At 38.6% G+C, this 72,089-nt stretch overlaps 1 protein-coding gene across 1 annotated transcript; it reads right to left on the bottom strand.

Annotated features, from left to right (window-relative positions):
- Positions 1-7,424: 7,424 nt before the first annotated feature.
- On the bottom strand, positions 7,425-30,627 carry LOC128711611 (zinc finger protein GLI3). The gene is made up of 8 exons (XM_053806492.1): positions 30,237-30,627; positions 23,941-24,111; positions 18,019-18,451; positions 17,828-17,944; positions 17,619-17,761; positions 17,434-17,530; positions 17,174-17,355; positions 7,425-7,618 (listed from the first exon to the last, which is right to left on the bottom strand). The coding sequence occupies exons 1-8, from the start codon at positions 30,625-30,627 to the stop codon at positions 7,425-7,427; spliced, it is 1,728 nt and encodes a 575-aa protein (XP_053662467.1).
- Positions 30,628-72,089: the final 41,462 nt, after the last annotated feature.

A 72,089-nucleotide genomic window follows, 5' to 3' on the forward strand; every position in this document is an offset into this window, starting at 1 on the left:
GTACAACAATCGTGACATGGTGGTATCTCTTCGTCTTCGGTGGTATCTTTATGTCCTCGATCTAATGAAGTCCTCTATCTTTGCCACTGTTCTTCGTGAGTGGTTTCATAACATATCTGCAGTATTGCTGCATTGTGTTTGACGACTGCACTATATAGTAACATTTGGGGAAAAATATCTTTTAATTCAAATTTATTGCTGCGTCATGTGGTTCGATGCGGGCTTGAAGAATTGTAGTTTTGAATAGGTAAAGGGTGTATTTTTTTGTGGTATTGCATGGTTAACATAAGAGGTAAAGTACGGTTAACGTTTGATTTCACTCTGTTTTGTATTGTTCCCTGGGGCTTTAAACGATGAGTAGCATCTCGCAAAAATGTGTAGATTGACTATGAAATAATAAGTAGTTCAGTAAAAACATTGTGGATATATTTTGCTTCATTGAAATGAAGTAATGAGTATTTCTTTAAGAATTATCAATTTAACTACAACGGCAACAAGAACCAAATACAATAGAAATGTATCGTAAAATATAAATTTAGCTTTAGACATTTACTCTTGAAATTCACCCTGAGTAAATTACGACGGATTTAGAATAGTTTCTTGTACATGCAGCTAAACAAGAAACTAACTTTCAGATTTTAAAGAAATTGACTCATTTCTCTTATCTTCTAGAAAAATTAAACTCTTCTTTATATAAAATCAACAAATGCAACCTCTTGTTAAATGACATTTCATACGTGCTTCCGCAATCCTACCCAACAGAATTAATTCTTTATCATATGGATATAAATTAGCTGGACCGATCCCATTGATCGCTGGCTGCAATCTTAGTCTTAATTGGATGCAGCTAAGATAACAAACAGACTTTCCCTACATCCACCATCCAGTGTGATGGTCGATCGTCGATTTTAAATTGGATCTCTCGATGCAACTTAAACTCCCATTATTGCAGTGCTGAAGCAATGCCGTTGACACTGCCGACACAACAGCACATATGCTGCTGATGATAGACAGGATTTGAAGGGAATTGAATCTTCTGCAGCAAGTTCAACCGACTTACAAAATGTTAAAATGTGCCTTGCCTGGAATCGGATTTAATTGATGCTTGAATATATTGATGTTGTATAAAGAAAACTCATTTTTATTTTTATTTATTTGTTGTAACTCTGACGAAACGCATGTCGAATAATGAAACAGTAACGAAATTTAAGGGATGAATATTTGAAGGTTTTCCATAAAAAATTTAATAAAAAAAAAAAATAATTGCAAAGGTCAAGACAAAATTCCATAATCTATGTCGTTTATTACGTCAAAGTATTCATTCCCCGCGAGGTCACGACATATGGCGGGAGCGCAACGGAACCCCTTTTCACGCCTCGTCAGTGTCCATTTAATTATTCACATAGATTTAATCAAAGATAGGATTCTTTCCATTTCTGGTGCGTCAAGGGAGACTGACAAGGTTAGGGATTGCTCGTATCGTTTATAGCTAATAGAACCAACAATTATAGCGAGCAAACCGCGTATTTTACCTAGATGTGGCTGATAAATCTTGCGAGCAGCAATGATAGGGCGGCGCTGTTCGTATTCGAGTTCAAAAACGCTCTTTATGGTCGCTATTTGTAACGCATATTAATCAGACACTAATTCTCTTGATATTTGCGTGATATGGTTGTGACATGAATCAACGCAAAAATCCATTAGATAATCACGTTAATTAGTGAATCTAGTGAATGCTACTAATAAGACATCCATATCATCGTATAATGGTGAGGTTTGATAATAATAAGATAATTTAATAAGTAATTCGCTAGAAAATGAATCAAACAATTCGAGAGTCAGTTCAAGGTCAAGAGCAAGCGACTATTCTGACCTAGTTTATGGCCATTTGTGCCATTATGAAAGCGTCTTGTAATTTATACAAAATTATACGTGTAATTTATACAAATAAATTCTGTAGTGCTGTATAACAATTAAACAAACAATTAACATGATCAAATATATTGTCTCAACTAATCAGCATTCATTCCTGCTACGCATCTTCCTAAGTGTCACAACAACCGGTGACACCGGTGACCGGTACAAATCGCGTGAGAAATACTCTTATTTTACGAAAGAATATAGTGGTACAATGTGTCTTTTTCTCAGTACGAACTCTGCTGCGATAATTTCAATATCTAGTATCTCCGTAAAGAAAACATGCTACTCTATCTCGTAAAAAGTGGTGACACGTCTTATGTGTCCAAGGAGACGAATAAGATCAACTATTTTACCGGTTACCGATAATCGTATGTTCGTTTATTACACATAGGTACCGAATCCGGAGTCGAACAAAGCTATGCTCGTTTGGTTGATGTTGGCTTTGGCGATTGGTAATCGAATTCCTATGGGGAGTTTATGTCCCGTATTAACAACTATTACGAACCTTCACGTAGATTTGCAGGTTATTTTTCATGTAACTCCCACTCCCCATAACGTCCGCGTAGCATGGTTTTTATAGCGTGGTCACACGCAATTACTCTTCTACTACGGAACAGACCATCAGTACGCCTCCGATTGATATTAGATCGTACCCTCTGAGGTGCCATTTATATTCCAAAGGATCATTCCAATGACAATCCACGGAACGGATCCACGTATACAGGCAAACTGCCGCTTCCGCAGACAGACCGATTTGATGTTCCACCGTGGACAAATTGAAATGTCGTTTGCTTCTAAGGAAACTGGTCCATAAATATTTCGATGCTCGATTAAAGCAATGCGACGGTGGGGAAGAGCATTAGTTTATATTGGAGCTTAGCACATATTTTTAAGTACTCACATCGATAAGTTGTAAAATGATTTTCTAATACTGGGTTTGTTTAACGAATTGCGGCAGGGAAGTTCGAGATGTTTCAGTTTTTTGAAACGAAGTAGTGGAGTTGATGCAATGGCAGAAGAGAATCAATGGATGATACGGTGGTGTAATCATTTATTGAGCAACAATCCAAATGTTTGCGGCATTCCATCGAGCTCTGAACATTGCAGTGGTCAAAAATAGGTACGCCCTCAAACGACTTGTTGATTCATTGACATTCACTTGAGCATGATTAGTATAAACCGAAAGAAGTGTAAAAAGTGTGTGTGATATGGAAATGTTTTAAATTTCAAACATTAAAGATTGTTAATTATCTGAATCTACATTAAATTATTTTCGGTTAACCAAGGATAAATATTTTAAGCTCCTTTGCAATTGTTTAAAGAAGAACAAAAACACTCTTAAACATTCATGCATCAGATAACAGGGATCGATCGATAAGTCCGTTTTACATATTGTTCGATCTAATATTGGAAATTCTTGAATTCGTTTAGTCTTTTTTCACTCTTTTTGGGTTCCACTTCATTCCTGATGGTAGCATTTTCTTCACACGTGATTTGAATAAGGACATTTTTCATCTCGTGTAACAGGATGACTAGGGAGATGAATTGTTTTCCTGTGGTACATGTTTTTTTGTTGTTCTTTTGTACACTTTTCATTCACATGGCATGCGACTCCGGTGAAGAAAATCTTCACCAACGATTGTCAACCCGAGATCCTCTCTGCTTTGCGCGCAGTCACTGGGAAATGATTTACAGTCCAGTGAAAGGATGGAAAAAAGAACATTTTCCCTCTCTGCATACTACCACCACAGGAAGTAGATGCTTGAGTCTTGTGCAACGATTGAGCGGAGGGTTGATGGAAAGATATTTTTAAAATATTTCTCATCTTGTCAATTTAACGCTATATTGCCAAAATCTTTGATTTATGGTCATCCTCAGTAAACAGGTAGCCCTTATCCGTTCGAACTTCGTTGATTCCAGTGGCTTGTGACCAGCAATGATAAACTCGGTACTTCATGAATGGTTCGAAACAAGTAGGTTTTATAACCGTTGTGAAAAAAAGAGAATTTTTAATAGTACCCTCCACTCACTTATTCAAACGGCGAATTCTGGCGATCTTCTCGTTCGCATAATAAAGCGATGCGCTGGACAACGACAATGGCGAATAATTGTGTTCATTACAAGAGCTATTTGTAATCTGTCTTCCATGTTAGCTTTAGACGCTTTGGAACACGTTTGTCCTATTTGTAATCCACATTGTTTTACGGACAGCCCGGGTTTCCTTTTCATTCGCAAGGCTTTTCCATTTATTATGTCAATTTTTTACTCTCGGAATTTGAGGATGTCATGATGGTTGAAAGAAAAGAACTAGATCGAAAGGGTTGACTTATGATTTGTTTGAAATTTGAAATAGCCTTCTGCCATCTACTAGCTAGAAACAACTACCGTAGGAGTATTTTATGGGTTGTAAGGACAGTGATGTATTGTGGGTTGTTAATTCGTTTATAAATAATGTCGTAAATCGTTCGACGCATAGTAGGGACGATGAATTCTGAGATATGAGCCTTGCTGGCGTTAGCCAATGTGAGGTCATAGCTTAGGGTTTTTGTCTTTTATAGCAAATATTACTCTCAGTAGGTACTAAGAATCGCAAACGATCCTCTAGTATTTGTCTGCTTGATGATAACCATGGATTTGGTGCCAATTAGTACACGAAATTGGCTAACTCATCTTAATTAAGATACAGACATGCAATCGACTGCACAGGTAAAAGTTGCGTGTTGGGAATTAATCCATCTGTTACAAAGTACAAATAATAATGCTAACAAAAAGTAGGAACGGTTTGAAAAGGAGTGATAAATGACATGGTTACGCATACGAGAGGCTTCTTTGGAACGCTAAAATCTCGAAGGTCCTACCCTATCTATCTATTTTTGGCTAATCTTGTATGTCCGACTTTTATTCAACCGTTGCATAGGACATCACGCTTTACCGCTGACATGACTGACCACTATGAAGCTTGTTTGTACAGGACTTTCTTTTCAACAAACATCACTTATATTTCAACATCACTATTTCATTTGAGCCAAGTGAGGGCCTGTAATATCACGGATCACAAACCTCAACAGTAAATGGTAAAACATAATCATGCTCATGTAATATTGGCAAAGTTGTCTGAAAGAAATGTCTGACGTCCTGCGTAGCACGGTAACTTTTCGATTTTATCTGTCCTTTTTTTGTTTAGAAAAGAAAAAAACCATTAGAAACTGAAGAAAACCATTGCACTACCAACACTCGATATCCTGCTGTATGACGAGAAACTTATGATTCCTTTTTAACAAGCCTTTCTCATCGTAGCAAAAAAAAGTTCAGTACAATCAACAGTTTGATATGCAACTACTAAGAAACTTTAATTTGAGCAAAACCACTTCTTGCAGGCAAAGAACAAACTTTATCATGGAACCAGCATCTGTTCGAATGTTACAGAAGAGTAAACGGGAAAAATTGCTTCCAAAAGTTTATTAACACGCTGAAAATGTCTTCACTTTTTGCAAATTTACAATTTTTATCTGTAGATGTGTCGTGGTAGTCATCTGCAGTACCTTCAACTAAGAACAATCAGTCCTGTGGGTGGTTCGGGAAGTATCGCAAACGAGAAAATATAAAACAAATGAGCAATTCAAATGTGCGGATACTTCGTTTGATAGGTACAATTTCATTCTGGTTGAGAATTAGCTGACAATTGGCATTGACAATAGCGAAAAAACTTATATTTCCTTGTACACTTGAAGAACGATTCCTTGACGGTAGGATGGAAAAGATTAACGAATTGTGCGATTTTTAATGCCTGTTTGTAATTTTGCTACGTTGCCAATATCTTGAACCTTTAAAACTACAGTCTCGTACAAACAAATGATTCATTGGGTGCAATAATAGCAGTAAAAATACCGGTAGCTTGAGAATGCATCCCAACCGCATGAACTGTTGGATAGTAGTTTTCGAAAGGGTTTGGTCCCCATTATAATGGTCATCATTTAATTACTTTACATATTGTGCCACACACAAGGTATTATTCATACCATGCAGAACTGTTGTGGGTATGTAAGTTCCACAAAGGTTATGGCTGTGCCTAAGGAGTGGGTTGCAGCCATCTGCTGGACATTCAGGGGCGACCACGACGATGTGCTCCTACAAACCCCAATAAGGCCACTGAAGAACCTACGAAGACTGGTGCACTTAGCGTCGTTACAATAAATACCACAAATTTATGGAAATGGACTGAGATCGTACGGTTGTTACAACAATAATACTGAACTGAACTAAAACGCGGCCACTGGGCACAGTAAGCATACAACAATAATGGATGTACAATTTTGCTTGAAACGAAAGGATTGTAGGTGTGGCATGCGATGCTTACATTCTCATAGCAATGAGGGCTGTGTGTAAATTAAACAAATAACCATAAATACCTACCGTGTGCCGTAAATTTCGGATTCATAAATAATACACTCAAAACGGTCGACACCCCGTACGACCAGAAAAATGCACGCCATCGAGTTTATGAAAATTGCACATTGATGTTTATTGTTGATTTTTAGTGTGTGAGCTTTTGTATATGTGCAAATTGTTTTCCGTGGTTTTTCACATTGACATTTACGAACTGCGTCTTTCATGCTATGATCGATTGTTTACGAAAACAGAAAATAAATTGATTTACAATACAATGTCGGGGCATTTGTGTTAAAGGGGTACTTCGTAAACAAAAATACACTTATCTACACTGACACATACCATCCACTTATGACAATGGAACGAATACTTCAGATCTGAAAACACGCATTGTACTCCGCGTAATTTGTTCTAATCTTTGGGACCAACAGTGATAACATGAAACATAAAAAAGTAGTACTCCATTGAATCTTAACCCCGCGTTAGACATTGCCCGTTTTTAACGTTGGATAACACTGGTGTCAGGCTAAATAATGTCACTGAACGTAAGTTTACCTGCAAACATGACTTTCACAATTACTATTCCTATCTATTCACTTATGCTAGTTTTGGAAAACATCCACACCATGGATGACATTGCACGAAGTAAGGTATATCATGGTGTAACGCATTAGTTCGTACTTTTTTTTTTACGTCTATCAATGAAAGGAACCAGAAACGAGACACGTTATTTATCGCAAACATAAGATATTCAACAAAAACTATGATACACCGTTAAACTAGTGAAATTAATATACATCTCATGGTTTAAGTTATCTCCGTATCACCTCACGATGCATTTACAATTTGTACAAACATTAATTTGCTATCCCAATGCCGGTATCACGGTACGATCAGTCGATCACGATGAACTCTCCAACGTCTGCTGCCACAGTCTTCGGTGAAGCGTTCGAAACAGGGGACAACGGTTGTGTAGTTCCACCACACTGTGACGGAGACTCTGCTGGTCCAGAAAGCATCACGATACTGTGGCCTTCTTCCGGTACCCTCAGACATCCGACAGTGGAACTGCTCGAGGAGATCGCTGTCATAGTGAACTCCGGTCGGGCCTTGGGTTAGTTGACAATAGTACGAATCTCCGTGTGCTGCGTCTCCTTGTGGCGACGCAAGTCTACCTTCCGTTGGAATGCTTTGTGGCACAGCTCACACTGGAATGGTTTGTAGCCGGTGTGTTTGCGAGAGTGCGTGATGAGGTTCGAACTTTGACTGAAGGCTTTCCCACACACCTGGCATTTATGGGGTTTCTCGCCTGTGAATTAAAGAGAAGTAAGAGTCATGATATTAGTTACTACAATGTTTTAAATTCAAATTAACTTAAATTCATTTTTCATATAATTAATTCATTTTGAATACTATAACGCTTTTAATCGCTATGTCTCAATTAGTCTAAAATCCATAATACGCAAACTACAATTTGTAATTGCTACGAAGGGAAACAACACGTCATTGTGGATGAATGACATTTAAACTTCATGTCAAGTTTTGCTCGCTATGGACGATTCACGAGCTCAAACTTATATCTTTCAAAAAATGACCGTTTTAAATAACATCAAACACTCAAACACCAGTGACTTAGCTTCTGTTCTTATCCGAATCTTAAGCTGACGACAGATTTTGCCCACTCCAAGAGACCATCGGTAAGGATGTAAAAAAGTGTACATTTATGGGTGTCTGTTTTGCAAGATTGCAGTTGAGCGACCGTCCAAAGAGAAGCCCGTTTTTTGGTTTACGACCACCGACGACTATTATGAATGCCATTTAGGGGTTCATCTGTTGTTAATGGCATTCTAACGATAACTACAAGCGCTTGAGGGGCAAAAAAGGCTGACTAAAGATGTTAAACTGTGGTAGCCGAAAATCTTAAATCTGTACTCTAGACCGTCGACCATAAAAGAAAAACTTTTTGAGGCTGGATAAGGTGCAAGGATTTAAATTTAAATGAGCTATAAAATGAACCGTTGCTTGGAAAATATCGAGATTGTTGGTAGCACTGATATGTTATATTTTATATCAAATAATATTATAGTGCGATTGTAAATCATAAAGGAGTATGCAACATGGAGAGATAAACCGGCATGAAACGAGGAAGTAATCTATTTTATTGAAGAACTTAAATTTCAATATTAATTCTCTTGGATAGAAAAAAATATATTCTACTTAACATTGACTCATATATTCAATAAAGTAACCGGTGTGCCATTTTTTTTCAAAATTAAAATTATTTCCAGTAGTTATTTCCTGTCTGCCTTTAGTGCCGTATGTTGCAATAGATTGCTTTAAATAATTCTTAAATGGTAGACACTTTTCATGTTTTCATGCTTTGAAAGATTTGGGACATTTAAAATATTTAGTACCAACTGCTACACCCTCATTTAGGATTCATAAATTTCCAAACCACTAGAAGGAATGGAGAACATTGCGCAGGATTTTAGCAATGATTTTGGATAAAAGAATTTCCACTACGATTTACTGCAGACCGTAATTCAGACAACGTTTCGCATAAAAATTTGGCACGATTATTTTATATTGCTTTTGCACATTTTAGTGCTTGGATTAAAACATAACGTTGCTCAAGCCTGCCTTTGTCCAGACGAGCCAAAATAAGGTAGACACGCAAAAATAAAAGCGTTCACTATTATATGGCACCGGAAGATGGTACGGGTCGTAAAAAAACGGTACGGTCACTGCCGTCTGTATGCTTTTACCCAACATAAAACGCACGATCCATCTTGAAAATCCATTTCCATCGGAAATCATCTGAGACGACCTAAATCAGAGCCCGGCGCTGCTGATGTGCCCTGTGATTGTGCCCGGCGAAATGGTTGTGATTTTGTCTCACGTTTTAGTACCATTGCCCACACACCGTTGACCCGAGTGATCATCTTCGTGCTTCCTCGAGCCTCCTCGTTCCGTTAACCATTTCGTTTGCCCGATTCAATGACGGATTCATATATAACAGTGTTGGTGAGACTGGATTATTGATTTTTCTATTTAACCCAAACTCCTAACTGCTTCCAACATTGTCAAAAAAAAAAATCCTGAAAAGGACATAAACTTCCACACCACCGAATCGAGTGTGGTGAAACACATCTGCGATCCATTCCCAGTCGGTCTGGTTTTATTTCATCCGCCCATCTATGAACCGCACTGAACCTACTGGGCTGAACACACTGATGAAGCGAGAACCAAAAATCTTCACTCATTGGCAGCATTAGCGCCGAGGTTGGCCAAGCGCCACATGACAGGCCAGAAGCAGAAGCCAGCTAAACATACCCGAAAGCACACGAAAGAAACGAAACCAGCAGGACAACCCAAATAAATGATGCCATCCGCAGCTGCGGCAGGAGTTTTGTGTCCAAATACATGAATCAACTCCGGGTCGTTATCCCCAGGAATGCTATAAGGATCTGCAAGGCAAAAAAAAAGAACTCGATGCCACACTCGTAAAGGCTACACGTCTGGCTATAAATATAAAATCAGAGGAAAATCCTGTATATTTTATCACAAAGGCATACCAAGGCCGGTTCTGAGCGGGGGTTTGGTAGGTTTGGGACGATGGGAAGGAAAAGCTCAATCTCAACCCTCCCACTGATTTGGCGCGTGAGTGGGCGGATACGGAAAACGGATTGCACAAATACAACCGAGCGGATGTTCAGGACCAAACAGGAGAGCAACGGTAGAAGGAGAGAAAAGAAACGGGAAAAATATAAGATTGGCAATGGGAAACGATGCGCGGCGGAAAAGCTTGGCACGATTCATGAAGTTTAATATAGCATCTGGACTATTATCATCAGTTTCGTTTTGTGGAATCACGGGATTCAATCTCATTCCGATAACGAACATTTGGAAATAAATGTTAGCCAGAGAGAGTGAGAGAGTGAGAGAGGAAGAGAGAGAGAACAATCATTGTACTAAAGTCTGATTTTGCGCATTTTATTCCAATGATTTTATGATATGAAATGATCATAATTAAATCTCTTTGGAATTGGGTCAGTGGGAGAAAGAATTTCATTAGACATCTGAAAATATGCTGAATAAAAATATACCTCCATTGAAACACTCATCAAGATAGAAAACAGTGTTGAAACTAGGCTGAACAATGAGCAAAAGCGAAAATGAAACGCAATCAAATCGTTGATCACTTTCTTGCCAAACCAAATCCCAACACAATCTGGCAACAGCAATCTGATCCTTACCAGTCCCTTATCATCGCGAAGCTCCCCACAGCACAGACAAGCCATCAGGGGAATGTATCATTGAAACTCCCACCGCACGAACGCGTGATGGTGCGTATGAACTTCATCCGGAGGTCCTGGAGGTAGAAATCGGTGGAAAAATCGCGTCACAAATGGCGAACCACCGCTGAACCGGAGCAGAACTCTCGGTCGAGAATCAGAGCCACATTTTATGTGTATATCCGAGCACGTGTGTTTGTGACAGCGATGGGTTGTGCTGAAGCGAGGACGAGGCAAAACAAGCGCAAAAAAGAGGAAATTGGCAAAGCGTACCTATGTACCTCGCCCCAAGGATATCATTGATGACGACGATAACGAACATCGGGAGAGTAACGCACCGCGAGAGATTTCGACTGTGTGAGTGAACTGTCCCATATTATCATCATCGTCATCACCCCCATCTAAAAGCAATGATTCCATGCCACAGACACACTGATAGTAATCATCAGCGCGAGCCACAATCTCTATAACAATTCTATTTCGTTGGGATTTTTTTTATCTCTGTTGGTTATCACATTCCATTTTCGCCGTGCTGTGGCCTGCGGGGTGAATCTCTTCATATGAGTTTGTGTCTATGTTTGAGCGACTTCCGTGTGTTCGTTCTGTGACCCTCAGGAACAGCAGGAAGTAAGTTGTTTACTTTTCATTCGCCACCATGTGTCGGTTCTTTTTTTGCCCGTTTGTTTTGTACATAAACACAGAGCATGGAGGGAAATTGCGGTGCTCGAATGGTGGTGTGTGCGCCTCCATTGTATATATGTATGTGCCGTGCCCTATCTATCTACGCCATTCGTATATAAGCGTTGTCTCGGTGGTACATTTCCAAGCATAGCGAATAAGATTTCTTTGGGGTGCTGATTTTCCCCTTCGTCAATAACCCATACCAGGCCGCGTGATGTTGGGTCCGTTGTGCTTGCGCCACGTTCGGCATGAGTGTGTTTGAGAATGAGCGTTGATTTTGTTTTAGCAATGTGTTTGGTGCTTCATTTCAAGCATTTCCCAGCGTGTTCCACCAAATGGAATCATCCGCACCGTGGAGCAAGAAATACATAACTACAGGCATGCCCGAGGTCTGGCGGTGGTTTGTGGTAGCTTTTTCGTTCCACTTTTGGGACCATCGTTCCGGGCGGAATCTGAATCAGAGGAAAACGAAATCCGTTAAATTTAGATAAATAGAGACTGCCAGATTGCGCTGGGTAGGAGGCAAAAAGCGAAACAATCCTTGCGCCGTTTTCGGTCGTGCACGAAACGGTGGATGTAATTTGTTACAACAAGGACTTTCCGGTCGAGAAAAGGACCGTCGGTATTTTTTATGGGTATGTGCGTACTGTGTTCGAGAACAAATGTAATTAAAATCGTTGCCTTTTCCTTCGTACTAGTTCACTGGATAGCAGATTGGCGCATTTTTGATTGCACGGTTTTAGTTACATAAAACCTTTGGAAATAAATAATGATTATAGGATATTGAAAACAGTATTTTAATCTTAACATTTCCTACAAATTGATTTAACCATCTCGATAGAGTCGCAGTGCATGTTTTATTTAGATAAAATTTTGCAAAGCATTAAGCGTTCGCCATCTTGTCGCAGAACATTTTCCCAGGCCGTTTGTACATAAATGATACTCGGGAGTGTGGGTACTCCAAGTTCTGATTTCAATATTTTCAATATGCATCTCTCGCACAGGCGCAATAAAAGTGTCAATAAAATATCCAATCACGGTAAATCGACTAAATGCTGTTCTCTTGTTATGTACAGTGTGCAGCTTGCTCACGTGGAAATTTTCAAAGCCTTTCTCCATTTTCATAATCAAGCTGATACTTTTGCTAGTTAAACACATTGCAACCGGTAAACCGGTGGTGCTAGTTAAACTCATTGATTGAGCGAACGGTGGAGCTAGTTTAACACATAGCGAACTAATCGGTTTGAATAAAAAGGAAAGATAGTTCTAGTGAAATACATATGCGCAAACGCAACTGCATAAAAAAACGTTCAATGCGGTAACCAACAGTGGTTGATTTTCTATAAAACCTTCACCTGAACCATAGATTTTATGAGTTTTTTTAACCCAAAACCACACACGCATATACAGGCTGTGATGCAATCCAAATATTCTCGATTGCTCCCAAAGGGCCAGTTTTCGAATCCGAATGTGTTCCAACCCTCCTAAGCCCGTTTTGAAAAGGATCTTTTTATCTTGCAATTCAGAACGTGACCTCTCTTGAAGAGAAAGGAAATCCTAAACATTCACTGAATGATTCACAATTTGTTTGTTAAATATTGAATTTGAAATAATTTTTTTCTATACTATTCCTAGCTTCAGTAGTAAAAAATCGATACCTTGTGGATGAACTCAATAAGACTGAACGAATAAAGTTTATCGGCATTATCAAATGGGACGCAAAAATCATAATCATGATACCCAAATGTTTCACCCCGAATTTCCAACGAACGATCTGACCAAACTAAACACGATGTCCTTGTAGACGGACGACCCATGTGATGAGTCAATAATGTAGCTGTTTGGATCTTTCAATTACTCGTTTCTGTTCTCTGCTTTTCGTATCCAATTTCTACCGCAATCTTTCAGCAGAATCCGAATCGAGACATTCTGTTAAACGGCTACAGAAGCTCAGCACTCGCTCTTGTTCATCTTCCCCATGAAACCGAATAAGGGGCCACATTGTGTGGGTCGTTTGTGTTAGTGTGATCAAAGCGAAACCGAAACAGAAACGGGAGAGAGCAATGTTGCCGAAAGGAAGATGCTGAGACAAATCTTTCGAGCAGCGGAACGAAATCAAATCCCAATACATCAGTCTGAAGTTGAGGAAAAATCAAGTGAAAAAGAACTTTTCGCTCAAACAGCCATGGATGAAGGTTTCTTGGAGTTAAGATGGGGAAGTGTAGATGGATCACTGAGTGTCAAAATCATTTCTATTCATTGTGGCATACAGTTGCGATGATGTTGATGATATTTATCAAATCCTGGCAAAATAGAAAACCATGGTGCGCGGGTATTCGAGTCGGGATTTGGTTTTGTAGCAGTAAGAGAATCGCACAAAGTTGGTTGATGATTAAAAAGAATGTGGATATATTTCCCTCTCAGACACAGCTATGTTAGTAGAAAAATCACAAAACACTGGGGAGAGAAGTTACCCAGCGTTCTGTAGGATACAAATGATAAAAAATTCAGGTCGTGAATGCTCTAGATTTATTCGAGAAATGGAAACTTCTATTCCATATCGCCTGGGACAGAACGTAGGTACCTTGAAGAGGAGCATTCATGTATTCTACAGGGTGGCCTCGGTATACTGAAAAACCGATATGGGTGTCCGAATGTGCACAAAAAGTTTGGGAGTGATTTTCCCCTAAACCTATTTCCTTCCCAGCAGCAGAACGTCTAGAGCATTAGGCAACGAGGAATGCTCTAGCCCGCTAGCAACATGGTTATAAAATCATATAATTTTCATTTCTTCATTCTGCAACAAACATCTGAGACCACTTCCAGCAAGCACCAGAGTATGCTCACCTTCATAGCATGTTCATGTACCACGGATACACTGGAGACCACCCGGGAAAGATGAACTTGTTAATATTTGATAAATCTATTCTAAGAGATTTAAATCCAGAAAGGTTTTCTTCGGTATGCTATCTTTGCATTGAGTTAGTATTTTTGTAACTTATCCGATGTAAAGAAGGAACGGGATATACCAGCACTTTGGGACAAAAATGGTGCTGAGTAACACTAACGATGATCAAAACTGTTCCCAAAAATAGTAAAACGTTAGTTTTTTGTTGTTAAAGATCGTATCCTGTATCCTGTTGGTAGAAATGTAGAGCAAATATCTAAAAGGAAACCGTAAAGAAAAAATTAAAGCAATCATATTCCACGTAATGCGAATGATAAATATTTGCTAGCAGTAACCATAACCCTGCCGATTGGCCTTTTAAATGACCTTACTGTGTTACAGAACATATAGGAAGAGTCTTGCAGTCGCCACCAAGCTTACTGAGGAGTATCTCAGGACTATCAAGTATCGATGGAACGAGTATTTTACGCGACACGCGCCAAACATCCGACTCCATCGGGAGTTATATTCCGCATGAGAGGGAAGAGGGTTTCGTCTAGTCAGTCATCGATGGAATTGTAACGGCTCTTCTGGGTTTGTTAAGCTCTCAGGAAACTACTTCGGACTGTGTCTTGATAGTAAAGCAAACTAGGCACGAAAGAGAAATCAATTTAAATGAATATTCTTTCGAGCTTTGCTTCTTTTGTATGTGATTGGCTGAAAAAGGTGAAAAAAAATCCTTCCACCTGCCTGCCTTTGTGATGTCCCTAAGCTTTACGACCCTTGATGCATAGCTTACCATCTTCCGAAAATCTATGAAACTCACTTATAACACGACTTTTAATGGAAGATGGTACTTGATTCAACGACAAAAATAACAGACCCTGGCACACTGGTCACACTGGTCTTCCTTTGGTCGAATGTGAAGGGATCGGTTAGGGGTTTATTTTTTAGCCAAGGGCAATATCCCCCTGATCAAAAAGGACTGAGAACAATGAGGGTCACCTCGCTGAACCGTTTCAGTGTTTCACAAGCATACAGTTCAAACGCATCGGATAGGGATAGGGAAAGGGATTTTGAAGGCGTTTTTCAAGGGGCGCGCTCACTGTACAATGTTTCAATGTAGGCCAATGTTTCAATTTAAATCCAACCCTACGAAAATAGCTTCCTATACTCGAAAACTCCACGCATAGAGGCGCTAAATGATTAACAACACTCGGTGGGCATAACCGTTGCTCAGCAGGATATCAATTAGAGTTCATTGCGGTAGGGCTCGTTTGCTTGGAGCGCCCCTTGTACCTAGGAGTTGTATCGATGGTGCAGGTTGATATTGGTAGCAAAAAATTTGCTACATGGCGTATCGTCTTTTGACAACACGGTTTGTGATTGTTCAATTGCCAGTGGTGGAAAGATTAAAAATGTTCATACAAAGCAGCATAAATCAAACGCAGTGTTGACGTTTAAACCGTGTGTAGCAAATATTTTATTTTTGAACACATCTTCTAATCAGTTCCATGGAGATGTCTTCGTTATTAAAATTTTGCGCTATGAAACCAATGTGTGTTATGTGGAACAAGATGCATGGTTTTATGATTTGAGGTCTTCGTTGTTATTTTCGAGTTTTTCAGCTTGCGGTTCGGTACAATTTTATCATAGATTAAAACGAGTCTACGAAACAGAAAACATTTCCTGTACATAAAAATGTTGAAGATGCAATCTGCTTCAAAAAAACATGTCCCACCCTATACACTGCATGAGGTAGGACGTATAATTATTATTTTCCAGTGACAGATTCTGGTCAGAAGCCGTGAATGTGACAATAACAATGATTAAATGAACCTGAGAACGTGCACTTTACTTTATGATGCAAGATTAACCATAGAAGCAACTCCCGACCACCTGATACCAGCTGAGCCGCTGCTACTGTCGGTAACATATGGAGTATATTGAAACAGAAGTAGCCCGCAGGGATTTTATCGAGGGTCCGTATGTTATACTTTGGTAATGCAAAGCTCTCATGCTTAAGCACGTAAACAGACAACCCAACACTTAATACTACTGCATCATCCAGTAAAAGAATATACAGAAATTTCATTCAAATTTTTACACATTGGATGTAGGTTAGAAACTATGTAACATGAACGAAGAAATATCGTATCTTAAAGGTTTATTTGTTAGAATTCGTGTTGAGAACACGTGCCACGCTAGCCATTTCACCCGTGAGATAGTTTTTTTTTCCAAAAGTACAAGCAACTGTGAGTAACATGCAAAAACGCATCAAGCGCACAGGTTATTTTCTCACAGTTCTTTTCAGAAACTAGGCGTATGGTTGAGGCTCATCCTCGTTACAGCGGTAATTTAATTTTTATTACAGAAATGATACGGTCTCATGCAGTCACAAACAAACACATCCATTGCACTTGTTTCGGATGGCAAATAGAACCGAATTTCAACTTCCCTTTCAACTAAATAAACCTAGATGCATTATCATGAAGCTGAATAGCTAGGTAATGCAACACTCGCAGGGCACACGCCACGTGACCTACCGCGGGCGGGTAATTTACTTGTTACGATTTTGCCGGTGCTTATCATTCTGGTAGAGCCAGTTAGGAGAGTGTCAATGCTCTATCTCAAGATTCATCAACCCTACAACTTGTCGTTTGCTCTTTTGGATATTTTTTGTTCAAGTGTCGTTGCCACATGCACGTGTCGGTTGGGTTCATGGAATGGTTTCACGCCACCAGTGAAGTGTAAGGTTTTGCTCCTTTTCAATTCCCTAGGCGTCCGCGTGTAAAGGGTAATTGGTAAATTGAAAAGCATAACTATTATGATTTATTCCAATGTTGCAGAGTAACATCGGCCTACGAACCGAAATCAGAGGCGCAATGCCTGGGGAGTTCCAAAGATTACAATTAAGATGTACAACATGATCAGCTTATGAGTTATGATATTACAGATTTTACGTTCAACTAGAAAATATAATTCAATCTTCGTTACTTACCGGTGTGTATGTAGGTGTGCTTCTTCATGTCACTTTTTTGGTGGAATCGTTTCCCACAGAACCCGCAAGGATACGGCCGTGTGTCGCTGTGAATTAGCAGGTGTGTCGATAGTGTACTGGAACGTTTGAAGGCTTTTCCACACTGTTTACACTCGAACACTTTCTCTACATTGTGCACAGCTCTGATAATTGAAAGAAAATTTAGAAAAGAAAACTCCGTTTAGTAAACTGATTTTAAACTACTAATAAAATCTAATTACCTGTGCTGATTCAAACTTATTTCATGTCCAAACGATTTGTTGCACAACTCACAGGCGTACGGGCGTTTTCCATTGTGTGTTCTTCGAGGATGTACATCTATTTTGTGTGCAGAAAGTACAGTGTTTTGCCACAATATGATTAACAATAATGGCAAATATAGAGGGGACAAGCTTTTATGGTTTACCTGGTCGCATTAGCAAATGGTGTGGATGATGTGGATGACTGAAGTCCAAATGTGCTCCACCAGCACCGGCCGATGCAGCCGCGGCATTTTGTGTCATGAAGTGACGTAACCGCAGTATATCCTCCGGTGTAGATGGATGATAGCTAGAAAGATTGATTAGCACATCACATTCTTCATTCATTTGCAAAATAGAGTTTTGAAAGACTTACTTTGCCAAAGCGGGATTCAGTTGATGTCCTTGCTGCTGCAGCATAGCAAAGAACGGAAACGGAGGAAACAAGGGTCTGTTAAGGATGCTTTGTTCGTAGAATTGTGTGTAGTTTGGCCTGGAAATAAAACATAAAATAAAACCGTTATTGATTTCCCTTCGGCCTTCTGATGACCATGCTGCATCTTTTACCTAATCGCATCGAATGATCCGTTCGATAGTGGAGATTTCGATTTGGGTTCAACTTCTCGCTTCAGCAAAGCCGACACCGAGAAGGCTTCGGAGTTTTTTGGTACATGTGGAACTTCTGTCGTTGGCGAAGGATTGATTCGCGGTGGGGGAGGTGAGTCGACTTCCAGCTCGATGGAAGAGGATCGCGAACGCGTAGAGCGATCACGTGATCTCGATCTACTCCTCGAACGCGATCGGCTGCTAAGGGCGCTTGAATCATATCCACTCGATAGGGTCGACAGTTTCTGACCGTTCAAGGCTTGATGCTGCAGATGGGTTGCATGCGGTGGTAGGTGTTGCTGAGTATGATGAGAAGGGTGATGATAAACATTGTTGTTGTCTTCATCCTCCGATTCGTTTTTGACCAGACGGCTCACTCCAAACTTGATTTCGTCTGGAAAAGACAATAAAAACCTTTTAATTGAATATATATTATATATTCATAATCATATAGTATGTTCAATTTTGATGATTATTTTGACTCTTGCTATGGAGAGCCAGTCCAGTTGCGATTCCATATGCGTCTTTAGACGTTTAGAGCGAATGGAATGGAATACAAAGTACAATATCTGTACAACACACAATAAACTTTCACCCCTATACACAATTTATTCTGCCAGTATGGAGGCTTCAACAAAATTTGGTCCAATACGTTCTGGAACAAATCGCAAAATTGTCCTAAACCTTCACAGAAACGCCTCACAATAAAAGCCTTGACACTTGGTGTGTTCGCACCGTCGCTCTCTATTACGGACACGGTTGTTGCCTGTGTGAAAACCGTTCATTTTTAGCAACATTGAATAAGGGTGACACGCTATTTACCAAAACAGATGTTTTATTTACACCAAATAATCCAGTGGGAAAATGTGTGGTGGACGATCAATCATCTCATTGTGCATCTTATTCAATATCGTACTGTGACAATTAGAATGCAGTTGAAACAATCTTTATAGGATTTATATCAACCGTGATACTTTTTGTTATAGAGTGATTCAATCTTCAGGAAACAAATACGAAACAAATCTGGAATCAATGGAACGATTAACAGGTGCAGTGCCGAACCAAACAAAACACAACCAAATGTTTGATTCTTCACGCTTCAGGCCTTGTAACAATACCCATTCTTTTCACATTTGTTTTAGTCGTCAAATAAGCAAACGTGCAATCGAAAACCCTCCCTAAGTCTAACACCCCTACAGTGATTGTTATTGTACACTTTTTATCCGCTCCTAAATCACCCTGAGCAAAGGAAATTGGTTCTTTCTGGAAGGGAAGAACATTGAAGTAGAAAATGAGCTCAGTCGATTTAGGCTTGTCCGCGACGTCACGCATCAGAGAAAAACAATAAACAAAAGAGCATGATAATCCACTGGCATTAACCCCACAAAATAAACAGGTTGACGGTAAGATTATGTGGTCCAAATCACTATAACACCTTCTTGCAATGGTTTTTCAGAAGGGAACGAGTGATTCTGGTATTCTCTCACACGGCGCAACTTTTCCAAGCTAACATTTATCATCCATTAGATTAGCTACAATCGCCTGTTGGCGTCCTTGACACTATCTAGCAAGTCGTCTCTTTTCGGTTGTCACAAATTCTTGATCGTTGGCAAAAATCAACACGTTTTAGTCTTGAAATGTGTCTCCCAGGAGTAAGATACAAGCATCATGGTCTCTGCTGGCCTGGTCTTCTGCTGACGCTGAGTTTGGTTCCAAATGATCAAGAATATTTGTTTAAAATAATTTTAGCTGTCATATGTTTATGTACTTTAGCCTACAGGAGATAAAAGGTTATTACAGCATATTTTACCCTAGCCTAATTGCAATACACACTATGAAACTGTAGCACGACACATTACACCCCGCTCGAAGCCGTGATCATTAACAACCCACCTCAGCGTTATTTGTCTGATAATTCTAACGTGAAACTGCTGCTGATACAAAGCACATCATATCGCGCTACTCAATATCATAACGATAATGATTTACGGCGGGAGTGAGCTGTGCTAAGTGCTAAGCCATTGAAGTATTTCTTGATTTTATGGTACAAGATTTGGTGGCCGTACTTCATAAGTCCAGATAGCAGCTGGTATTCTCGTCGATTGGGCTGCGGCCGTAAAAGTTCAAATCCGGGTATCACAGCACCTGATATCGTATGCTCCAACGGCCTTAGCTTTACGCAGGGATTTTCCCTAAACCTCGTATCGATTGCAATCGATTGTTCATTATCGTTTGCAGGAGTGAAATGGGATTTGCCGCACTGGGTTTGAACGTCTTAAAAAAAAGGTGCGCTCGTAAAATCAGCTCTTACAGAGGGATATTTGTGTGTGCCATCGTTCCACGAATCTCAGCTCCACCTTACTTTGCTTGAAGGTTGCAATGAATTTTAAGGGGAAAATCTAAATCAATTTCAGATTTATATTCCCACAAAGTTAATCCCATCGATAGCGCAACCAAATCTTTACAAACACGAAAGCATACTTTGAAGGACGTATATTTTTGCGAATTGCGTTCAATTGTGAAGACGTGTGGAAATTCCTGTGCTAATTGTGATAGCTTAATCGTTTTATGGTATTTAAGGCAAAAAAAAACACTTAACCCACACACTGATTTGATGCAAGAGCAAGGCAAATTAAAAATTAATCCAATGTGGATTATTTTCGTGTGGATTAATTCATCATTCCAGCAAGAGGGCAATGAACTTTGAAGATCCCATGCATCAAACATGCCAGACTGAGGATGGCAAGACCCTCCAAGAAGACTCGATACAAATCAATTCAATTAGCAATATTGATGAAGCTGAACGACATCGAATTAAGCTCAATTAGCATAGATTTACCATTGCGAACCAACTCCGCTTGTACTCCGCATGGTAAGGTTGAACTCTGAATCACTCAAGAAATTATGAAGAAAGGAAAACAAAGATCCAATTTGTTTAAAATGTCTTGGACGAACGCTTTCATCAGGTTATTGACGTGATTTAGTTGAATGGTCATGAAACAGCTTGAAATCAAACTGATGATTTAAGTATCAATCATTATAAACGTAGTATGTTGGATCAAAACATTGTATTTAATGAAAAAAGAATGCGATAAAATTATTACAACTCCCTAGTTGAATACCCAAACGCATTGAAACAACCCCGAATAATTTGTTCATTGTCGTACTCTAAACTTGGCCAGACATCAGCAAAGAATGCAAATGTGCATCCTTTCCTGGGGCCGATGGTAGTATCACTGGTCTGATGATGTTCGTCCGTGTATCCCGTTATTAGGTGAACGGGTTTGAATCCATTCAACCCCTTATTGTTGCACCCTGGTGGACCTTCGTTCGTGAACAACAGGGTGGAATATATTTGGATAATATTTATTTTCCTATCGTGATCCATTGCACGCTATTGCACGTTGAATGGAAACACACGCTGGTTATAGGGTTGAGTGAATTCTAACTACCACGATAGACATCCTTGCTGCGTTACATTCCCAAGGGTAGCGTACATTAGGGCAGGGCGTAGCGTAAAATACCCAATATCTCACGGTTTTAGGTCATCTGGCTACATGACAGAGTTTGCTATATTCGCCCGCGTTCCCGCGTGTTGAATCAGCGAAAGATTGCGTGCCCGAAATGTAGTCTGATTTTCGATTTGATTACGACGGAAGCTTTTTCTACCCCCCAAATGTCCAGTTGGAATTCCAATCGGTGGAATTCGACTGTATTCAGATGAAAAGGGTTTAATATGAACATGTTCTCAGCAGAGGGTAAAGAGCTAACGAATGGAATTTAATTAAGGTCTGCTAGCGTGATGACTTGTACGATGGTTGATGACAAATCAGTTTAACACTTTCAAAAGCCAACGAAAGCAGTGTTCACACTAGACCAGCTCTCATATCCTCACATCATTTGTATCAGTTTCAATCACATTTGTCAACGGCTGCAATAACTTGACAGAGGGTGCCTGATCGATAAATTTAGATACATCTTTTTACCCCAGGTTTTAGGTGATGCACACGGACGACTGTATGACCAGCATGTTTTAAAAATTTATAAAAAATGATGGACCCAAACACTCGATCCATGTCCAACTGTGCTATTGATTCTAAGGGAGTGCGCAAAGCAATGTATACGGGTCGGAATGGACTCATTATTGTTAATTTTGTTTTAATTTACTATTCTATGTTGTTGGCCATAATCTTTATGGTTCAGTTTTGAAATTTACCGAAGAAGATTGGATCTGTTGAAAATTTCGTAAAAAACATTTAAACTTAATTTTAAACAACCAAAAAATCAATTAGAATCTCCAACAACATGTTCCATAAAATTCTACTGCACCGATTGCTCAACTGTAACGTCATGCCAATAAACACATGAACCTTGTGTACAGACTGCAATATGTGCATTGTCATTTTTTCCAATCGAAACCGTTCAACAAATCCCCAATCGAAAGCAATCTAATCATTTTACACGAATTCCCGACACCTTTTGGGCCGCATCATGGGCAGTTGTTTAGCTCCTTAATGGTGCAATAAATTCTCTAAATATTGATAAACCGATAACCGCATCAGTTGAACAGATTCTAGCAGCGCTTCTCGCCACAACAGTCACCAAGGCCGGGTTTGTCGCGACCCGACACTTTGTCGGACAGTGCTCGCAGCAACTGCAGGGAAACGCTTGGCAGTGTGACAGCAATGTGTGTCCGGAAAGGTGAGCTGCAATAAAAACATGAGCGCTAGTCGCAACTTACATTGATAAGCCATGATTTATTGTATTGGGGCTTAGTTGGAAGGCATACTTAAAAGCACAATTTAATCATTCACGATCGAGAAGTTGTTCAAACAATCAACACGGTCGATGCCATACCAAGACCACCTCGCTGGAGTGTGCGTGTCCGTTCGAAAACGTGCGACCGTTAGACTGTTCTGCCAATCAGTGCCGTCAACAGTTTGGTGTCAGTCGGTTTTTCTACCGCACCTTTCGCTACCATACGGTCTGCTACACTGCGAGGTGAACAGTTGAAGTGCTTGTTTTCCACTTCTGTTACTACTGTTGTCTGGATTGCAGCAGTACCGATAAGCAACAAATCTGTTTTCCTGTTATATATTTGCAAAAAATTATACCGTAAGCCTTGTGTTAGCACTCGCTAAGCCGTAGTTTCCTGAATAATGAAGAGAGTGAAGGAGCAGAGGAGCGACGTTTTTTAGACGGCGTGTTTAAAAAGTCGTAAAAGTTAACCCGTTTTGCGAAGGGATCCCACACACGTAGAGGATATTTCGTTTTGCCGGTGAGAAGTAAAACCAGTTTCATTGGTAAAATCTACAACCCATAGCGATCACTGAAACTAGTATGGCCCTTCAGAGCACAACATTGCTAACACATGGCGTCCATTGACATCCTCGGGAAGGTGTTTGCTTCGTTGGTTTCGTTTGTTTGTCGCCCGGGCAGACCACCCTCGAAGCAAACATGTTTTCAAGAAAATGCTGTGTTTGTTTTTTTTTTCGAGCAGCGCAAATGTTTAAAACGACGTGTAAAGAACCATCATACAGTATTACCTTAGAGTGTGGATTTTATCTCATATCTTCTCGCGCAGTTTTGAGTCACTTTGGGCATGCATTTTGTCCTGCTGATATGCCCAAGTTACAATCATTTGGCATCGTTAAAGAACTTCAAACATGACATTCTACCTATGAACATACTATGACCTATAAACTTAGTTCGTAAGTTTCATGTACTTAAACCGATTTCACAAGAAAATATTAGTACCAATAATGATTTTAGGAAATATATGAAAAAAGACCAAATTTTTAAGAACATATTTTTTAGTAACAAACAATTTTTTTGGAAATTTTCCAGTAAAAACACGTGATCTGTAAAACGCTTCAAACTCACCTCTGTGGCTCATTTTGGATGAATTGTCAGGCACATCATTGTAACCATTGGCACCATTCGGAAGTCGTGGAACGCCCGCCACTACTGGATGCAGCAAACGACGATAGTGATTTACCAGTAGATCGTTGTTGAAAATTAAAGGCGAGAATCCATTTGCTGGTGTTGTAGGTGCTGCAAGTGTAAAAAGAAACATTACGGAAAAATAGATAAATAACGATGATAAATAAATCTGTTATAAATAGGCTTATTTATGGAGATAATTGGAAATGGTTAGTGCTAAAGTATGAAACTAGGATGTAAATGCGGGCTTAATGTTTTATTTTTGCATTCTTTAATGAAAACCGACTAAACACACTTTCGTTTTACCACTTAAAACGAACTTCCTTCCATTAATGCCACCAGAAACGGCATTCATGGCGAAGGCAACGCTGAATCGTCCTCGAAAGCGCATGCTTAATGTCTGTTCAAGAGGTGTGCATACTTTCATCCCTTTTCTATTTCCCACCAGCGACATTCGATTACGTACGCACAAGAGGATTTGCACTGCACAAAAGATTCCGACATTACTCGGTACTTGTTTGCAACCAACACATTTAGCCGTCTTCATGGTCATGGACCGTCTGGATGGAGCGATAGTACAGCACGTATGAAACGAAGGACACGCAGCATTCATCTGCTATATGCTATTTCTGATGAACAACTGTAAATCAACTGAATCAACTGAAAGTATGCTTGGATGTCTCACAATGGATTCAATATACACTATGATAAATGTGTGCAACATTTTCATAGATTTCCAAGTGATTTTAAACATGAAAGGCAGCATGAGCTGACATTGCCATCGCCGCAGATAAAAGCACACAACACAACACATACTAACTCGGTTCAATGTGCGGCTTCCGCTGGCGGCAAATCTCTTTTCATTTATTTGCAGATAAAGTCAAATATCAATTAAAGAAGCGGGTATCGCAGTGATGAGATGATGACGTACATGGTGAAGTGTCTGAAATGATGAGAACGAACGAAAGAGTCTCGGAACGAGTTGTTCAAGAAGAATGACGCATCCAGTAGTTCAGTTTCATAAAGCTGATGGTGGATCTGTATGGTGGAGTTGGGTGATTATATGGGGAAAAGACGTACGTAATCAGAGCTGTGGATAATTCCATTAGCGCTGAACAGTGCTGCCATGGTAGATGAGAACAACTGCTTTGTACAGTTATATTGACTGTGTCTTGAGACAATGAATCCGGGTCTTCCGTTGGACTGGATCTGGTATTGAAAATTAATTTTAGATGACTCGGAAATGTTTGATGGTCAATTTAATTATACTAGGATAAACCAAAACTGAACTAATAACAATATTCTCTGATAAACTCAATTTCATGTTTGCAACTATCACAATAACGGAACTAAATAAAGAGGACACCAGCTCTTAATTCAGCTTTATTCGCCACTACCAGAAAAAAGCACACTGCAGGTTATTATGGCGCACCCAGTTCCACAAAGGAGAAAAATAAACGAGGATAAAATCTCATTTATATTCCTTTTGCATACTTGGTTTTGGATCACTTTTCTCCCTCCAAATGCTCCTTGTAGCAAGATTATTCAGCGAAAATCCTATCGTTTAATGGTAAGCCGGCCTCTGCCCGATGGAGATTTTCTTGCAAATTATATTGCCTCGCATGTTGGCTTTCGGGCCGTTCTGCGCTCGCCCGTGGAGCAGATTTGTAGCCATTGGAGTGTGCACTGAAAATTACATCAGTGCTTCCAGTGACGGTTTCTTAATTAACTGCTATCTACTTTTAATTAAGTGTCATACGGCATACGGCACTGCCAAAAAGCATGGTACGGTCACAAAAAAGAATCATCCGATCTAGAACCGTAAAGGTGATATTTTCGGTTAGCGGCTACAAATGGCTGGCTTTGACTGCATTCCGTTCACTGGTCACGAAGATGAACACCTTAACGATGAGCCCAAATCGCTTCAGTGTAGCGCACGTTGCTGTGCCCGGTTGAATTGCGCCTCGGAAGTATTTCGAACACGAATACTGCGGTACGCATTTAAGGTTATTCCTTATTCTTCATCCTTATTTTCGTTTACTTATCTTCACGGATTCCTCAGGGAACAGGTACTATTATTTTATTATTCTTTCCCAGGTTTTACACGCTACTCTTTTGGAAAATGACCCTATAATTAGAATTCATTAAATTGGTGGTGCGGTTTAAACGTGGATTAAATCGTGTTTTAGAAAATGCATGAGTATAGCTTTTCTTGTATAACCGGCTACTAATATTATAACACAGTGTGAACTACTCTTCGACACAATTTTACAACTTAGCAAAACTTAAAAAAAAACATATGGCAAAGCATGCGTTTTCCGTTCTCTTACTGAATTAGTGACACTTTCCGGGAAACTTTATGGGGCTCACCATTCCGAAACTCTGTTGGTGGTCTTAATAACTAAGAAAAGCAAAAAACCCGAAAAATTCAGCACGATGATAAATTGACCAGATAAATAGTACAGATACAACATAACAGGCAGCTGCAAGCATTTCATTTGCTAAGACCGGATATTCGAAGATAATAGCTAATATCAAATACAGTAGTGTGCCCTTTAATCCTGTTGTGTTTCTGGAGAGTAAGAAACAGGACTGAAACATGAACATTTGAAACTAATTTAAAAAAAATGGTAGTTTCAAAACCAGTCACTCTGAATCAGCAACGGGTAAAATCTGCATCCGGAAGGCTGAAATATATTTTGCGTTTCTTGTTCATGGTATTCTTAAAGATGGGGTGACAAAAAGTCAATAAGTGTGCATCACTAACCACACTTGCGGAAACAAATGTTAGAAAAGTGTGACAAAAAACACACACTTACGCCTAACCAGGCCCAGGGCCTAAAACCACTCGAAAACACATGTTGCACTACGCGAGATGCTGAAAACAATAACCTCTGTCCACTGGCTGGTGCTGGAAAGCAAAACAAATTGACACCGTTTTTTATTCAACTTATCTACATAATTGAAGTGATACATTTGTTTTCCTGGTTCATTAGAAATATGTGAGCAATAAGATTTATAGCTTGGTTTGCATGGTCCCAAGACAGTAATTCCGCTTCTAGGCTTAACATGAGTAGTAGGAATGCATAAAGTAAAAAAATATGGCCAAGCTTATCTTATCATACATTCCATTTTCGCTCTGCCACCAGTAGACTGTTTCGTTGCTATCGAACAAACTCATTTAGTAGCTTATTGCATATGTTGGTTCTGTGCCCTGCCAACACTTGCGCTTAAGCCACCCTTCCATGCTCATTCGATCAACCCATTCAAAGTCTGCCAGATTAAGACTGAGTTTGGTACAGACCACCTAAAACACCCAGACAAAAAAAATGCGAAACAAATGCTGTCACTTTTTTTTCTATGTTTGGTTTATTTCGAAGATCACATGTGTCAGCGATCTTTTTTGCCGAGCAACTGTTATTCTTCGGTGCTAGTTACAGTGCCTATGGGTTTATTTTTATCCAAAATTCTTTGCTGGGGTACACATTCTATTGCCAGTTGATCGTTTAACATTCACGCTGTCTAATTGTGTCAAGTTCATGATGTCTTCATCACGATCTTTCATTCATAAAGCTGAAGAGAAAAACACATCTACACTCATTCACGAAATGGTTGCGCCATTGCGTCAATGGAGATGGCATGAGGCACCACATTGTGGAAAATTTATAACAACCGTTCGTTCATCTATTTCAACCATGAAGCAAACGAACCCGAGTCAAACCAAATTCCCAAGCATTCCCAACTTGCCGTGAAGTTTAATGCTTGTTTACTCAAAACGAAGTGACTTGACATGTAATGACTGTCGTAATTACTGACAGTTTGTTTACAAATTACCTTCTGCCGCTCTAGCCCTGATTTATGGAAATTCTTTTAATGAGCTATTAATTAGCATCGGCTTTCGGAAAGCGCTTGCAGGACGACAAGGATGGAGAACAAATGGTTTTTGCGATGGGAACGGACATAATGGAGTGGAAATATTAAGTAAACATCATCAATAATTCATTTTTCTTTACAAACGCCAACAACAGAATACGTTAAACGCGACAGGTTCATGGATAATGAGAAGCCTCTCAATAGCTGCAACAGTGGAACTAAAATGTCAATTAACACATCACATCACTGATCGCAAAGCGATAGCGTTCTTCTTTATCGCACAGCTCAACTGATACGGCTGTAACATAATCTAGCGAGGATGAAACTTCGATCAATTCGCAAGATGAAAAGTGATGTCTTCTGACCGCTCAGAGATAATGGGATGCATATCTAAAATCTGTCAAATACCCTCGCCCAGGGCAATCAACAATTACCAACGACAGTGTTTTACCCCAAAAATGGATCAAAAGCCAAACGTGCCCCTTTTATGAGAAGATTGCTGTTCAAAACATCTTATCACTTCCAAACGGAACTCTTATTAAGACATATGTTACAGTTGTCCTGTTCCAAGTACTCAATGCTTGTTAGGTTCATTTCATCATAGTAGCGTTGATACAATTGATCCATGAACTGGACACTAACACCTTAGCGTAACACACCAACAATAAGTTGTAAACGGTGAGCAGTATTCAATTACAGCTTTTAATTATTTTTTCCGATAAAATCAAACAATCTCATATAGTAATCGCAAATGTGTTTTACCTCTTTTTACTAAAAGTACCATGTCCATGACTTTGTTGTGTTAACTTCATTCGAAATTTTTTTTAACATTCGTGTGTCGCACATTTACTGTTTTGAATCGGTTATTGTTAATCTATTCCGTTTGTTAAGATCTTGTTTTAAATTTTGTAGTTATGGTCTTATCGGTGTGCATTTTGTACTCATTTATTTTCCTTCGTGTTTGTTGAACAGTAAACAGCCATGGATTGCCTCAACCATACAGCTTCTTTAATCGTTATATCAACGTATTGTTGCGCGAAAGCGAACGATATCAACGCTTGAACCATGTTTCACACCTATCGCCCATTCGCTTCGGTTCTTTCCTCGACCGGCTCGAAAAGCACTGTGTGATTATTGCCTGTGTAGCAAAAAAAAGGTTGTATTGTATCAGCATGTCAAATGGTAAAACCCTGCTTCTTGTTTAAACCTCATTACACGTATTTATTATTTTTCGTTTTCTGCAAACCCGAGAAATGTAAATAGGCACAACTCTTTTTTAACATGCAAAACAGAGCACGCAAAGAAATGATAACCAAATACAGCATATATGCTTGTTCACTCACGGCGTGTAACGCTTGGGCTCATTACATCTCCGATATGATAATGTCCCAAAGCGTAATGCATTTGCATACAAATACGATTTCGTTTTAAAAATCCATTTACAATGCGCATGTTTGTTGCGTTTTTGCCTGTTGCTTGCTGTTGAAATGTTTACAGAATTGTATTTGGTACGGTCTTGTTGGTATTTACTTTTCATTTGAGAATCGTTGCATTTTTATTACGGACAAGATTTAAAAGTGCTTTTTTAAAAAGCAAGTGTCTCATAATGGAAAAATTGACCGTTTGATGTTTGCGATTAATCAACTGATGAAGAGACCATTTCAGCGCTGTATAACAATTGTGCAAAATGGGCAATCCTCATGTATTTCAAGTAATTTATTTTCTTTAAACAACCATTACGGTATTGATTCCCTATTCATATTCGTACAAACTATTCATGTAGGAAGCCGAATATTCATTTTAATTTTTCCGTATAGCCTAACAACTGTTCTTAGAATTTGAATTAGTAAGCAATTCCTTACTTCCCAGAAGTTAAGCGTTACCAAACTTGTATTTAATTAGGTTTAACAGATATATAAATATTCAATTCATAATTTGAGCAATGAACTGGCGTCAAAACAATGTCTTTCTAACAAAGCTGGTTTGTTTAATATAATATACAAAACATCGATCAATCAGACGATGATACGAACGATGCAATTCGACGAATATAAATGCAATGGCGGAACGATGCGCCGGCGCACTGACTAAAAGCATCATAGAAAACATATTTGGTAGTAATATTTCTTTACTCACCAACATCTTTTAATCGGAATTTAGTTTGATTCGTTAGTTATTAGTTATAGTTATTCGTTGTTTAATTTAATGATAAGTTGTAAATATGATACAAATTGGTAAAAAATGCTTGTAAAGATTTTCAATTGAAAACTACTTATTTTAAATATATAAAATAATCAAAAACAGCTCTTTGACGCTAGATGTTAATGACCACTTTCAATCTAGTCAAGCTTTGTCACACTTACCGTCGGCTTTACCCCGTGGTGTCACTACCTTGAAAGCGCTTGTCATCGACGAGCCGTTGCTACCTCCATTTCCGTGCACTGACGGATTACTTGCCGTCGTTAGTAACAAGTTTGGACTCATGGGTCTAGAGATGTTAACTCCGTTCAGTGAACTTCCCTTGTTTTCATCCGTTACTGCTGCAGATTCAGCGTTTCCACCTTTACCGATCATCAAGCTGATGTTATTATTATTATTGTTACTATTGGCACCGTTTGGACTCGCACTGACATTGTTAAGCTTGATGTTCACCATGGTAACACTAAAATCCAACGGTAACTGGGATTGCAATGGTTGTTGTGATATTGATTGCATCGATTGTTGATGCGTGTGGGGCACTTCACTTACTTCCATAATTTGAAGAATTATTTCGTTTAATAAACTTGCTCAATTGCACACACCGGTCGCAACCATGGGCCGACTGCTATTATTTCGCTTCATCAAATACGGCACATCGATTTTCCACTAATTATTTGTATTCCACGCGAAAAAGAAAACCATTCAATTCAATTATTATTCAATTTCACTATGCACATAAAACGGCCAAAAATGCGTTTTACACATTCAAAACTGTATAAACATTTCCCATTCTGTTTGCCGAAAACGAGTGGCGCTGACTCGCATTACTCATCAACAGACAATATCACACTCGCGACATCTGTTTCACCAGCTCTGCACAATTCGTTACCAGACGTCGTCGCTGCTTTTTTGTCGACTGAATACTGTGGAGCATGTGTTTGCTGCACTTCTTCGTATCACGCCCGCTGTCCTCGTCAGAGTTCAGTTCGCTACTGTTTGGTCGTTCATTGATGTGGGCTCGGCAAAGATTCAATGATTGCCGCTGATTCAACGACCACCGTGGAATGAGTAATGTTGTTGACGTTGTACTATCTGCTTCCTACCGGCACGCTCTGCGATGTGCACATCCACGAACGCCGGAGAGCTGTATCTCTTTTCATCTTTCGTCCAATTTATGCTCGGAAGCTTCGCGAGTTTCCTTTGTGGTCGTACATGGCTGCCCTCGATGCTGCATTCACTAACACTGTATCGTTCGGTAAGGGGGGTCTTGCTCCAAAGCTTTCGCTCATCCACTCTCTTACAAATCCTAAGCTCAGGGATTGATATTGCGTGCCAGATGCTCCGATGTTTGCGGAAAAGCAAAAGACGAACCAAAACCACGGTTGATCCTCAATCCGTAACCAGACCAAACACGCCGCCAACCACGACCGCGTTTCAAAGCGCGCTACATTCACAACAATCCTAGTTCCGCTGCAAACGAGCACTGAGAAAATCGAGCACTGATAAGCGTACTCGAAGCGTCAAAAAGATCAACAGATTTCAGCAACATTAGCCACGCCTTCCGATGTAACACAGCTGAAACGTTGTGTACCCCATTTTATTTCACGCAATCAGCATTCTGGCTCGTTTCATCGTACAGTGAGCGGCTGGAGAAATATTCTCCTTCTCACTGGTTTCGCCATAGCAGTGAAAAAACTCACCCCTAGCAACGAGATGTGAGAATTACATGAGAGCAGGCTTTTCACCTCTTCTCACCAGGTGGATTGTTTTTGTGGTGAATTCGTGCGTTAGGCTGCTGAGAATCAACTTCACTCCCTTGCAGTGTTTTTTTTTGCTCGGGTGACTCGACTGCATTTACAATCATACGTTCTGAGAGGACTTGCTCAGCTTCGTATTAGATTTCTTGTACCAGAGAAAATAAACAAATGCTTAGGAAGTTTGTGATTGGGAAACACAGGGCGTTTGTGCTGAAAGCAAAGTGGTCGTTCGTAATTCATAAATCACCTAGCAGTTCTTTAAAAGACTTGAAGTTTATTCTGCCATTAATGGGAACAACATTGTAACTAGAGAACAAATCATATTAACCCAATTATTATGTATGGTTATCACTCGTGTTGGTGCGGATCACATGCACAATCAGTGATCCAAAGGTGCAACTGATTCAATTCGATTACTAGCGCCAACACACCAGCCTACATGGCATGACTGGACTTTTTGGAACAATAAAAATATTTTCACACTTCTATGCCTATCTAACTTACAAATAAGAGCAATACGTCAACAGAGCTTGGCAAATCAATCAAGCGCCAACATAGCGACAATTTATGGCAATTTTGAAATTCAATACAAAACTGATTTTATTACGCCAGATTGTTTGATTGCTGCCAGCCGAAAGTCATAATCTCAGAAGTGATGAAGGTGCGATATTTGAGTGTTGCGTGGCATCCAATATAAGCATTTTACACCTCCCATGGGGTAGGTTTGCTTGCGCACAATAATTGAATGTGAATGCGCATCGATAAGCGGTTAGGTTAAGAAATCTTTAACGTTATCTGGCAATACAGGGGTTGATTGCTTTACACCACTAACTATCCTATTGCTTTCATCAAATGTTGTCAAATCATGTTGCGCAATAAAGTATGCGTAAACAGAGTTTGATCATAAAATGGTCTTGATTGATTAATGTTTTTTATACAACGATTCTATTGATTGACAGAGAAATAAAGAATTAATAGTTTTATTGTAACATTTAAAATTTCTCGTTAAACTGGAACTTTCATTCATGCTTTTACAGCAGATTGGTTCAAAGTTAACCAACAGGCTCATATTGCTGGTCTTCAATAATTGATAGCTCGCATAAAACAATGGACAACTTAATACGATTTTATTGAGCATGCAATTGAGTTTTATGGAATAGATTACATTTTTAAACTTTAAATATTTGTTTACCTAATGATGTGTTGTGCATTTAAGATTAGTGAAAATCTAAATGCTACTTGACCCATTCCGACACCATTTTTGTTATACCCAATTTCAGACTATTCGAATTTAATTCAATTACTTTTTGCGCACCAGTCCTTCAGTCATTGGTCGGCACATCATCAAAGACCATCGATCAACCGTTTCCAAGTATTTATGTGGGTTGAACGATCCAGTTGTGCAAAAATCTTCACATAATCGACCACTTTTCGTCCCGATTTGGCAAATGTTGCACTGCATTTTGTTTCGCATTATTAAATTTCATCCTAATCAATCACTCAACGCTTGAAGTCACTAAAAATTGTATCTTTGCTTCAGTGGCTTGTTTATAATGCTGTTCGCTGTAGCTTGCCGACCCATTTGCAACCACATGTGTAATCCATATGGAACAGCAAAAGAAAAAATACAAATAAAGTTGTAGATTAATTTCGTATCGAATGCACAAACTGTTCACAGTGACGAACAATTAAAAAAAATGGAGGGAAACAGGGAATTGAAATAAATATTTTTAAGCTATTATCAGTATCGTTACTTACTGAGGGTTGGGACATACTTGTCACGTGTAATTCAGCACCACGGAAGCGAAATATTGAAATCAATTTAATCCTTTATCTCATCGGTTCGGTCCCGTTGAAGCTCTTTTAATGGTCTTAGTCAACGAGCAAACAGATTTTTTGTTCTAGAAAACTTTCAACATTTTTGATCAAGAATTTTTTCCTTCTACTTTCAAACTGTTGACCAAATTCGCATATTGTTTACATGACTGATTAATTGAAGATCAATTGATTAGCTATTCATCATTAACTCACCTTTAACTAACCGATTCTGCAGGAAAGTGAAAGAAATTAAATCTCTCAACACCTCAATTATGTATGAATTTAAATAACAATTACGAATATAAAATAAGTTTAAAAAGACAATTATATATAAAAAATATTGTCTTCACTTTTTAAAATCGGGCTTTAGAACACACGATTAACAACTCTCACACGAAAACCCGCGCCATCATCATCAATGTTTATTAATTGCTCGAGAATTAAGCGTAACAGAACGCAACAGGGTCAGAAACAAAATCTTGCTCCAGAAATCCACCCGCAACTATTGCAGTCAGATGGGGAGAATAGCAAGAATGAACGATTGTGGATTGAAATACAATTAGTTTTGCTCAACTCGATTAAATCGATCACGCAACCACGCAGTCGTGCCCTTAACTTACGCGGGTGTAAAAAGGCAGAAGAGTGTTAGCAGTTCTCCCTAGTCGAGGATGAAAGTGGTCAGCGTACAATATTGTGGTGTTTTCATTATTATTGCAGTTCATACCCGCACATCGAAATTTGGCAGCTGGTGAAACGTGTGTCTTATAGAGTTGGGTTTGCATTACAAGAATTATATTATCGTTGCTAAGTCACATATTAGATCATAACTTGTGATCCAATCCGGCGCAAAACATAAAAGTGCCTTAAGGCAAGCGTAATTAAACGCGACCGTATAAATCGTGGATCCATTAGCACCATGTCAAAGATCACTAGCTTCAATCTAACTCACAATTGGCTGCAACTAAGATTACAAACAGTTTTGTCTTCCCCCAGTCGGTTCGATTTGAAGGACAATTGCCGGTTTCGAAATGTGACTCCCGGAGTCGGAGCTGGTTATGACAGTGACGAGCCAGTGTTGTTGATGATATCATCGCGATCTTCAACACAGTACTGTAGGAGATGGACAGAGGATCACTACATCCCTACTAAGAGGCACAGGTTCGCGCACTGGACCAGCGATTGGAATGTGTGACTAAGAGTGTCGGAACATGTACTGGGTGTCCAATGCGGAATCGGAACCTTCGAAATAAATCTCAATTGGTTGTGCTGTGTTGGTTCCTTACAATTGTAAAACAAAACGTAACACACAGTTCTCATGGTCCCAATCAAGGGCTTTGCTATGCCAGCTTTTGTACGATCGCTGTGGATCAGTTTCACAACGGTTTCAAGCGTTGAGTGTTCGTGTTCAGTCGATGCACCCAGAATTGAAACAATTAAAACAACCAATTAATCAATTTAGCAAATGAATCAAAATTAGTCGCTCGTGAATCAGTGAAGCATGGAGCACTGGACTAATAGTGTGTGGTGAGATTGTTTCGAGACGGGTCGAATGGGGCAGAGATACCCTCAATTCAACCAGAAACATCACAATCCCCGACCAAACTGTTAGCAAGAGACCGAGCCATATAACTTCATATGCGTTAATCGAGAGTGTTATAAATTTCGCAAACCTATATGGTTCGTCCATGGTCAGGGGATGCTGACGCTATAGGCAGTGCACTGAGACCGACTGTCATTGAACGCATCCGCATAAACTTTCTCACGCCTCGGATTGGCGCATTGACAATGAGACAGATGACTGGACGGCTATGGAAAAGACCTTTGCGTGGCCCGACAGCAAAGGATCAAATCGGTCGCGTTATTGTAGCTGCTGTCACGATCTGCACTTTAAAATGATCATGGCAGAAAAGGGTTATATAGAAATGCAACGCTAGAAGCGTAGCGTTCGTTAAGGATGATGCGATATGCACTTTGACCGAGCGTAACTTTATGGCAGCTGGAAGATATTAAAATATTTCTTTTTTTACCGTCTTACAATGTTGTACACTGCGGAAATTTTCGAACAAATATGAAGAAAACCCAAGCAAATGTTGACTGGAAAATTTTGTTTGAAGCGATTTGCTAGAACTGTAACAAGACAAAACATTTAAAATGTAATATATTAAAGTATTTTATTAACATAATAACTCAATTACCTCATTTCAAAATAGTTTGCTATGATTACGGTACTTCCCAAATTCGGACGGCCCTTACGCTCTTTTACATGTAACATAAATTTTATTGATTGCTCAACAGCATTGCTGACGCTCCTCGGGATTCATTTAATTTTGGCGCCATTCTAATTAAGCATTTGGACACAACGCCATTGCCTTCTCCAACGCCTCACTCATTTTCTTGAGGAGTTCCAGCTGAAGACAGCCATGTAGATTCATGCTTCTCCCGAGTTTGGATTGCTCAAAAGATTGAATTAATCTCGCTACCCTACCAATTAACGATCCAACCATGAATTGTCGCGCTCGCTGTCTCTGTGGTTTGGGGATTTATTTTATCAACTCGCCAAGCAACCAAGTGGAACCTCGAAAATTACGGTCAAAGTTGAGGATCAAGAGCACCGATGTACCAAGAAAATTGATGCCATTTAGCAGAATCCGGGCTGGGAGAGTGTGGGAGACCAAAGATTCCATATGTCTTGATTACGCTTTGGTATCTGTGCGACGATGGATGAGTTTTGACGGTTGATCCTGTGTGTGGGTGAGAGTGATTCAGTTTAGATTTCTTAGTCTTGGTCTCAATAAACTCCACGAAGGATCACATCATCCATGACGACTAAAAGGGTGACAGAACGTCGGGTTGTTGATACAGTGATGAGTACGTTACGGAACCAGTGCGGAGGGAAAAAAGTCAAAGTAACGCTTGAGGGCACAGCACATTTACATTTCAAAGAACGTTTGCCTTGCTGTAGAAATCGTTCCGCTCCTGTGTTTGCAGTTGAAGGATTGTTTCAACGCGTTTTGAACCTTGCCTTAAGAGAAATAATATGTACAAAGGATCGAACCTTACAATGAGACGCCGTAGGAAAAATAACCGAACAGTTGTTATTTACATATGTTTTTCCAACCCTGTTCGTTCACACAGACTTGTGTTGTTCGATAAGAAATGTTCGAAAATGTAGCCTGCAGTACATTACTTTGTTGCAGATGTGGCAAAGCATAATAACGGCAGTTGAAAAATATCTAGTTACCTGAATTAAACCCTCAACGTGATTAGTGCAATTTGGTTTTGTTTTTAAATTTTCGATAAAACTAGTTTAATTACTAAACCCAAAAAAGAAATCATATTTTATTATTCTCTTAGTCCTTCAGTGAACCATTTTTTGCTATATTTCTTCATTTTTCTATAAACTATGGCCAGTACAAGGTGATTTCCTACGTGATGAATTCAAACTATTTCAACATCAACGAGGTCACGCTATATCATGTGTTACAGGTTTCCGTGACCAACACATTTTGGAACCCCTTTTCACGCCCCATTAAAGGGTAGCTCAATGTCCGTTTAATTATTCATAGATTTAATCATGGATAAGAATCTTGCTGATGCACCAAGGGACACTGGTAAGGATTTGTATCATTCGTAGCATATGTAGCCAACAATTAAAGTGACCAAAGCGAGTATTTCATCCCCAACTGCTTCCTCCGTGCTAGGGACGCCATGACAAAATGATAGTCCTTTGTCGTTCCTACGCCGATTCTAGCGGTGCATTATTCACTCCATCGTATTAATTAAATACTAATTCTCTTGCTATTAGCGTGATACGTCTGTGACATGAATCAACGCAAAAATCCATTAGATAATCAGGTTTCGAAATGTACGTTAAACACAATGGGTCCACGTAAAAGATAATATGCCAATGTGATACTTGCTTCAGCTTGTCTGCTGCCATTTGATGATAGCTCGGACAAAAAGAGGTTGGTAACGCATATCTATAAAAGAAAAAAATATGCTTAGATTAAATACCAAAAAGACATGTTCCCGCTAATCAATGCTAGTAAATATTACCTACAAAACTACCACTCTTTAACACGAACATTTCGTTCTCCCATACACACGTTACAAGCATCGTCGCAATTCATTCATTCATTAAGATTAATTTAACTGTTACTGTATCCATTCCGAAAGGCCAGTGCTGATCTGCACGGTTTACCCGATATGCGTATTGACAAGCTTATTCAGGCGATTTGTTGCACAAACTATTCAACAGCTTAATTATCATCATCCGGTCGCAAACATATGCCTCGTATCATCGTCATGCGTTGTTGAGATATATAAGATTGAAGGCATTAGCATGCGCTTGAATCGAATTGTCCACGTTTCCTGTTCCTTTTCTGGTGCTGTATACGTCTCCAGTATCAATTCAAAACACATAAAGAGGAGGCCCCTACTGATCTGGTTATCTGGAAACCTTTACCAACAATTTAAAGGTAATTCTCTAAATTGGGGACACAGGATATTGGGTGGTCTGTTTTCAAAAAGTGAAGACATCCATTATGTGAGCTAGGTGACAAATAAGTTCATCCAAGTACTAAGCGTGATCAAATATTCGTTCAGTTGAACCGCAAAAGAAATGTTCTCCAATAGACACTCAGTTCATATCCTCAGAAAACAACTATCCGAAGTTACGGTTTGCGTACTGAAGCGCCAAAAGCCGAATAAAGTTCGATTTGCTTATGAATACGCAATGTTTATCGAGAGTGGATTAACGATTTGTAATCCAACTCCTGTGGGAGACCATCTGTTTATATTGATGCACACATCGTCATCAGCTACGGAACGATTTTTCACCAAATACGCTAACCTACCAAATTGAACGAGTTTTGTGGTTTTATAGCGTGGTAACGCGCACTTACATTCCCCATCGCACACCAGTCGCCAAACTGGTGGATTGATATTAGATCACAATCCCTTAGGTGCCATTTGTATTCCGAAGGATCGTTCCAAACTAACACACGGATACAGACACCCATCCCGTTCCGATTACTCCGATGGATGATCCGAAGTTCCACTGGGGACGGATTGAAATGTCATGTGTTCGGTTGGGACAACGGGCAGCGTGAGCCAAACGAAAATAAAAACTGTCGAAATAATTTAATGTCGCTATTTGATATTGCTTGAAGCCACCCTTTAGGCCACAAAATGACCAAATACATTAAATGTAATGGCCAGAGTGTAGGTACGATTTCAATTGCAACGGTCAGTCGTTCAGTGGCTGAGAAATAAACAATAACAATTTGACTGAATTGTAAATAAGACCTGTAATGTAGAAACCGGGTTTGAGGTAACAGTTGATTGCATTGCCAGAACCATCGTGTTCAATCCGATAAACCATTAATCGATCTTTGATCTTTGTGCGATGAATGAGCAAAAGGTTTTTTGGCAAGTGATGCTTGAGGTGATGAAATACCCAGAGCTTGGTTTAATTGATGTCTTATACTACAAAAGATTAAACTCTTTGCCAGAATTCATGTCATGAAGAGGTATTGAAGAGGTGAATTGTCTGAAGAATACGTACAATATTTATGCTTGACTGTGAACATTCCTTTGAATACTGGTATCAAGAGTACTAACACAGTCTGCAATGTAAATGTTCATTTGCATTCGTTCAATTATTTCAATACATTTTCAAATGTTCCTATCCGCTGTGTCCTCGTAACGTTCGGTATCACTGACGAAGAAAGACTAATTTTAATCAACTATCTCATCAGTAAACATGACCACCTCGTTTATTGATGGCATGTTTCGCATTCATCGCGAGTACATGCTACTCTTCACATGGTCTCCGAGGAAGCGTATGAAAAATGGATTGAATGATCAATTTTAATTATTCATCAATATAAGCTTGGCAAATAGCGCAGCTTCACATCCGGAAGACCTATTAAGTCCACTTCCGGTACATGCAAACTCAACCTCTATCCAGGAAAAGACTCTTCCTACTAATGAACGTTGTATGGCGTATTGTACGGAGTTGAACGGGGAGAATGTTTTAATTTGTGGTCATAATGAAACACACTCACCGGGGTTGCCTAGTCAAGTTGCCGATTCTCGCAGGATATTTGTAATTGCCACGAGCGATTGTTTTTCCAATGGATTTGCGATGACCCGTGACCGCGTTAAATCAACAAAGGACCACCCACACGATGGTTACCACCAACGATCCGTACTGTGTGGGGGTTGTTGTCGGACCGAAAGGTATCGTATTTGCATTATAAATAACACGCACACTTCATAGGCGCGGTGCAGGCTCTAAATTAGTTGAGCACAACTTTGTGGCTTCCGGACAACGCTCTGTAGTTATTTCCTTTGGGAAATATCGAGTGCAGCAAGCAGCGTGTTTGGTGCCTACAAGCGAAAACTTGGTAATAAATATTCCATTATTTGAACCAATCCCTTTCGACGTTACTCCGCGTATCTATGCCTATCTATTCAAATCTATTAAAGGTTAATAAAATCAGACAAAAAAGTTAATAGATCTAGCTTAGCATTATTTATACCATTTCCAGATTGCAATTTTCATAAGTTATACTTGGAAAATAATGGGTCGTTCCGGTGGCATGATGATAGCACATATTTTGCATAATTTGATTTAATTTTTGATAATTTGCACATTCAGAAGCGATTTTCTTTACGTGTTACAAACCCATACTAGAGGATTGTCTAACGATTTGATGCTAATTCCTGGCGAACGTTTGACCAGATACCAATTAGAGTTTTTCACCTACTTTACTACAAACTGATCTTGCCTTGCAAAGGGAGCACTGAAACATGGTGGAAGTTAACAACCATTACGTTGGATTGCAATATCACCCATGACATATACGTCTGAGGATCAGAATAGATTACTCCCAATCACGCGACCGTCACACCAAAGTGTGGTCGGACGTGTATCTACCATTTAGTCAAGATAAGTTGGTTAATTTCGTGTCCTAATTGGCACTAAATCAATGAACACCATTAGAACGGTAGAGTGGATAATCTACGACTCTAGTTACTGACAAGAGTACTGTTTGCAGCTTTATCATTCTCTAGCATCGCCTATGACGTCACGAGCTCCTAAATAGAGTATCGGCGAGCAAAAGAAAGTAGTTAATCTTTGTTATTTCTAAATAAGTTAATGGCCTACAATTTATCAATGTTTCAAAGATTCAAGTAGTCCTTAAACCGTAACAATGAAACTAAATTTAAGGAACAAGCAAATTATGTTCCTGTCCTATTTATAATACTAATTATTACAAAAATCATGACAACAGTAACTATTGAGGTTGATTATTTATTAGAAAGAACCTTACAAAACAGAAGAGCAATGGAATGCAATGAAAAACACCGAGTACGAAAGAGTACGAATTTGTACTCATTGTATTCTACGAAACAATGTAAAATTAGACCATGTTCGTATGAAATGCATTATCCAAAGCCATGGAGACGAAAAACAAATAGCTCTAGTAATTGACGCAATTATTTGCCATTATCTTCGCCCATTTCAACGTCAACTCAATCCATCATCCGGTTCAAATCGAGATCTACACGATAAAACCCGCTGTGCACCGCTTAAGATAACCATTTTACATGTTGCTCCTTCATGTCACAAGTAAAGTCGTTTATGTTTGTACTGAAAAGGAAGTTTTCCTCAAAATGCCTTATTGTCAAATAGAAAAAAAAATCATTTATTTTAAAACATTCACGTACATCCGTGTTCGGTTTTCTTTCTGGCACATTATAAGTCACTGGACACAACCAAGTTGGCGTTCACAAAATGGTAATAAATCATAGATTTTGGCTATATTGCATGAAACAGACAAGTGAAAACATATTTGTTTTTTTCTTCCTTACAGCAGCCCTGCATGCTTTTACGGAACAAAGTAAAGATCAATGAATTGTTTTCCTGCGGATGACTCGTGTAAAGGGGATATGAAGTCTTTTTTCCATCCTTTCAGAGGGTTGTAAATCATTTCCATGCGACTATAACGCTTAAAAGCTATGAAGTACCGTGGTTGACAAAGGCAGTAGATTTTTTTGTAAGGTTCCGCACAGTTTGCACCACATACCATAAAAAGGGCAAAAAAATGGATTAACTGAAAAGTGATCTTCGAACCTTCGTTGAATAATTTCCTTATTCAAATCACGTGGTAACAACATGCTATCGACTTACACCAAGTAGAGATAAAAAACAAGACAAAAAAACAGGAGTAAATGGAAATAGTCAAGAATTTATAATATTAAATACACCAATAGGAAACGAAACAGAACTAGGTACCTTGGAAGCGTGCTTTAAGCTGGAGCTTAAAGAACTACTTCTGTACATATTTCTCTTTTATAGCTTGAAGAATAAAAAGCATCCGGTTAGAACACTTGTAATAAATTGCGAATAGTTTAGTAAACATCATGAATCTTTTTCTCCTATTTCACTAATTTAGTAGCACCTTCTACTTCCATATTCTACTTCTTGTACAACAAGAAAAAGAGACACAAAACAAGTTCAAATGACTGCTAACAAGCAGCGGCTGAGGCCTTACTTTGATACTTGTAGCTTCTTGTCGAAAGTCTGTTTGTTTTCCTCCATGGACCTAACGATCCGATAAGAAATAAGTAATGCTACAGTTCGAAGACATCCAATCGCCCTCATCTAAATTAGAGCCTACTCCAACCGCTAAACGGTGTGTTATTTATAATGCAAATACCATTCCCTCCGTTCAATAACCTACACAGCACGGAAGCGAGTTGGGTGTACCTTTATTGACTTTACGTACTTTATGGGATACCGGAGAGCCATCGGAAGAAAACAATCGTTTGCGACAATCGGAAATTATTGAGCGAGAATCGGGCCAGCAAACCTGGCTAGTGTGTTTCATTACGACTGCAAATTAAAACATGCTCCTCGTTAAACCCATTCGTGGAACCCACTGATGGTTTTGATATCTGAAAGTACCGGAAGTCGGTCTGAGCGAGTCGGCCGGAAGCGAAGCTTCGCTAATTGCCAAGCTCATATTGATGAATAATTAAAATTGATCAACTAATCCATTTTCCATATGGTTCTTCATATGGCTACAGGGTGAACGCAGTGAAATATGCCATCTATAAGCGGAGTGGTCATGTTTACTGATGGGATAGTAAATTGATATTAGTCTGTCTTCAAACAATCAATAGACTGGACCAACTGATGAGCGTATTTAAAAATGGGTTGATATAATTGCACTAGTGTCATCGATTTTTTTGTTACAGTGGTTGTTCGTACTGGTTGGTAGTTAATTGAATATTTTAAGAAGAATAGTCGCAGCAGTGAATTTACATTTTAAACTTCGTCGAAAGACTATTGAGAGCTTTTTTTCCACATGAGGACTCTTCATAATCCATCGTATAAATTAATCTTTTAAACAACATTTAAAACAGGGGATGTGTCTGACAGAAGGAGTTGTAAAACCTTTTTACACAAATGTTGTATGGTGTTTGTTTGTGTTATATGTCTTTTGACTATGCAAATTAATATAAAAAAATAAGTTGTAGATCTGCCGGTTTTCAATGGGTCTTATTTTCTATAGTATCGTACCTCGTCGAAGACCCTTTCCTCATTTATCGCACAAAGATCAAAGACCGATTAATCCTTTATCGAATTGAACACGATAGTTTTGGCAATGCAATCAACTGTTAGCTCGAACCCGGTTTCTACCTTACAGGTCTTATTTACAATTCAGTCAAATTGTTATTGTTTATTTCTCAGCCACTGAACGACTGACCGTTGCAATTGAAATCGTACCTACACTCTGGCCATGACATTTAATGTATTTTGTCATTTTGTGGCCTAAAGGGTGGCTTCAAGCAATATCAAATAGCGACATTAAGTTATTTCGACAGTTTTTATTTTCGTTTGGCTCACGCTGCCCGTTGTCCCAACCGAACACATGACATTTCAATCCGTCCCCAGTGGAACTTCGGATCATCCATCGGAGTAATCGGAACGGGATGGGTGTCTGTATCCGTGTGTTAGTTTGAAACGATCCTACGGAATACAAATGGCACCTAAGGGATTGTGATCTAATATCAATCCACCAGTTTGGCGACTGGTGTGCGATGGGGAATGTAAGTGCGCGTTACCACGCTATAAAACCACAAAACTCGTTCAATTTGGTAGGTTAGCGTATTTGGTGAAAAATCGTTCCGATGCTGATGACGATGTGTGCAGCAATATTAACTGCCACTGTCATACTTTCATAGAATGAACTCTTATTGCACATCTGTCTAGAGAAGATTAACGTAGCGAAACAAAGTAACGATACATTAAGACTTCTTATTTCTCACTCGTAGCTTGGACCGATTCTGCAAATGGTATCAATATTCTAAGAGCATTTCGTTGCTGATCTCTGATCTGCTGAGCTGATCTTGATCCTCATCTGCGAACGCAATTTTCGCGGTTCCTATTTGCTCTTCAAACTCTTTTCCTATTGTAGCGGCTTAGTGACTTGATGTAATCAATCCTAAAACCAGACCCGGGCACGCGACAATTCATGGTTGGATCGTTAATTGGCAGGGTAGCGAGATTAATTCAACCTTTTAAGCAATTCAAGTTTTCGGTGAGTAGCATATTCATGCATTGTTACAGGAAAACTTATGTGATGCCATTTAAAAAGAAAAAAGCTAAGTGCCGGTGGTGTTGACAGTGGGGTTGTGCCCAAATGGAGCCAGAGAGCAACGATTTACTGAGTGATAAACTGCAACTTCAGTAACTGTAAAATGGTTCGATTTACTTTCATCAAATTATCGGCTATGTGCTAAAACTATGTTGTACTAAGATGTTCTTACATTATCTCAAAGCTGAGAAAGAATGCTATAAAGACAGGCTCAACTGATAATTTCCAGTAACAATAATTTCCAGCACAACATCCAGTTCGATCAAATCCACCATTAAAATGCATTGCACGCCGACTGAAATAAACAAAATTTCGCCAGTATCAATGCACATTCAAGCAATCTCGCTGGTCATATCGAATATGGTGTTGAGAAGAGCAGCCATGGTGACATAACCGCTTTGATCGTTTGCTCTCTCGACGACCCTTCCATTTGGCGTTGAACAGTCTGTGCTATCGTAATCGCGCCAATTCATGGCGTGAGAAAGTTTATGCGGATGCATTTAACACCCGGTTTCTGTGCACTCCCTAGCACCACAACGGCATGGATGTACAATATTGCCTTGCGAAATTTATAACCTTCCTGATTAATGCGCATAGTGTTAGGTGGTTCAGTGTCAGACGGTGGTGTCATGGATTGTGATGTTTCTGGTTGAATTGAGGGTATCTCTGCCCCATTCGACCCGTCTCGAAACAATCTCACCACACACTATTAGTCCAGTGCTCCATGCTCCACTGATTCACGAGCGACTAATTTTGATTCATTTGCTAAATTGATTAATTGGTTGTTTTAATTGTTTCACTTCTGGGTGCAAGTCATTGCCTGGAACTGTTGTGAAACTGATCCACCGAAACAGCAATAATTAATGCTCTTGAATGGGAGCATGGGAACTATATGTTGAATTTAGTTTTTCAATTGCAAAAAACGAACAAATGTAACACAATTGAGATTTATTTCGAAGCTTCCGTTCCGCTTCCGGACGCGGCTCTGTCGGATGTGATCCGACATTCTAAACCATTCATATCAATCGCTGATCCGACTTGTGAAAGTGTCATTTTCATTAGTAAGGGAGCGGTCATCACCTACAGCACTGTGTTGAAGATCGCGATGATATCATCAACAACACTGGCTCGTCATTGTCATAACCAGCTTCGACACCGGGAGTCACATTTCGAAACCGGCGATTGTCCTTCAAACCGAACCGACTGGGGGAAGACAAAATTGTTTGTAATCTTAGTTGCAGCCAATTGTGAGTTAGATTGAAGCTAGTGATCTTTGACATGGTGCTAATGGATCCACGATTTATACGGTCGCGTTTAATTACGCTTGCCTTAGAGCACTTTTATGTTGTGCGCTGGATTGGATCACAAGATCGAATATCTAACTTAGCAACGGTAATATAATTCTTCTAATGCAAACCCAACTCTATAAGACACACGTTTCACCAGCTGCCAAATTTCGATGTGCGGGTATGAACTGCAATAACAATGAAAACACCACAATATTGTGCGCTGGCCACTTTTAACCTCGACTAGGGAGAACTGCTGACATTCTGCCTTTTTACACCCGCGTAAGTTAAGGGCACGACTGCGTGGTTGCGTGATCGATTTAATCGAGTTGAGCAAAACTAATTGTATTTCAATCCACAATCGTTCATTCTTGCTATTCTCCCCATCTGACTGCAATAGTTGCGGGTGGATTTCTGGAGCATCTTGGAGTGCCTTTATGGAAAGATTTCGCTTCTGACCCTGTTGCATTCTTTTACCCTTACTTCACGAGCAATTAATAAAGATTGATGATGGTGGCGCGGGTTTTCGTGCGATGTTCTTGTGGAAGAGTTGTTAATCGTGTGTTCTTCAGCATTGTGCGAGAATGTAAGAGCATTTTTATGCAAGCAAGTTATTTTAATATTGTTGTTATCTATCTCTTAAGAATATTATACAAATTGCAAAATCCAGTGTCCATATTGCTATGTTTATCAGTATATAAACCATTTGTGTATAAAATTTTTCACTAAGATGTCTAGGTGATTAGGATGAAAGCTGACATTTTAGCTTCCATCCTAATTACCTAGACATCTTAGTGAAAATTTTTATACACAACTGATTTATATACTGATAAACATAGCAATATGGACACTGGTTTTTGCAATTTGTATAATTTATATATATATTTTTTTCATATAATATTTATATTATATATTTTTGACAATGATCTAAACTTAAACCAGTTCGTAGGTTATCATCAGCTTATCATGCTTATAACTTTGATGAGCTTCAATCATTCCAGCCCGCATCATTTCCTATGACATGGCAATAAATTCGAATTAGTTGGAATTTTTCGTTTAATGTTATTTTACGACACCCTGATTAAACACTCTGCGGCAACACCGCAGGAAAGTGATAAAACTACATGGAAAGAAATTTCACAGAGACAAAGCAAATACTGAAATAAAGATAGCGGGCTCATTTACAGAGAAGAAATCAAGACGTCGTTGTGCTTCACAGTGTTGTGAAGAAATAAAAATTGTGTGCCTGGTAAGCAATGGCTCAAGTGGAAACCTAAATAATAATAATAATCTTTCAAGAAGATCAACTTAATTAATTTGTATGTAGATTTGTATATGTATTACCTACATTTTATGCAATCGATATTTTCGTTCGTTGATTTTATATGATCGCTTCTCTTGCAAGACAACAAAGTTACGATGCATTACGATGTTTTATACACTCTTTTCCATGTAAACTGTAATTCTCTAATAAGGCACAAAAAAATGAGTAAGTCTTCAACTGTCCAAGCGTGAGACTTTTCATTATGATTACCCAACATCCTCCCGCTGATTATGCTCGAGACTGCCAGCAGCAGAATGTACATAAAAAGGTCGTAAAAAATATCGACAAACGCGTGGCGCGAACGTCGCTCACTAGTTAAGCAGGGACAGTTTCGATTCGTTCCACAGTTTAAAAGGTTGCATCTAGTAATAGTGACAATGTTCCGGTCATCGGTTACCACGATCGTTGCCTGTTCCATTCCATATCTGCTTATCAATCGTTCGACGAGAAATATGTGGGGTCCATTTGTCCAACTGTGCCGAATACAACTTATTGAATAAACAGAACCATCATCAACAATGCAAACAACACTTGGTGCCATGTCGACTTTTTATGACAATATTTGGTCACATCTTATTAATGAGTTATGTCTTTTTAAATGAATACTCAATAAATCGTAAACAAGACATCATGTGCGACATCAGTTCCGTTGCAGACGGTTCTCAATCTACCATATGGGAGTTTATGAACAGAAACACTAGGCATGATTCATGTTACATTCGATGCGGGATCAATGAATAAATATTGTAGGGTGAATAAACGATACACGATTTCACTTGGCACTTCTACTATAATGAAGCATTGTTGATGCCGTATTTGCATTCGTGTGGCCTGTAATTAGCTAGATTTTGCCACTGTAAATGCTCGTTAAAGGGTGTGAAAAGATAGAACTCAAGGAAATAACTATACGATATTTACATTCTAAGCCGTCCCCTGATGTTCTGATAGAGAGTTAATTCATGAAATCGTGGTTTGAAGAACATCCCTCATTTGTGTCAAACCATGTCGGAGGGCGTTATACCAGCTGTGGTTGAATGCGATGGAACCGATAAGATAAAGGATTAAATCGAATTTTCTGTCCGGTTGGTTGGTACTAAATTACAACGTATAAATATGTTACTACCGCTAGCAGGAAAGCTGATAATCGTTCCACATTATTGGGTTCTGATAACCCTCCGTCACTAGGATTTCCTGTAACTACGGAAAATTTCCCTTTGAGTTGCTTGAATACAATTCTGTTATTTTGGTTCAAATGCGATTTGGTTCACGCTAAGAAAAATGTGCGCTTTTGGGGACTTTTCAGTAGGTTTTTTATGTGTCTGTTGGATGATTTTATTGTTACGCATGGCTGACATATGTGGCTGCGAATGAGACAACAAACTCAATAACAAACAGTAGCATAAACAACGTCAGCCACTGTAATCAACATACATCTTTTATTGAAAATTCCACCGTTGAGTGATTGATTGGGAGGAAATTTGATATTGCGTAAAAGAATGCAGCACCATATTTGCAAAATCGGGACGATCCGTGCAAAAAACTGGTCAAATATATGAAGATTTTTGCACAACTCGCAAAGACCATTGGGAAACGTTTGATCGATGGGCTATGATGATGTGCCGATCATGTGTATTAAAGAGTGGCAAGTGGATGCTGATTGAATTTATATTAAATTACTAAGCTTTTTAGATATTAGATTTCACACATGCTTACATTTTTTATCGGTAGCATTAATGATTCAATTCATTGTGTTTTGGTTACCGAGAAAAGATTTAAAATTCCCAAGACAGAGAGTTGTGCATCAGTGGAAGTTTTCATTTATTCGCATGATGCAGTTCGTCGATGTCGTCGCTTTGTAAAAAGTTTCTTCTCCATCAATTGATTGCGATAAACTTTGATATATCTTTAACATCTATGTGTAAGGGGTAACCGTGCAATGTGTTTTTTTTAAATAATAGAAATTAAGTTTGAATTAAATGGTTTATTTTCTACATTTACCCATCTGCAAAATTATAGCAAAATCACCCTGTACTTTTAATAAGCAGGAAATAATTGTTGCTTCCGAACCTTTTCACAACCTTTGCCAAATAATCATCGACCGTCATTGTATGGCATAATTGACAACAGTCACAAAATGTGTACGAGAGAAACGCTCATCCATGGAAAACTCACCAAAAATAGGATTCACTTTAGTGAGATGAAATGAGAAAAGTGCTTGGGAAACTAACTTCTCATTAACAATACGCTACGGCCACGAGATATGCCACCCCTTGTGAGAAAGGAATCGTTTCACCCAGCATCTCACCATCTTAGTGAATGAGTTTCTCAGGTGAAATAGGGTGTACAATTTTCCAGCAATGCTGCATCGGAAGGCGTGGCCACAGCGATGAATCTGCTTGTCTTGTTGATGCTTGGAGTGCGTTTATCAGTGCTTGATTTTCTCAGTGCGCGATTGCAGCGCATCTAGTATCGCTGGGGGTATTTACAGTTGTGGTTGCTGACAATGCTACTAATTTAGGATTAATAACTCAGAATTTAAAAGAGAGTTAAAAGTGAGCTTGAGGAAGGAACTGAGTAACTTAACGATAAAATGATAGTGGACGCACAGTCGAAGGCAGCCATGAAACAAATCTAATTCGTGAGTATTCTGCTGCGTGAATTGAGTGAGTGACAAAGAGAGGCAAAGTGCCTTCAAGTCAGATAGTAAGCATATTGCAGAGCGTGGCGTTGCGAGACACTCATTCCACAGTGGTCGTCGAATCAGTGGCAATCATTGAACCTTTATCATGCACATATAACTACGTATGCATGATCAAATAGTAACGAACTGAACATTTTCGACGATAACGTGTGTAATACGCAGCACATGCAACAGATGCATGCTATAAGGTGTCCATAAAAAGAAACCGTCTGGCAATATATTTAGCGGATCTGGTTGCAGATGTCAATTGTGTAATGGATTTGGTACTGAATCAAGTGTTAGTGGTATCGGCCTGTGCAAAACATTATAAAATTGTAAAACTGTGGAAGTTCTATAAACGTTGACAACAATGACTGAACTAGTATATTATCATGAAATAAAGTTAACTTTATGGCTTCGCATTAACACAACTTAAAATAACAACTGCAGTGCCTTCTAATTCGTGAAAATAAGATGTAGAATAAGCTTACGATAAACAGTGGTATAAAATAGGGTTAGACATTAAAATCATTGATGAACAACCTACGTTCAGTAGACAGATACGAAAACAGCAAATCGTCTTCGCTGAAAGACGTTAAAACAATATCTACAAAAGCCGACGGTAAGTGCAACGAAGAACTGTAGTACTGCCAGTGAATATTTCAAACCTTCAAGAAGTTTTAGAACCTTTAAGAAGTTAGAAACAGTTATAGATCTGGTTTTGTTGAAGTAAGATTTTAATAGATATGCTTACGGTGTTGATGAGGTTATTAAATACATTTTAATATTCTTAAAGCGGAGCGAATGCACTTTGCAGACATAGTGTCCTCCTTCAGCGAATAAAGAAACAAAAATCAAATGCTATACAAATACGATTCTCGGACATTCACACCAGGCTGACGAAAAAGTTATTGATACCATGTGTAGAACAGTCTGATTAGAAATAGGAAATCGAAAAAAGTTTTAAACAATGAAAAATCAAGGGCTCACTTTTCATTGCACGTAGTGAATCAAGAACGACCAAAATATTAATAACACATATGAATTATTAGGGATTAATTTTTGCAATAGTATATTATGCTGAACGATTTCGGACGGGAAAATGGTTGATGAAATATATTTTGGTTTTATCTGGCCCAATATAGTCCAGCTAATCTTACCTCTTTTTTCAACATTTATCACTCTGTGGGTGCAGCTCAACAAAATAATGAAAGAAATAAACCTGAAACCACTTGTATGTCACTAGAGACTTCACCGCACTGTCACTTCACCGCACGGTCACTTCACCACAAACCACGTGGGTGAGCAAAGGTTGCTGGGATCACTCTGGAAAGTTGTGAACGAAACAACATTCAACAAAGAAACACTTATCGGTTTGTTTTCGTTATTAATGCTGCCTAGCTGACGCTAGACGTCGGTACTGTTTTTAAAAAATAATTCGCCATATGAGCCTCCACCACAAACCCCATGTGCCTCCTTAGTGTTGTACCATCCAATCATTTGTTGTTTACTTTGACATTAAACGCATCTCCTGCCGTGGTCACTCGGTATGGATTTGTTTCTCATGACCAAAGCTCAGAGACCATAAAATAGGGAGGAATAAATTAAAAGCTGTTATTGTATCTCCCCAACAGTCCATAATTGATGGATGTCCAACGATAGTGATCCAAATCATTGCTTTGTTCACGCACAGTTACAGGCGGGAGCTGTAAACACAACACTTCCATAGCAACGTTCAACTCTCTGAATGTCTGGCCAGACTGTCTTGGCACAATTAGATACACAAGCACTTTCAGGCTAGCTTAACCCGTTCAGCAGCCAGAACAGATGCTGAAAATGGACCACAGTTTCGTTGAGATAAGATTAGAAGACCAGGACCTTCGACCGAAATGCGTCGGTTTTGCACTTGACCAGCTCAAAGTTGTGCAATTATGGTACAATGTGAAGGAGCGTGTCGAGGTGAAAACGTTGTCGTTGACTTTGGTCAGAAGGCTGGTAATGACATCCAGTGTGTGGGGGGTGGAGAGGGGGGAGGGTGATTGGATAGCTTGAGATAAGTTCCTCCTGCTCGATGACCTGTTGCGGGTCAACCCTCATCAGCTTGGGAATTGAGTGATGTCTCATCCCAGCTACGTTGGATTGGATGTCCAGCAGCGTCATTGGTTCGAAGGCAGACTACGAAATGCCATCGATTCATGGAAGAGAAACAAGCAACAGACGGTCATTGTGGAACATGTCATAATTGAAATTTAAACGCAATTGCATTTCGATATTGTTCAGGGATTGCTTATTATTCATGGACCTGTTGTGCCCTTTGATGATGATTATGGTGTTATTGTCTGTGGTTAAATTATCAAAAAAAAAACGTAGTGGACTATTAGCCGTGTGAGGAGATATTAGGGGTTGTGAGTAATTTTATAAAATAAATAAACAAAAAGCTACATATGAATACATTAATCATACAGAAGTAGCCTTTCGTTTAAATATACAAAGGATAAATCGAACGGAAAAGATATTTCAAAATAAGAGTAAACACGAATCACATCTATTCTGTGAATATTTGTTCAAATGATTGAAGAAACCCTCTTTAGAGGAAGCGTACATTGAAATCTTTGCACCATAATCCAGATTATGCTTACAGAATACAAGGATTTTTTTTCTACTACCGAAACCTCAATAAGTGCTCCAACCATATGTTCTTGTGTAGCTAAAATTAGCTTATAGACTTTTACGGATATGCATGGCGCGGTTAGGCGCCAGTTCATGTTTTTTGCCACTCTTCACTTCCATGCACCATTCCAGGCCGTGTTATTTATTTACGGTTAGGAAGCGATATGTCACCATGTACAAACATTAAAGTCGCACCAAAAATACATAACATGTTTTCACACCGGATGCAGATTTAGCCAGTGGGGGGTATGTGAAACGATGCGTACATATGTTTTAAAACCAATTGAACGTCTATATTTGGCAAGCACACAAGGCATGAATATGACGTCTTTACTGGTGCTAGTACATTGGTGACATAGGGATCCTTTGCATAATATTTTTTTATGAAGTATGTGAATTTGATAAAAATGGTGAATATAAAGGTAATAAGAAGAAAATGTTAATGTCTTGATGCTGATCTTCCTCTCCAACAATTCTTATTGTATTTGAATCGTTCGTTAACCAGTTAACGTTACGTAAATGTGTAAGGTAGTTTTGTAAGTTTTCTGCATTATTTCGTTAAATTTCTCATTTGAAGCATGAAGCAGGTTTGTTGAGAAAACGCATACTGTCGCTCATATTTACACCCCTGTAACAAAATTCAGTCCGATATGTCCTAATATGTATCCTCCATACAAATCAATGATGTCACGAGTGTTTGTATGGAGGATACATATTTTTGTGTCCGTTATGGTTGCGTTTGTTAGGGCGGTATTTTTTATTTCCATTATGACGGCCAAAGGCCGTAAGGTCGGCATAGTTTTCAGAAAATGAACGTCGCTCGGCATTTCTTCCCAGTTACAAACCTTATCCCGGGCTTGTTCGGTTGTTTTATAAAATAACTTATATCTATGGAACTGTCGCTCATATACTGTAATGATGTTTTTAGAATATCCACTTTCCAGTGTAATGGAATCACATAGCAAAATACGTGTCGACAAATCGAATGACACAAACATGTGTACGACAGTGATTGACCTTAAATTTGCAGCAGTCGCTTGTTTTTCAACAAACACACACGACATCGAAGGCTGAGCAAGCATAGGGTTCTTAACCCTACCTTCGAACTTGGTTCTTTCGTGGACTTGGTACAATAAATCATGGCTTATCAATGTTAGTTGGAAACAGTTTTTTATTTGCATTCACCTTTCACAAGTTTAAGCGAGAAGCGCTTCTAGAATCTGTTCAGCTGATCGTCATTTTACAACCTCATCAATATTTAGAGTATTTATTGCACCATCATGCAAAGATCCAAAGGTGGTGTAATTATGGTTTTCCGCAGTACGGCTAGATTCGTTTAGGAAGCATCAGTAACATAATTTCGTTTTCCGCTTGTTTACGTGTTTCGATATTGACTCTTTACAAGCACTATTGAAGCAGTGTGTTCCATTTACGTGGTATTCTGTCAAAAAGAAAAAAAATCGGATTTGTTATTCCACCCCATAATGCGTGTAAATAATGTTAAATATCGTAATCCATTAAACCATGCAATGAAAAATCTCTTTTTCATAACAAGCGTAAAATTGTATACCATAAAATGAACCAATTGTGAATACGCTAGCAGCTACGATTCTAAGCGTGAATTAAGCTTTCTGTTTGTTATTTAGACTTTTTTTGTAGATGTGTGGAGAGAGTAATGTACGTTTTTCACTGTATTATATTTTTAATTAACTTAAACTTTCTTTCTTTTTTAATTTTTGCTTTAATTACACCTTATTATACCCGATTGTTTCGCCTTCGTGAGTTGCTCACTCTCTAATCGATTGATTTAGGACATTTAATATCCTTTGGTATGTATGTAAATCATGCTGTTTACAAACTCGCCATCGTTCATTACCATAAGTGAAAGTGGATGAAATAGAAAAATCAACCACACAACTCCTCCTTCGTATCAAGCCATCTATCGATATGATTGTCAATGCCGAAATATTGCGTCTGTTGATAATTGCGTTTCAAAATGATACAACTCAGCCGTCCACGCACGGATCCGGGAATGTGTCTAAAAAGAATAAAACTGATTTGTAACCAACTACTGCACACCAATCTTAATTAAATTCCTTTCACCAGCGTTTTTCTCATTCCATTTTATCGTCCAAACTTTTAACGGAATATCGTCGGACGACAATAGAGTATACGTTCCTTCCTTTAGTGGGAATTCGCACCTAAAGAGTCTTGATTCGTGGGGCAGGCCCCACGGTGTTAATCAGTTCGAAAATCAGGCAACATTCTCTGCACGCAATCTGTCGCTGATTCAGCACGCGAGAATGGGTTATACCACCGTCATATGACCAGATGACCTGGAACCATGAGACATTTCACGCTACACCCTATTCTAATGAACGTTACCCTAGGGAATGCAACACAACAAGGCTGTCCATCGTGGCGGTTTGAATTTGCTTCACTGAACACACCGCGGGTTGTGTGTATGCTACCACCCAGGGTTTCGGTGGCATATTATAGATCACGGAAGGAAAATATATATTATCCAAATATATTCCGCCCTGTCGTTGAACGAATGTTCCAGTATACAAGGTGTAACAAAAAAGGGTTGAACGAATTCAAAGCTAATCGCTCTAATAAGGGCATGAAAGGAACATCATCTCCATGGTTCACTCTTGGCAAGGATGCACATTTGCCTTGTAGTGTGTGTAGTGTAGTGTAGTAGTGTGTATTTGTTTAGATAATAAAGGCAAAGAGTTGAACTATATTTATGAAACTTAGAAACAAAGCTTAGAAACTCTGTAGATTTAAGTACGTATATAAGTAAGTATGTAGATTTAAGCATTTTTTCGCTGAAAGCAGTGGTGCATTAAACCCCTTTGGAGGCCCTGGGCGGAATGATAGCTGGGGCCCCTAATTACCCCGGGAAGGGTTGTCATGATCTAATTTCAGAAATTACAGTTCTAGGACGAAGGGAGGGGGGTTGGAACGAGGCCCATCACATGAGATGAAGCTAAAAGCGTGGTTGGATGGGGTCGCCCGATAACATCCTTATCGGGCGGCCCGATAACATCCTTATGGAAATTCTTAAATAGTACTATATCAATATCAACTTATTGTCAATGCTAAATTGTAATTTCTGAATGATGCATCGAATGCGAATAGAACAAATACTCCTTTTCGTGCATATTGTTTTCATTACGATTTTGTATTTTAGAAAAAATCGGTATTTTACGTTTCTCACGTACATACACAGAAATTATTGTCAACTTTTTTAAAGTTTTCTTACTCGTATGGTTTGTAGTTTTCCTATGGAAGGGAACAAAATGAAATTATAGCACATCATCAACTTGATAGAGCTAACACAAGGGAGACGGTTACCTATTCTCCCCTAGCTGTAGTTCCGCAAATCAAACCGACTATGGGGAAGGCACATTTAGATCTGCCCGTATCACACCCCTGAGGGACAAATTTCCGCCCAAAGAAGGGATCAAAAACGGGAGATGACTTGTTGGATGTTCCGTATCAAAGCGGGGAACCGATTGCAGTCAATCGAGGTGATGATGAAGGTTAGAGCGTGAAAAAATTGAGAGTTAGAGAGAAGGAGGGAGAGAGAAAGGGAGGGAAAGAGAGAGAGGGAGGGAGGGAGAGAGAGAGATAGAAACCCAAAATCACCTGTACTACTCCCTTCGCCAAAAGCCTCACACTAAGGTCTGGACGAAGGCCACAAAATCCTCCTTTGAGGCTGTTTGCTTTGTGGGGGTTAATGCCAGTGGATTATCATGCTCATTTGTTTATCGTTTTCCCTGTGGCGTGACAGCGCGAACGAGCCTCTTGGTTCTAGTGTACTCTTTTTTTACGTAAACCAGTTTTGCTTGCCAGCTTACTACCATAGAGAACAAATATTTTCTTTGTTCAGGGTGGGTTGAGAGCGGATAAAAATGCACAAAAAGAATCAATGTGAGGATGTTAGATTTAGTGCTGGTTCCTGTTCTTTAATATGGTAAGCGAAACAAATACGCTTGTGAGGACAATTATCATGGTGCACAAAATATCAAGAATCACACATGTAATAGTTATTTGTTTAGCGATACGCTACCTCCATGTAATTGACAAAATGACGAAGTAAGATTGAAATGGGTCATAGTGTTGGAAAATAGTTGTATTTCACTCAACCCATATCCTAAGGAAAAGATATGTTTACATCAATCATCATAATATTCAACACTCTTCCTTACCGTATAATCTGGTGTAAATAAAACATCTGTTTCTGTAAATACCGCGTCACCCTTGCCAATGTTGCAGAAAACCTCTACATTTCTCACATGGGCAACAACCGTGACAAAAGCAAAAAATGGCTGTGCGAACACACAAAGCAGTGACAAAGCTATTGGGATTGTGGGAGATTTTATTTAGGGATTGTGATAATTTTCCGATTCGTTCCAGTATTGTAGACCTTTATTCAAAGGCATTAATTTTGATGGATGCAGGATGATGGTTTAGTGTAGTGGATTTCTAAATTTATGCTTTATGTTTTACCAGGTTATAGTTTTGTGCTATCTCTAGTACAAAGCTATTACCTCAATACATGCAGTTGGAAAAGCTGATCATATTCAGTATTTAATTTTCCATTTTCACCCAAATAATAGATGTAACTCCCGAACAAAAATAAAAAAATTTCTGACGGCACAATATTTAAATAAAAAAAAAAATTACGACAAGAATTTAGTGCAGTACTGCAAGAGGTAATTTGATGAATACTTTTTGTTTATTTTATTTTAATAAGTGTAGTTATCCATTGTTTTCATTGATAGATAGATCCAATGGAATAAACGGTTCAATAAAACTACGTGGAAAAACCTGCAAGCGTACCAATACTATGCCTTATTCATGTTTGTTTTTATTTCATCAAAAGTGACATGAAGAGACATTGCTATATTAGAACTGCTAACTAACGTTGACGATTATAGAACGTTATTCAGAAAAAAATTAAGAATAATTTCAGTCGAAACTAAATCTAATTATGATTCGCAATCCAGTATTTGGTTCGTCTACGTCTCAATCTTTTGAATTCCCTATGCATCATGTCACTGATTTCACAATGTCTAATGTTCTAGCCAACCATATCCTAGTTCCAAACAGTTCCATAAATTAAGAGAATATTCTTTTCAATTTTCTAATTTTTATTAACACACGGACAGCTGGGGAACTGACAAAATGAACAGAATCTACCATTGCACTCATGCCGTGAGACCATTCGATGCACCCTGCTGCCACGTGTGTGTGGCAAAGATGCACCTAACAAGTGGTCTACGAAACACGCGACAAGTCGAAGGATTGATGATTTTCTAGTAAAGCATTAACAGTACCCTTGTTGGCTGAATCAAAATTATAAGAACCGGATAAATCATAACCAGTAAATCACCATCCCATTGTGAGTCACGTGTCATGTGCTTTAAGCGGCGGGAACAGTGAAATTGGCAGAAGTGAGATCTGCTGTATAAAAGTGCGCTAAAGATACCCCAGTGAAAGTTAATTTTCGGTTGGATTTCCGATCAGAAACAAGTGCAACGGATGTAGCCGTATGTATCATATCCGTAATGAAAATTAGATTATGGCAGTAACAGGGGCGTGCGTTGGTCACACCCCCAAACTACTGCGTCTAGGGAAGTAAGCGAGCACTGTGAGAAAATAACTTATCCGGGGCAATTATGGACTTCCGCTGTGTATTATTCGCAGTATTCTAGAAACGGTTTTATCCAAAATTCAAACAGACGCGTAGGTTCGAAACCATTGTTTGTACCACATGTGCATTTGCAGTCACATCCACAGTAGTGTTTATGCTATGTTTTTATAAGAACACCACACAGATTGTCACAGTGCTTCATTGCTTTAACACGTGGTTTCAACGCGTATTGTTGTTTATTTAACCGCAGATGTCTATAATTCTGAGTTAAAGTAGCATGGTGTTATAACGTAAGTAGCGATAGGGAGGGAATGATTTCGTTTATGATCGATGTTGTCATTTTGAATCACTATTTCTTTTTAGTTATCAGGTTTTCCATTAGTAGTCTCTCTTATTATGCCGAACTTCAATGCGCGTTATACGATATGCGTGTCTCACATGTTTGAAGTCCAGAAAGGAAGAGAGCCTATCCTTTTATACCTAGTTTTGGCTATTGGCAAAATTTCATAAACACAAGTCTCTGTTTTCCGAAGACATGTTACTGCTGAGTTTATATTTGAAGAAGTATAAGCATTTACGTTTAAACTCATACATCTGCATCTTAACTCTATCCTGAAAACCCTTGGAATGTGCTGAATAAGTGTTATGTTTTGGTTGCTTTGCTACAGAACCGCTGGAGATTCTGTGCCAAATGACTGTTTCGGGGTTGGAAACAAATACAAGTGGAACGTAACTGCAATGCATATTTTCACCAATGCTCTCCCGTTTTACATAACAAAAATCAATAGTCAAGAAGAGAAACCAGCTTGAGCGGATTATTATTAAAAATATATAAACGAAATATTAAATAATCGAGTATCTGTCCCTGAATATATTCACGAATCCAAATTTCGATTATCTATTTACGTGCTTAAATGGTAAATTTCAGCATTAACAACGAGGAAACATATGGGCTAACCCGACTTAAGAGATGCCCTCTCTTTCAGTATATTGCATATGTTTCAAAAAGAACTCCCCTGTTTCTGATGTAATCTTATATCAGGGAGTGGGATTCACGTTCTCATTTCCATTTAATCACTGTTATTTTCGAATTCGTTGCATCGGGAGCGTTGACAAATAGTAATTAAAACATCCACACCCTTTAGAAGCAGCATCAATTCTGTATACGTATCCAAGTGCTGATTACATAGTGCTGGTGTGGTTTATTTGCCTCACGTTGCATTATCAACAAAAATCAAAACATGTGGAAAGTGTATAATATTTATTAATTGCTTCCGAATGAACTCAAAAAGTTGTTTAGATTAATTAAATAAGTAGATGAAAACACGACACCAAATGATAAATGATTTCCATTTGGTATTATCCTGACACTCCGTCTGGATTTGAAGTGAGATCTCAGTCCGATTACATTTATTAGACTGACGATGAAACAAAACATATATGTGTTAGTGGGCCTTTGGGACTGTTTAGTGTGTTTGAAGGACTTTCAGCATATGGTCATGGTGCAACATGAACCTCCCAAAGATTGTTGGAAATACTTGTCTGAATAACTTTGATCCATAGGTAAATTGGCAAGGGGGATTAAGAAGGAAAAATTTCGTTCTACTGCTTCTAACTTCTGGTTTCAATATTTCTAATGAATCATTAAGAATGGAGCTAATACTCTTGATACAAAATTATTTCATACTATTATTTTATTTCCAAAATTATGCAATGCAATTGCGGCCCGGTGGCGTGATGGTAGCGGAGCCGGTCTTCACACGAACGGAACGGACCAAAATCCCATCCGGGCCAATCCCCCGTAGCAAGGACTGACTATCCGGCTACGTGGTAAAATAAGTCGATACGGCCAGGCCGTTCTAACGAAAAAAAAAAAAAAAAAAAAAAAAAAAATTATGCAATCCATCGACAAATATCACAGATATGGATTTTGAGTTATCAGGGATACAGATAAAAACTAACTTTTGTTTTTAATATGTTAGTTTTTTTCATCAATTTTTTTGATGATCAATTTCCAACAAATTTTCATCAATTTGAATTTCATTTGCTGATTTTCACGTTCATGTTTTCGTACTGTTTAGTTTTTCACCCACTCTTTGGTAGAATGTCGCTATAAGATCATGATTTCGTCTTGAGCAGTTCGTTACGGAAAACATTGAACAGACGTTTAAGCAGACTTGCAGTCCTGCTGGAGTGGATCACATTTTTCGCCCAAATTTCCGACTTCAGGACATTCTCAGATCATTAATGATTGCATTCTGTTAGTTTGCCTTCAGAGCAATCGATGACAGTGGGGATGTTGACAATGTTATGCTTACGATGTTTTCGTTCCCCATTTTGTACACAAGAAAAAATCATCAATAATCAAACATCAATCGATAAGGATTTATGATTTGCTCGTTAGTTCCAGCAGTAGAGCCGCTTCTGATTTATGCCGGATGTCTGTCTATCTGTAGTAACAGCTAGAGCAAAAACCTTGAAGGGTGTCCACAGGGCCAATCGAGCTTTGGGAAATTGATGCCGAATTATTGATACTAAATCGAAGACAGATTACACAAAACTCTCGGCGACAACAGCATCTGTACTGCGCCGTGAGTGAAACGTTGAGAGGAGAGAAGATGAAAATAGAAGCAGGACAATATACCTTCGAGGGCCAACGTTCTGTGGGTAAATGATTCATGAATGATAAAGAAACACTAACGATTGCAGTACATAGAAATATACCATACGAAGTAAATCCTGATAAATATTTATTTATTATAGTCGGTTGAGAAAGCGTGCTCAGGATTGCTTAATTTCCAAATAAACTGAGTGGTGGTAAGGAACGTTTGCCAGAATATGGTGTGTTGTACTTTGTTTTAATTTTAGTAAGAATACTTCGTTGAACCTTTATATATAAATTAAAGTTGTATAAATTATCAGTAATTCAACTAATGTTCCTATCTAGAATTCTACTATTTCAAAAGATATATAATAATCGGTCGCTATGACATAATCATTCACGATGTCATCGTGTGATTTGGTCGATATTGTATCCACAGGATAAATCTTCTGATACGCGTTTTCTAAGGAAGACTCATTCCGGTGATGTCATGAACGAGGGGAGTAAGGCTCCTTCCGGTATTCGTCGTGATCGAGGGGAGATATCTTCTGCTATATGTTTCGATTGAGGGGAGATGTCTCCATCTGTTCATTTTCAACAATTCGCATTCCTGTTACACGTTTGGTGGTCCTACGATGTGATAGCTGGTAGTTAACTACTTGCTTCTTAAGTGTTTATCAAAACTATATCAAATTTGTCGCGAACCGAACCTTACACGCAACTGGGTGTGCGCAACCATAAAGCAATATTTATATGCATATGATAGCTTTTTTGCTTTCGTAGTTTGATTTGCCATAACCAAACACACCAATGTCACTGATGGGCACAGTGTGACATATGTCACTCATATTCGCCACCCATAGAACACGTTCCAGTCCCCAAAAAAAACGGTTGGATTATTCTCCCGTGCATTTCGGAAACGCGTCCCTTGTATCCATACTCACTGTTTCATGGAACATAATCCCTGATGTAATCGGAAGTTTGACGTGTGTCGCGTAAAGAAATCGCATTCGTGATACATGATCCTTCATAGAAAGTTTTGGTAAATCTTCCACGCAATTCCATAGCTGAGAATCATGAAAGAAAAGATAAATGTTTTATAAATATATTTAGTTATTTTTTTCATTATAATTTTATTTTAGTTTTCTTTGAAATTTTAAACCAATCCGTTCCGTTTTGAAAATTCATAAATTACTTGCTTTATTTCTCATAAATAGTATATTTAAATTTTTAACATAATCTGTCTCTGGCTATATGCATTAAATAGATTTTCTATTCGTCTGACTCAGACCAAACTTAGAGCAGAAACACGTCGCTGGTTGAAATGCTTAAACAAAAAAAAACGAAGCAGATACATGTTTTTGTTATCTTTGTTTCTGAATTTCATACCCTGAAGAATCACCTCTTCTCTTTTATTTTATCTTCAGTTGATTATTGTTTCAATCTACTAAGAATCCATCTTTTTTTTTAACGCGTGTTTAAAAAAAAGCTCCACAGATTGCTGGAAGTGCTCCCGCAAAACAAAAAATAAGCGCCAAAAAATATCTTCAGTGTGCTTTAAACTTTACCATCTGGATGTGGTGGTATATAATACCGGCAAGAATTGAAAGTGGAAATTTGTTCTATCGAGACGCACACCTACATTCTAGAGCAGGGATTTCCTTTACCACCATATTACTGAATACCTCACGAACGGAACATGCGACGCATGGTGAGAATGAAAAATAAATATCTTATTTCTTTCTTCCCTTCGTTTGCACCAGTTGCCATTGAACGAACTCACTGGAAATCATCCAAACGTAGAAACAATCTCATATGAAGAGATTCACTCCGAAGGCTGTAGCCTCCCAGTAGGAATGCAATGTTAAGATGAATGAAAAAATACAAACTTATTTTGATGATTTCTTTCAATGTGTCTGTGGCCGGTAATCATTATCGCTGATGAAAATGATGATGATACTATGGACTGCTCACTGACACACTCTTGTACTCCGATGTTCATCTTTGGTTCTGTATCATCATCACCGTCATCATTCTTTTTTATCCATTCGTTCTACGTGATACCAATCCTCTCTTTAGCGGAAAACCCATCGCTATCACAAACACACGTGCTCGGAAGCGCACATAAAATGTGGCTCAGATTCACAACCGAGAGTTCAGCTCCGGTTCAGCTTTGGTTCATCATTTGTGACGCGATTTTACCCACTTCTCCCATGGTTTTTGATATCCTTTTTCCCGTATCTGTGCCACGTTCAAACACACAGTCCCGTTCATTCTCACTTCAGTAAATGGGACACGCGTTCGTGCGATGGGAGCTTTGATCGTACATTCCCTTGGTGGGCGATGAATGATGCTCACCGATGGATTAACGCTGGTTTTGGATCAGATTGCTGCCGCTAGATTGTGTTGCATTCTACCAAAAAAAAAAAAAAGATCGCATTTGCTTATTGGTAACCCAATTTTATTGTATTTCAGCTTCCAAAAGTTCTCTCTGAGGAAGGAGAATCTGAAAGTTGAAGAATAAGAGCTCATTGGAAGTGAGGTAATACTTAATAAATACATAAATACTTAAACTTTTTATAAAATTCAAAAATGCTGCGGCAATTGAGTATTTTAATTGTTGCTATTTCCCTACTACTCATGGTACTTCGTAATTCGTAACTTCGTGATGAGCATTTGACGACTTGAAGTTTATTGCATTCGTTGTTTTATTATCATATGATTGTTTAATAACATATAATTGAATAGAATTATAAATTTTGGATTAAATTATTCAATAATATCCTTTTCACTCTACACTGATTGTTGTTTTTCTCTTTGTGTAAAGGAACTCCACATCGAGTCAAGTATCAAGTTTAAACTTCATGTAGTACTCACTGTTCACAAACCATTGCTTTGAACGTTGCTACTAGAGGACGAGGCACATGGACAATGACATTCTGGATTAATAACTCGGAGCTTCCCGGATGAGCAAAACCTTCTTAACCAAGTAAAGACGCCTTCAAAAAAAACCGCAAGAAAGAAAAATTTAGAGAAAATTTTCTATAAAACGTTTGAAATCTACTACTATTGCTATGTACAAATAACGTATAGATTTTGCTTTCCTCTAGTCTATATTGTGAAAATCTGAATTTGTATAATACTCGGCATTCGAAAATAAAAATCAATGATACAACGTCTTAAATTCGATCGGTTTTGTTTTTTACTTTCCATCTTGAATGGTATTCTCTGTAATGTTGTTTTGAATCCGAAACTTGAAGCACATGGTAAGTGTTTATTATACTTGATAATTTTTCAGTACATTTTGATTACAACACTTTCAGTAATTCTTTGCTGCGTTGCTGAGTCATAAAAATGCAAATAATTCCTACAATAAAGATGATATGCCACATAACCATTTCCTTTATTTGCATTGTGTGTCTTGTTTCTTACGTGTGTTCCACTTTGCTGTATCGGAGATCTATCAAATAAAAGAATTGACATAGTTTCATGTTTCATGGTCTCTTAGTTTTATAGTTTTCTCTTACAATTTGACTTCTCATTACTTTCCGTCTTCCTTACTTTACTTTACTGAAGTCTGTGCCGCGGATGAAAAGTTTTTTTCGCTTTCGAAACTCTCTCACATCCAAAGTGCTTTTTGAACAAATTTCCAACCGGTATGAAATTGTATACACGAAACACGAAAGTTTTATCTTTATTCCATCCATTGTACCTCTTTCTTAACCATTGGTTTGAACTAACTAGAACCGGAACGGAAGAACCATTCTGCCCAAGCTGAAGAAACGGTGTACATCAAGCAAGACTTTTCTGCATGTAATAATGATGTAAATTTGTGTGAAATGAAATCGTCTTCCACAGAATAATAAACTTAGGGCCAATTGGCCCCAATCGCAATACTTTACCAATTTATCCTTCTCTACCGTCTTGTGCGTTTTGAGCGGAATCGGTGGCAAAGTTTTGATATTCGTCCCCAAGGACGTTGGGAGTTTTGCTTGGTAACAGTCATCACATTTTTTCCACTGTATCAAACTGCAGACAACTTTCTTGGAGACTGAAAGCTCATTAAAAAGAAGGTAAAAGTTTTTTAAAACCTCAAAAGCGCATCAAGAGTCAGCGGAGCAGCTTTATTCGAAGCGGTTGATAGTTGTTGTACGCCTGTCAGAGTCGACTGAAACATAATCACTTACCCGCAGATATAACTGAGAATTTCAAATTCGTGACTAGGGGAGAATAGACTAGCAGTACCTATACCTTAAGTGTTCGAAGGAAGTTTTTGAATTCGGTGTGCCTATAAAATTACCATCAATGTTGCTATTGCGCTGGCCTCGGTTCTTATGAAGTACAACACAACCTTATTTCTGTGCTCTAGGCAACAATCTTTCGGTGTGGTATGTCATCCGGGTTGTTTCAGTGTGTTGTTTCGAGGTTATTTTCGAGTCACTTGGGCCAAATTATGTAACTGTGTAAAAGTTTGTATGGCAATGTTTACAACACGTTGATACAATTTGCATTGTATCAGCATTTTACAAGCTTATGTAAAAATTATTATTCGAAAAGCGAGGACAACTTTAAGCAACGCAGTTAATCAGAAATAGGGCTTGGAACATCTACTAACCTGAAATTATGATGATCTTGAGATGACAACATTATATACAACACAAAATCTTCGGATCACCTTTCTACTCAAGAAAAGATTACAAACCTGGCTATGAATAGCATTTGGTAAATAATTTTCCAATTGCTCAATTGCTTACACTTATCTTCAACAATTTTTCATCCTAAAATATGTTTCATACCTCATTTATAATTCGAAATGTGTACTATATCGTATGCAAATTAGATTGCTCCATAGTATCACGAAGAAACATGCCATTCCTTCGTAACCCACCGCAACGAAAAAAAAACTGATAACATGCTCCACAACTCCGCACAGATTCTACGTCTTTCTCGCTGGCTTGGGCACTGTCTCAGTTTCACTTGTCAACAGAGGTAGCTGTTACTAATGCTGTCAGCAGTAGTCACTGTTACACATTGTCTACCCGTAGCGGCATCAAAAATTAAATTAGGTTTACTTCCATTTTATACGGATGTCGTTCTGTTAAATAAAGATATTATGCAAATCATTTCGAAGAGAACCTCAACCCTCATTTCAAATCGGTACGATTGTAGAATACCTTACGGATTATAAGGAGAATGAGGTTCACAAGTTGCCTGCTACACGAACGAATCACTGAATTACCTTGATCGTGAAAGCACCCAAACCTTCCCGAAAGTGTCGTATCGTTGTAACGTTGTTAAGAAAGTGTTGATTTCGCTGTAATTTTCCTTCGAAACTTTTCTCCCGCCTGTATGCCATTATGATTGCTTGCAACTTTATCGAATTCTCTCTCCGATAGGAATTGCCAGTGAGCTCGCAATAAAAAAAATGGCACCAAACAGGCGGGGTTGAAGAAAATGAAATATCCTTTAACGCGTTCCAAATTGACAAGAATACCAAATTATGCAAATGTCATTTAAAATGGTGAAAAAATAAAGATGCAGGAACAATTCCTCAAGTAAATCGATGTAAGATCTTGCAGGAAGAGAGTTTGTCAGGATGATTTTAATGTTATGTAACAAGTTTATTTTCTTAAATTTGAAGAAAAGAAGTGAATACGTGTCATCTTTAGAACATAAAACTATGAAACTATTTTAAATACGTCTTTAATGGCTTTAGCTTTACGTTCGCATGCTGAGAACCATCCCAAATTCTCAGTCTCCTCATCGTCTTGACATATACGGCAAAGGTTGTTGTGCAATGGATACGTCTCAATCACGCTGCTGTAACTTTTTGGTCGGTAGCATAACCACCGTTTAATTGAGATCACTTGAACAATGTCATGTCCTATTTGACACTTATTATATGAAATTCATTGTTAGGACCGAAACAAGAAAAAAGTTAATGTGCAATTGTTGGTGATGGGTTTAATGCTTGCATCATATTACACACACTAGTTGAAAGCTTAGTCGATGGAGTTACATTACCTAGACTCGGTAAGATTTAATCATTAGTGTCAGATCTTGTCTGCTATTTCTCGAATAGCTCTCAACATTATGTATGAAAGAGTTAATGGTCTACAATATATCACTGTCCAAATAATTTATAGAGTATTCAAGTCACAGTATTCGTTTTTTTATCCTTTGAAAAACGGTGATCAACATTCCAAAAAAATGATAATCAAACCCATTTTTGTCCTTGTCGCAGGAAAAGCTCAATGCATCACATTTTAAATGGACTCAATCGTCCACCATTATCGTTGTTTATTTCCTTACCAATTCAATCCACTATCTTATGCATTCCATCTAGATCTGGGTATCGTATCCCACAATGCATTTCATCACAACACATCACATAGTTTAAGAGTCGCTTGGATGGAAATAATTTCATTTGTTTGAAGTCATTCATCATGTTAAAAAATTGGTCATCGACAGTTGTTTATGGTTGGTGATAAGACCATAAAAAACCAACTACTGGTATGAATATCAGGCCATAAATCAAATCTTCTGACCAATATTGCATTTAATTGGCAAGTGAGGAACTATTTGAAAATTCCTTTTTTCCGCTCCATTAATCATTCCACTAAGTGAGAAACATGGCCAACGAACCGTTTTTCTACTGGTGGTTCTAGTGAAGGGATATTTCAACATCTTTCCTGTAGAGGGTAAACCATTCCCCAGAGACAAAGCGCAAAAAAATACTATAGAAATGAAGAATGAATACGTTACAAAATCACCTGAATAAGAACGAGGTGATACAGCCAAATAGTCAAAGAGGTGATACCCACAGTCACCTAGAATAGTGAATAAATAATGCTTTTACCGCATGACCTCATAAAGGTGCGAGAATGCAAATAGAGAAAAATACAATTGCTTGTGGGTGTGAAAATTAAATCGTTTTAACTGCTAAAGCATAAAAGTAGAATCACAAGTATTCACCGATTATTACAGTAACTCGAAGAAACTAAGTACATAACTCAATTTTCGCTTCAATACACCATGCTCCACCATGTCTCATTTACTACACGTTCACAAATTGTTAACGTATATTTTATCCTCTTGCCTTCCTTCGCTAGTTTGAAAAAGCATCTTATAGTGACATTGAGTTATTTTGACATTTTTTGTCGCTTCGTGTATTGAATTGTTCGTTATCCCATCATTCGAATTCACTAGCATATCATTCCGCCCCTAGTGGATCTTTCAATCGTCCATCGGTGCATACGAAAGACTGAGAAACGTTCGTTTTTGTATGTTAGCATTGGAACGCTACTTTGAAATACAAATGATACCTTGGGGATTTGAATCTAGCATCAATCCGTAAAAGTTATTTCTGGCTGGATATAAACGAAGTACAAGAGTGCGCTTTACAACCTCATTACGATTAAACCACGAAATTGTTCAAGTATACAATTACTGGTTAACATTAAAACTCTTTAAAACATTAAAATATTTGAAAGCTGGTTTAAAACATCGCCCTAGAAAGTTGTTTTAGTTTTCCTGCGAAATACAGGGATATAGATTCCACTTTTTCATTCAAAGTACGTGCCACTTAACTAACAAAGTTGATCTTATTTGTCGTCTTGGACACATACGCTGTGTCCTGACCCTGCACGAATTGGTACGACAGGTGGATGTTGAAATGTATCAAGTATACCCGATAGCCATTAGAAGGTCGTTTACTTAATGGCAGCACAATTTATTGGGCGACCTGTTCACCCAGGGCACAGACGACAGCGTGTTTCGATCTTTGTTATCAAATGAAGGTGAGTAGTCACGCGATCGGTAAATGTCAAAGCCTTTTATTTCATTTGTTCCAATACTCTTGAGAGCTATATGCTGTTCGATTGCAACTCTACATCAATCGGTTTAATGTTTATCGTAAATAGGATAGTACGTGATTACCAATATTTTCAGACGATAAGACAGGTAAAGCAACTCAAATATTAAACTTCAAACTGCTTCAAATGGTCTTTTATGCTTTTGAAATTTGCGGCTTAAATGAGATGATAATATATTAAGATCGGTCAGTTCGATTACAAGTTCAATAAACTAGAAGTTATATGAATAATTCCAATCTTTGTTACAATAAAGACGCACTTGTGCTGTCCTGGTGTTGTCTAACTCCATGAATAATTAAAGGCACATCTACATTTCGTTGGGGCGTGAAAAGAGGTTTCAAAATGGCATTGTCACTTGAAACATGGCATGTCTTGAACTCGCGTGATGTTGATGCTCCAAAAAACTTACTGTGGGGAATTTCGTGACACATTCTTGTTAAGAGGTGCGTATTTATTCGTTCACAAAAAATGCTCAGTTTTGTATGAAACATAGAGAAACATGTTCGAATGCAACAAAGCTAAATCAATTAAAGCTGGTTAATGCTTGCAATGTCTAAGGGTAATGTTTAAACTTTAATGGCAGTCGCTAAAAGCATAATATCGCGTATAAAGCGAATCTTGGGCACAGTAAATAAAAAATCAATCAATTTTCAGCCTGCCCCATTATGGCCTTGTAAACGTATTAAGAAACACAAAAAGAGTAGAGAGAACTATTTTGACAAGAGCGTGAACATCGTTGAGATAAACAAAGGACAATGTTTTGTTGTTTCAGGTTGGAAAATGTGCTCCATTATACTCCGAAGGAACCTTAGTAAAGTAATCTGTAAAACCTACCATCCTTGCCTCGGGCGACTTTTCCCGAATATTTGCTATTGCATAGAACGTACCCGTGAGAACGAACGGGGTTGGAAAAACTTAGTTAAATAACAGCTCTTAAGTTACTTTCCTTCGCTTCGTGTTGTACATCAATCCTTTGTAACCCGCGTTGGTAAAGCAGATTGGAAGCGGTTTAAACAATTCTTCAATTGCCAAACATGAGACGAGAACGATTTCTACAAAAAGGTTTGAAACCTTTGAAATGTAAATGTCGTGCCTTCTAGCGTTATTTTGACTTTGTCTCGATTTTTGCCTCACCGTCACCGTAACGTAGTCGTTACCATATCAAATCCACTCGAGGATCAGTCAGTCCGGGACTGACTCACTTAGGATAGTGTGATCCGTCCTTTAGTTTGCTCTGGACAGGACGAAGAAATCCAAACCGAATCACTCTCACACCCACAAGGAAGCAACTCTCAATGCCAACATCCATCTAGAACAGTCCGCCAGGGGCGGATTGATGAATTGTATAATCTCTTCCTCTATTCGTAGCTGGAACGGATTCTTCTAAAAGGCACCAATTTTCTTGGAACATTTCAAAGATGCTCGGAATCGTTATCTTTGACCGTAATTGTGAAGTTCTGCCCTTTCTTGCCTTATTGCTTCTATCCTTTTTGCTCAGAGAGTTAATAAAATAAATCCCCAGTGCAAGGTGCAGAGTCGTGAACTGATAGACAAGTGAAATTAATTCAATCTTTCTAACTATCCAAGATCTTGATGAGCAACCCCGAAATACCCGTTTCCAGAAAGAAGTACACAATGTCTGTATAAGATTTAAGGAATCGACACAAAGACTTGCAAAAATAACTTACATTATGAATAAGTGCTCCCATTGCAACCAGTATTTAATTTATTTCATTTATAAATACTTTGATTAATTAATTTTGGAATTAATGTGTTAATTGGAACAAATAATTTGTTCCAGCTTCATCCGATACGCTCCCGCCACCGATAACTGGCATTGGAAAAGCGCAATCCTAGTGATTATAACACCAAAAAGAAAACATATGCAAGATTTTGACAACATGAGGTTGCACTAATTACGCGAATAAATATCCTTTTCTGTAAGCTAGATGTACACCGCCATAAAAATTCATGGTATGAAATGCATTCGAAACGAACATGGTATTACTTCATCTGCATGCAATGCTTTTCTGTTCGGACAATAGAAATGTGCCAATTTGATTCGTTGTTTCCATCGCTGTCCCGTGTATTACTACACCATCATCCATTTGCAGTTCCATTATTAACAAAACTAAGCAATGCGTGAGAAAGCCTATGTGTATCTTCAAGCACATTTCACTACAATAAATTCTGCTCTGTTTTAACGTCCTTCTTGGCATAGATACACAATATCGTTCCGTGTAATGTGTAACAACACTAGAACAGTTGAAGGTGTTACTTGTTTCGTTCTCTGGACAACAAATGTTTTCGAGCGGTTCATAGTGATGTTTCTAATAGAATTCTTTAGATATTACCCTGTACGAATCCCATTCGAAATTAACTATCACCGCACACTCTTTGATCGGTTCTCCTTACTTCACTGATTCATAGTGCAACTAATTGATTATTTCACTAAATTCATTAGATTTGCGTTGAATGAACCCCATGAGATGAATAAGATGAAATGAGATGTTTCACACCTGGTGAAACGGACCGATGTGCTGGTTACACCTGACCGGGAGCTAATCCATAACTTCCAACAAATAGAAATATGGAAAACAGAATACTGTTCTTACAATATTTTTGCTAAAAATATTCAATGTTACACGTTTGTTAGATTACAACCTCTTGAATTGATGTTGACTGTGGTTATGAACTGCAACAGCAAAATAAATCAACTCTCGATTTTAAAGGCAAACCTATTAGACTGAAAAGAATTGGATAACTATCTTGTCTTCATGATTGCGTGATGGATGTAATTGAGTTGGGCAGAGCTAAATTCATTTTTCAGATGAATGTGGGAGACTTTCTGTTTGCTCTCTATGATCGCCCTCTTTGTTAATGTTGCGGGTGGTATTTCCGCTTGTATGCTTGGTTTTGATGAAAAATTGTACTCGTGACCCTGTTGCTTTTGGTAACATTTAATTCAGGGGCAATTAATAAAGATTGATGATCGCTAGTTGGGTTTTTTGAAAATATTGTAGAATCATTTGTAAAGACTTTTTAAAAGCAATGTTGAGGTGCAGTTAGTTTAGAAGTTATTAGGCTAGTTAATTTATCATTTAATTTTGTAACTTGGAACGATTGCAAATACGCTTTAGATTTTTGACGGCTGGTGAAATTAGTGTTTAGACAATTACAAAGAAATTCTTCAAATACCTTATAAGTTTGTACTTCCTATTCGTTTGTGTAACACTTTATGTGATAGTTTAATAAGCGTTTGCCACATTAATCAAACCATCAGCAGCTTGTGGCATTGACCTTAACCCACAACTAACTATGGTTTACATGTTACAGAACAGACGCTCTTCGAGGGTTTTAATCATTACAACCCGCATCACCACACATGACGTGGCAATAAATTCAAATTAAAAGTAAATTTGCTGTTAAGCTTATTTTATAACACCATGATTACAAGGCACCACAGGAAACAAATGTAACTACATGGTAGCAAGGCAACGCCACAAAGACAATAACAGGGCTGGGGTAGACAGTGGTTTGCTCCACTGTGAGATAATGAAGCTGTTGCAACGATGCGCTTGTTGATGCGCGAGAAGGGATTCCTCATTCCCGCATTTGATGTGAGGGTCAATAGCCAGATCGAGTCACAGACAGGGTATTGACGCCTG

Source organism: Anopheles marshallii, chromosome 3, assembly GCF_943734725.1.
Source record: "Anopheles marshallii chromosome 3, idAnoMarsDA_429_01, whole genome shotgun sequence".
NCBI classification, from domain to species: domain Eukaryota; kingdom Metazoa; phylum Arthropoda; class Insecta; order Diptera; family Culicidae; genus Anopheles; species Anopheles marshallii.

Coding starts and splice junctions, on each gene's coding strand:
- LOC128711611 (XM_053806492.1), bottom strand. CDS start 30,627: ATGGAAGTAAGTGAAGTGCCCCACACGCATCAACAATCGATGCAATCA. Junction 17,531..17,618: donor CCATTTGCTAATGCGACCAG/GTAAACCATAAA, acceptor CACACAAAATAG/ATGTACATCCTCGAAGAACA. Junction 7,619..17,173: donor GCACACCTACATACACACCG/GTAAGTAACGAA, acceptor TTTAATTCACAG/GCGAGAAACCCCATAAATGC.